The following is a 72,089-nucleotide window of genomic DNA, read 5'->3' on the forward strand; positions in this document are numbered from 1 at the left end:
GGTTCAGCTGGCAGAGCATGCAGCTGTTGATCTCTCGGTTGTGAGTTTGAGCCCCATGTTGGGTGTAGAGATTACTTAAGGAAATTTTTTTTAAAGTTATTAAAGTGAGTTTCTTGCAAACAGTGTAGAGTCATATCTTGTATTTTTAATCTGGTCTGACAATCTTTGGTGTTTAGTGGGAATGTTTAGTTAATTTATAATTAATGTAATTACTGGTATGGTTGGGTCTGAGTCTACCATATTGCTATTTGCTTCTGATAGTTCCATCTCCTCTTTGTTTCTCTGTTCATTTTTTGATGACTTCTATCTGGTGAATTGAATGTGATTTTTTAATTATCTGTATCTCCTCCATCGACTTTTTAGCCATACTTTTTTTTTTTTATGTGTTTGCTCTAGATAGTACAACAAGCATCTTTAACTTAACATAGTCTATCTTCAAACAATACTTTTTTATTAAAATTTATTTATTTTTGAGAGAGAGAAAGAGAGACAGAGTGTGAACAGGGGAGGGACAGAGAGAGAGAGACACACACACAGAATGCGAAGGAGGCTCCAGGCTCTGAGCTGTCAGCACAGAGCCTGACGTGGGGCTGGAACTCACAAACTGCGAGTTCATGACCTGAACCAAAGTCTGACACTTAATGACTGAGCCACCCAGTGGAAGGAACACCCCGAGGCAGAGTCCCAAGTCCTTGAAGGGGAACAATAAAGACCGGTGCTGGAGGCAAGGGTAAATAAGTTACACTAAAAGCTTGGGGTCACAGGCTTCCAAAACCTCGGGGCTGAGATCAAGAGGCACAGGTGTGGAGGAAGCACTCTCCTCTTCCACCTGTGCCCAAGGACAACTTCTAGACTCATGATAGTACATTTGCATTGCGGGTATTACCACCACCACCATGGAGAAAGGCTGCCAGGGCCCTTCAGGTACAACTTCGCAGGGTCAAAAACTACCTCCCCAACCTGTGGGAGGAGTTCTCCAAAGGATTAGAAGCAGAAATCTGCCGGTCTCCCACCTTGGAAGTGTACTTTTGCTTTAGCAAACCGCTTTGGCCCTGTTAACTTTCCTTCTGGCTGTCTTTATTCTGAGCACGGACCCTCACATGAATCTTCTCATGGGAATCCAAGGACAGAGACCTCCATTCACACAGCTCAGACTGCCCCACCGGTAACAAGGTCTCCAATCTATAGCCTGTGGGTTAGAAGCACAGGTGGTCACCTGGGCCTGCGACTGCTACCTGCAGTGGCAGGGAAGGCAGTCCTGTAGGACTGAGCCTTTAATGTGTGGAATCTGATTCTATCTCCCGGTGGAGAGTATCGGAACTGAGCTGAATTGTAGGACACCCAGACGGTGTGTAGAAAATCACTGGCGATACGGGGAAGAACACCGCACACACTGGAAATTGGTCTCAGAACACCCATTGCAGGCCATTAAAAGTTCATTTAGATTTTGCCTGTTTTTTCCTTACCCCTTTCAGTATCCGATTTTCTACTCTGCCAGGGATGAATGTAGCCACGGGTCTCTTTTCCCCTAAGAAGGGCCGGTCACTTTCTGGAATGTAGTTCATTTAGATTTCTTTGTGTCCTTATCTCTCTGACAGATGAAGAAAAAAACGCCCACAGCTATGATTTAGTAACTTCTCTGGAGTGTTCTTGTTGCTAGGATAGAAGCAACAGTTTCTCATGACTTTTTACATCCTCACAGGAAATGGCAGTCACCCGATGTCACTTTAGATTTATTTGTGGAAGCCAGTCCCTCAGTGAAAATTGGTATAAGCCTTATGACTTCTGTGATCACTTTCAGTTAATAAAAAGGTCTCATAGTCAGCAAGTCAAATGTTTAGTCCACTATAATAATCAATACTTAAAATTTCATTTAAGTCCCATTTTTCTCGGGTTCAGCTTACTGCAGGCTGGACACCAGCCGTGGGAGAAGGAGCATCCTTGCCTTTTTCTTCCCCACCCCATGCTTTTGTGCTTCCTCTTGTCTTTCTAATCTCCCTTCAGACCCCCCAAGAGGTGGAAACAGCGGGGAGAGCTAAGAGTGAGGAAGCAGAAATGCCTCATTTGACCAACACCAATTTCTGGCTGTGCTGGATTTTTTTTTTTTTTTAAACCCAGCTCTTCCTTGAGACCTTTCATGGATTTTTGGAGTGCTGGGTCTGTCTCCCTTATTTCCAGGGAATCTCTCATCTTGCTTACCTTTCAGGAAGGGAGATCCACCTTTATTGCAAAGGGTTTTTCTTTGTTTGTTTGTTTACATTTATTTATTTTTGAGAGACAGAGAGAGACGGAGCATGAGTGGGGAGGGGCAGAGAGAGAATGAGACAGAATCCGAAACAGGCTCCAAGCTCCGAGCTGTCAGTACAGAGCCCAATGCGGCACTCGAACTCAACAAACCATGAGGTCATGACCTAAGCCGAAGTCGGCCGCCCAACCGACTGAGCCACCCAGGTGCCCCTGCAACACGTCTTTTATGTTTTCCTTAGCTCTTAACACTCTGGCTTCAGTTCAACTGTGAATTTTTCTTCCAGGTATTCCTGTTTAACAGAACCTAAGACATCCCACACTGTCCTTGCTTGGGGTCCTCATCCGGTCCTGAGGAAACACACATTCCTTGCCCAACTTTAGGAGTGCAGGTTCCCTGTGCCATCTCTTTGTTCATCTTCTAAGCAGCTAGCCTCACAACCCTTAACCTTTAGGTTTTCTAGATGTATGGCCATGTATCACACTCTCTGGGCAAGCATCTGGAAGCATCTTTCTTTGTCATGAAATGGAGAGTGAGGATCCCCAGTGCTCCCCCCCATGGGGAACTAGGATTCACAACCCAAGACTATGGTCTCCAAAATACTGGCTCATCTCCAAATCTCCGCCTCTTTATATCCTTTCTGTGGGTCAGAAGCTTAAGAGTCACAAAACTGGTTTTTCACCTCTTTTAGAAATCATATGATCTTTACCTCGCTTTGGGATTGTTAAACACTAGACAACGGGTCCGAAATTGAGTGGCTTCCACTAAGCCCCATGTCACCAAAGCAAAACTTTACTTAATTACGGTTTTGGCTCTGCCACAAATGGAATCTTAAACCAGGCAGTTGGGAATTGCGAGGTCAGCAGTAGTCAGGTAATCTGCCCAGTAGACCCTTTCTATCCCCTAAAGGAAAGCAACCTTGTGATAACCAACCTATTTTTGTCTAGTATAACTTCCTTGTTCCTGTTCCCTTCTGCCTCTAAAAGTCATTCATTTTGTGCAGCTTTTTGGAGCTTCTCTCTATCTGCTAGATTAGAGGCTGCATGATTCATGAATCATTAACTAAAGCCAATAAGATCTTTAAAATTTATTCCATTGGATTTTGTTTTTTAACAAAATGTAACATCTTGGTGCCTCAGTGGAAACTTGCATTTTTAAAAAATTCTGCTCTACAGGAAGGCATGAAAAATTGAAAACGACCCACAATATGGGACTAATTAAGTAAAATTGGGGTACAGCTATTCAAGATCATATTCTGTAGCACCCCACCCCCCAAAAATGATGAGGACACTCTTTATTTGTTGATTTGAAATGATCCCTAAAATACAATGTTAAGCAAAGGGAAAAAAAAAGGAACAGTGTGTAGATACAGGATGCAATTGCTATTTTTAAAAAAGTGGAAATAGATCTGTTTTTGCTTGTGTTTAATAAAATATCTCTGATAGGATACACAGGAAACTGGTTGCCTCTAGGGAGGGATGTTTGGTAGCCAGGGGTAGCTTTTTGTACTTTTTGAGATTTAAACCAAGTGAATATAGGATTATGTTTAAAAAGAAGGTAGTATTAAATTGAAAGAACGCATGCACAGTGAGAAAGTAGAGATTACAACTGATTCTTTCCAGAGCTTGGCTGTGAAGGAAAGAAAAGAAAAGAGTAGGGGCCAGGACTGGGTGCAGGGTTGAGGAGTGAGGTTTTCTTTTTTGTAGCAGAGTCATGGCTATTCCATGGTTTGTATACAATGATGATGGGGTTTGGGAAATGCTACTCTAAATCATGGCTCCTTGGCATATTATTTTAAACTAAAGGGGTTTGAGAAAATGGCAGAAGCAGGAAGGTCACTCTGACTTCCCCCCCCCCCCACCAGTCTGCCCTGCAAGAGATCACAAGACCTTCATGAGAGAGGTGCCCTCTCTATACCTGGAGGGAAGAAACATCCTTATCTGCAAAGACAAAGCGATACTGAGAAGAATCCTAACAAACAAGTCTTGCTAATTTTCCCCAGCTCATTACACTTCCTTCAAACCCTCTGACCTATCACATTCCTACCTGACTGCCTACCCTTCAACTTGAGCATAAAAATACTCAGGACCAAGTGAAGGCCCTCAGGTCACGTAAAACCTGTATTTAAAAAAAAATGTTTCTGCTGTTCTTTTGTTAACTAGTCTTCGTGTCCATTTAATATTCAGATCCAGCCAGGGACTCTAAGGGGGTCAAGGAAATGTTGTTCATTCCCTACAGCTACTATATTGAGTTCTAACCTCCTTCTCCCACCCAAGTATTTTCTGACACCCGCTGAGTGGCAGGAAGCTTGAGATCCTCCTGGGAGATCTTGAGTCACAGCCACAATGGGGATTCGGAAGATATCAACACGTCTCCCGAATGGAGGTGGGGGGAGCAGAGACTGGAATATTCTACAGGACTGCCGCCGAGAGGACTCTAAGGAGTTATGTTCTGAGTTTGCCACTCACATAGCAAATAGTGTGCAAGGAGCCCTCTTGGAGCTGTATAGGGCCTTAGGTCTGTCAGGGACACGCTTGCCATCAGGCTTCTTTAAAGAAATTAGGGCAGACACGTGGGATCCTTTCTCTTCTCTTCTGTCTGCACCCTGCAGTTGTCCAGGCCCCATGCAAGGTACCGAGGTCAGTGTCCACACTGAGAACACTGGGGGGGGCAGAACCATCAGCAGGAGTCTGTACCCCGGCATGGAGTCCTAGCTCAGCAGAGTGAGGCCAGCATTTCGGCGCATTGCAGATTCGGCTGGAATCGTCGGAGGCTGCAGACCTTTTGACAACAGTGCAGTAGCTCTCCAGCAGGGGATGGCAGAACCCCGACATGGGCTGGGAGCAGGCTGGGAGAGGTAGGTCTCTAGCAAGGCAGCAGCAACAAACACAGTTATTTTCATGACTACATGTAAGATCCTCCTTCCTTCTGGGGCTCTCACATAGGCTGGAGGCAGAGGTAGGTGGAGGTTGGGTTAGAATACTTGGCAAGGTGCAGGAAAGCATTTGTAAACTTTTTTTTTTTTTTTTTTTTAACCCGGTGCAATTCGGGTTTAATCTGGAAACTGGTGAAACCCGGGAGCATTTGGGTGGCATTATATTTTTCTTTATTTATGATTTACTTTTTGTGTAGTAGAGACCTGTATTTATTGGCCGCGTTTGAGTAATTAAGAGGAAGAGCTCGAACATGGAAGGGTATATGGAGTCTCTCTGAAGGAGTCCAATCAACCAAATTGCCAAGGCCCTGGTCCCAGAATTGGGGATAATGGTGGAGAGATAGGATTTTTAAAAAAAAAAAAGGGCACCTTTTCTCCGAAGTCAGGAGGGGAAGAGTTGCAGTGGCAATGGTTTCATAAACATGGACTGGACTTCTTCAGTGTAGTCAGGGGCTATCTCGCCTGCTGAGAGATGAGGACTACAAGAGTGGATTGGGGCCCTTTAGGACAGCCGTGAAGGCTTAGCTACTCCTTTTCGGAATTTGTGGTTGACCAGACAATTATAAAATAATTGCTGAGTGGTGCCAAGGGCCCCCCTGGAGTTGAAGGCCATGAATTTGAAGTGACATAGCCTTCCTCAGCCCCTTAAGTCTCTAGGTTAGGTGCCTTCCTGTGCGTTTCCATGGTACTGTTTTCCCATATGATAACACTATGGTGTGGTTGTAGAGCTTCCCTGCTCTGAGAAGAAGAAGAACCTCTCTCTCTGAGGTTGAATACTGTTGTATTCTTTTCTGAGTCTAGGATAGTTTCTTCTACTGTTTCTAGTGCCTAGCAGCCACTCAACAAAACTGGTTATATAAGCCTCAGGGATATGGCAGCTGTGAGATTTCTCCATTCCCTCAAAAATGCTGGGGTAGAGATGCAAAAGAGGCAGATGGAGTGAATGGTCCAGAGTGATTAGAAGATTTTCAGGTGGGTGTAGCTGGGGGTGAAGACGTTAAGGGTGCCGGCAAGAGCCTTATGGACACATGATGCTCCGTGAGGATTGGGTTGGACAGGATTTGAGAGGTGGTGCATGCCAAGGTGAAGAAAAGGTCTGGGGAGAGGCCTTGGGAGTGGAGTGTTTATGGGAACCACTAGAGACGGAGCAGGGCTGGGCTATGACCTTGGCAGGTCCAACTGTGCTCCTGGCCTTGACATTCTACTTCTCAGTGCATTCCTCACAACCTAGTGGGAACCTCCCACCGTCAAGGATAAGGAGGAGGAAAAAGCTTAAACAGCAAATAGATTCTCCTTGAAAAACAGATTTGTGAGTGGGAGGAGAAAGCAGACATTAGAACCAGGTTTTTCAATGACAGTCTTGACATTCAGTTCTTACAGAGAATCTTTCTTTCAAGTAGTTGAAATGAGATTTGCAAAAGGACGTCATGAAACTTTGCGGCTCTCGTAGTGGTCAGTATTTTTATGCCGGTTTTGAAAGCACGGACCATACCGAGTCACCCTTGTAGGCCCTGGGCCCAGCATGTGGGGGTATTGCCCGATAGGCTGACATTGACCTAAAACCTGTCCCCAGGTCTTGCATTCACTTACTGTACTAATAATTAGAATCTATTTCCACGGACACCCCGATCGGTTAAATTTACAGGCCTGTTTTTTGAGCTACCCAAGAAGTTTCCCTTTCTAGCTTGCAGATATCCTGTTTACACAATACCAGGCAGGACAACAAGACACGCTTTGTACAGGTTTCAGAACTTCATGAGTGAGGAGCGCTCACAGGCTCAGGAAGACTGCATTAAGAACGAATGTCTGCCGGGATATGAAATTTCACATCACTCTAGCAAACAAGTACTGGGCATCTTCTCTGTGGAAAACACTGAACAAAGGGAAGAGACGCACTCTTCCTGCTCTCAAGAATTTTACAGTCAGGTGGAGAATGCCGGGAATGGCAGAAATAACTACAAGAGAAGCAGAATTGTGGAGGAGCCAGAGGGAAGATAAAAGGCCATGGAAATTAGCAGAGAGAAAGGAACTGCTTTCTGCGGTGCATAAAGGGCCTTCATTAATTACACTATTAGAAACAAACAACTTTTGTGAGTTGCATATCACTAATATGTTTTGTATTGATGAATAGTAAATTTGTAATAAAATTATGGTATTAAATTATAAAAAGAAAAGTTACTTGGTAGAACGCCACAGCAATCCCAGAGAATATAACTACTACATTATATGAAATTAATGCTTGAGCATCAAGAAGCAATATAGCAGTTGAGAAAGGAGTTATTAAATGGTAAGGGATGTCACAATTGAATATTAATGTGGAGGAAAAAAATTTAAATCCATGCCTCATCCTGAAAATTTCATTAAGTTCCAAATGAATTAGTGGGTTAAACTGTATTACAATCAGAAGAAAATAAAAAAGCCTATTTCTCCCACCGATGAAGAAGAGATATGTGCCTATTATGTTATACATTTTATATCATTTAATAGAATAAATCTAGGAAATATGAGCCATTTCTCCTGGAATGGGAAAATTATAAGATCAACGTATAACACAAACTTACTGTTAAAAACAAAATTTTCTATATACACAGTCAGAACCCATAATGTAGTGGCTTAAAATGATAACCATTTATTTAGCGCCCGAGTCCATGAGTTGGTAGTTTGGACTGACTGCTCCTTTGCTGGTCTACACTGGCTTACTCAGGCATCTGGGGTCAGTTAGGTGGTCCGGCCCCTAAGGCCAGCTGTTGGCTGATGCAGTGGGGCACCTGATCCCATCTTGTCTTGTCGAGGTTTGCTCATGTGCGGCAGATGGGTTCCAAGTGCAGCCAGGGGCAAACCCCAGTGCACAAGTGCTCTACATGTCGCCGCTTGCATCACGTTGGCTACTGTTCAATGAGCCAAAAGAATCACATGATCAGTCCCAGAGTCCATGTGGGAGCGCATTGCCAAAGTATGTAGAGTCAGGGAAGAGGCAGATCGGTGACCATTTTTGCAACCTACCCCACGTCAGTAATTGGCAAAGGAGACAGGCGGCTCTCACACAGAATAGCAGATCATTGCACGGAAACTTGATTTTAGTACTAGTGAATAAAGAAATGCATATTAACATTGGCTTCCAGCCTTTATTTTGTAGAGGAAGAAACTGAGGCCCAAAGCTTTGCTATGATGGTACAGAAGATAACCTCCCAGCCCGCTGACCAAGCAAGGTCTTTGATGCCAAGTCTAGCAGTAAAGGGCAAATCTGGGTTCAAACTCAGCTCTACCATTTCCTCGTGGCGTAACTTGCATAATATCTCTGCCTCAGTGTCATCTTTGCAAAACTGGAAAAATAATACATGCCATATAGATTATGAGGATCAAATGAAATCATGTGAAAATATGCTGTGAGGGGCCTGGTACCTGCTTAGTTCATGTCTCCTCCTCCCCCCCCCTTTTTAAAAATAATTTTCTTTAATGTTTATTTTTGAGAGAGAGAGAGAGAGACAGGGTGTGAGTCAGGGAGGGGCAGAGAGAGAGGGAGACACAGAATTTGAAAAGGCTTCAGGCTCTGAGCTATCAGCACAGAGCCCGATGCAGGGCTCGAACTTATGAACCATGAGATCATGAGCTAGGCCAAAGTCAGATGCTTAACCGACTGAGCCACCCAGTCACCCCTCCTCCTTCCCTTTAGTATGATGCAATCTTATAAAACCAGCAACAAAGGAAAGCAAAACAAGAAAAGCTCAGGCAAAACACACCAGCAAATAAATTGATAAAGCTCTGGGGACCAAAAAGAAACTGCTACATTTGTATGTAACTGGTGACTGTTTATACAGTTATTAAGTTCATAATTATTGGATACATTTCTGGGCCTGGCCCCATGCTAGGCAATGGAAATACATCCATGCCCTCATGGATAGTCTAATGGCAAAGACAGACAATAACCAAATCATCACATCAGTAAGTATGAAATTGTGGCCTTAATTAGTGCTATAAAGGACTTTTGAATAGTGCTAATAAAAGAGCGTATAAGAGGAAGAGGTACCCCAATTAGGAGTGGGAGGGGGCCAAGGAAGACCTCCTTGAGAAATGAATAGGTTGACGGGGGCAGTGATGGTTGTTACCTAAACTAGGGTAGCGTTATCAGAAAGGGTCAAACCACAGGGTCCTAGGAAATGACAAGTAGATGGTCTTAACCCTCAAAGCAATGTGAAGTCAGGGAAAGATATAAACAAATTTGGGATTTGAAAAGTTTTTTTTTTTTTTTTTGGAATCAGAGTAGAGAACAGATCAGAGGAGAGAAAGAATGGCTTCAGGCAGATGAATTAGGAGACTATTGCAGGAGTCCTGTAATTTATAATTTAGTTCAATTTTCCACAGAGTAATTGTAGACCTATTCATTCTACTTTGGTAAGTCCTAAGGAAATACACCCCAGATACTTGTATGTTCACCAGAAGTTATCAGTGACTAACATTAGACTAATAATATACATTTCAGAATGAATAAAGTTGAATAAATGGGCTTTGGCCAGCCAAGTCAGTGTTAAAATGTATGTGTATTTTTAACAGTCATGATTGTTTTGTCATTATCAATTTTATTTATTTACTTTTAATTTTTTTAAAACATTTATTTATTATTGAGAGACAGAGAGACACAGAGCATGAGCAGGGGAGGGGCTGAGAGATGGAGAGACACAGAATCTGAAGCAGGCTCCAGGCTCTGAGCTGTCAGCACAGAGCCCGACATGGGGCTCCGGCCCACAAACCGCGAGATCATGACCTGAGCCAAAGTCGGGTGCTTAACCGACTGAGCCACCCAGGCGCCCCTGTCATTATCAATTTTAAAAGTTGCCTTTCTTTCCCAGCTGGACCAGCTTGATAATAACAACGTTCCAAGCAACCTTGGAAGTTTGACGTCCTTATTAGTAAAATTTGCACAGACATCTCAAAAGTCTGGGTTACTCCAGATAGAGTTTGGATTTGGGCTTTACCTTGGTTGCAGTTATTTGAAGATACCAATAGCTGAATTAATCTCACACAAATTCCTACATAAGTGAAGCTTTTCACCTGATTTTCAACTACCCTTTCTAATTGCCCCTGAAATGACTAGACCATAATAATGCAGAGTGTTGTCAGGAAAAATTGTGAAAAGCTACGTAATGGACCACGAGGATTATGGGGCATCTACAATGGTAAAGGTAGAACACTATCTACAGCACTGTTTGTGGCTACCTGGTTTTCATTGTTTTTGATATATTTTACAATTCCGTACAGTGTGAAAAATTAATAATAATTCAAGTGATTCTTGTCCATAGAAATACCATTGAGGGGCGCCTGGGTGGCTCAGTCAGTTAAGCGTCTGACTTCCGCTCAGGTGATGATCTCACGGTATGTGGGTTCGAGCCCCACGTTGGGCTCTGTGCTCACAGCTCAGAGCCTGGAGCCTGCATCAGATTCTGTGTCTCCCTGTCTCGCTGCCCCTCCCGCACTCACGCTCTGTCTCCAGCTTTCAAAAATGAATAAGCATTAAAAAAATTAAAAAAAAAAAAAAACCAAATACCATTGAAAAGTGTTCAGTGGAAGGAAATGACTAATTTTGCATATTTTTGTAAATTCGATATAGCATTCTTTGTTGCCTATATATCTGTGTTTCTTTGACTTCTCCCTTGAACCGGTTCTAACTTCCTATTTGCTCTCTTGTTAATTAATGCAGTAAATAGAATCAATTGTTTTAAGGTTTATTTATTTATTTGGGGGGCGGGGGAGGGGCAGAGTGAAGGAGATGGAGAATCCTAAGCAGGCGCGGTGCTGCCGGCACAGGTTCCCTATGTGGGCCGGGAACTCACGAAGCCTGGGAAACAGGCAATTTGACACATGGGAAACAGTTACAAACTACACCTAAGAGAGGTGGGCAAATGAGTAGATTTTACAGTAGAGAGTTCAGGTTGCCATTGGATTTGAGGAAAGAAGGAGATTAGGGAGGAGTAACCAGAAAAGACTTCAGAGAAAAGGTATGATTTCAGAGTCAGGACTTCAAAAAGCCCAGGAGAGATGGGAAGGTAGAGGCTGCTGTACTAAGATGCAGAGGAAATCAGCATGGCCTGTTCAGAGAGCTTTGCTCTTTGACAAGGACTGGATAGAAGAAATAATAATCAAGGCTAACTTTTATTCAGTATCTACAATGTACATGGCAATGGGTGCCAGCGATTCTCACACCTGCCTCCCCATTCAAATCACCTTTGGGAATGTAAAAATGCTGCGGCCAGGGAGCCCTGACCAGAAATTCTGATGTAATTGCCCCGAAAAGGGAGGTGCCCCCCCGCAACTCTCCAGATGGTTCTGAAAGGAAACAACGTTAGCAAACTACAGTGCTAGGCAATTTACAAGTGGTCTTTGATCTTCCATCTCATTTTAACCCTCCTGGTAACCCCCTAAGGGGGGTATTTTCATCCTTGTTTATATTATAAAGGAGGGAACAAAGGCTCGGAGAGACTTGGTGACTTGCCTCAGCGGGGGAGAGGGGGGAGGAGGATGGAGGTGAGGGAAGGGTGGGGTGCTGCTAAGAGAATGAGGGAAATCTTGGTTAGCGTTGGGTGGAGAGAAAAGCAAGCGCAGTGGTGCGTGACATAACATTCCTCTAGAGTATTAAGGAAATGCTGATAGAAGAAAATAGGACCCACAATAAACAAACGAATACAAAAGTAACAAAATAGGACTCATTTGGGGGCATCTTATTAGTGTTTTTTCTTAAATGTTTATTTATTTTTGAGAGAGAGAGAGAGAGAGACAGAGTGGGAGCGGGGGAAGGGCAGAGAGAGAGGGAGACACAGAATCCAAAGCAGGCTCCAGGGTCTGAGCTGTCAGCACAGAGCCTGTTATGGGGCTCGAACTCATGAACCGTGACATTATGACCTGAACCCAAGTGGGAAGCCTAACAGACTGAGTCACCCAGGCGCCCCCGGGGGAGTCTTATTAAAATGGAGAGTCTGGGATGGAGATTCGGCCTTTCTGACCTTGCTTCAGTTATGCTGATGATGCTGGTTCCCAGTCCATATTCTGACTTGTAATTTTTGGTTTTAGATAGCATGATCAATGCAGACCTCTGGGTCTCAGTTTCCTTTTCTGTAATTGGGGTCAGTAACTGATCCTACTACATGAAGGTTGTTTATGCATTAAGCCATAGCGTCTGGGAATATAGTAATCACTTAAAAATTTTCCTTATAATTTTATAATTTGCTTTAGCTTTTAAAAGACTTCCCATCAGAGTAAAATGGCATCCTCCTGGGGGGTTAAGGAAATGCTAATAGAAGTGATGAGGACATAGGACAATTAGGGTAAGGGATGTGAATGCTTTGCTGACGTTATTTCCATACAAGAGAATAACAGGTATGAATCTTGTGAAATGTGGTAGTCTCAGAGTACAAGTGTGGAACTGGAACTGAAATTTTTTAGTATACTTGGGTTTATTAAACCCCATAATAATTTTAGTAACTACTTTTCTGTATAAAATGAATCTCCATATGTGAAATAGAGTAGGAGTCTTACTCCTGTGTTTTTATTTCCGATATATAGGAAACTCATGAGAATAGGAATATACATTAAATTAGGGATATTCTCATATTAATACATTCTTAGGTCATAAACAGAAAGCTAGGATTATATAGATTATATCCAGCTGATTTTAGTAGCTAATATACAGCTCGTTTTCAGCAGATGCTCATTTCCAAAAATCTGTTTTGCTAATGGATATAAAGCTGAGAAACCCCTCCACCCTCTGCCTCACCTCTAGAAAATTGCTCTAGAGGGGTGCCTGGGTGGCTCAGTTGGTTGAACGTCTGACTTTGGCTCAGGGTTGGTGAGTTCCAGCCCCGTGTCAAGCTCTGTGCTGACAGCTCAGAGCCTGGAGCCTGCTTTGGATTCTGTCTCCTTCTCTCTCTGCCCCTCTCCCGCTTATGCTCTGTCTCTCTCTGTCTCTCAAAAATAAATAAATGTAAAAGAAAAAAATAATTTTTTTTAAAAAATCAAGATTTCTCTAGAGAACTTTATATTATTAGGAAATTTGATGGTAAAAGAGAAAACAGTTCTACATTTTGCTATTTAGAAGTTTGATTTTTCTTTTCTATAGAATGTGGTTATCATACGGGAATAATCTTGTGCAGAACTATAAACTGGTTACAGATCCTTGTTATTAGTGTCAATGATAATTACACCATACATTTTTGATAGGTTTTACAATCTTCACAGGGCTTTTACATAGATTATTTCATTTAACATGCTCCACAAGTCTGAGTGGGAGGGCAGACTGTTACAATTGTTTATGAAGGAAGACAGGTGAGGTTTGCCCCAAATCATATGGCTGATAAATGGGGGAACAAAAATTAGAGCCGAAGGCTTCTGACTTTTAACCCAGTGCTCTGTACATGGTCTATCTAGTAATGCACTGAGATTCTGACAATGAATGTAATAATCTCTAGTAATCTGTAATGATTTTGCTAGATATAGTCAACAGGAATGAAAGGTTAGGGCAATGAAGCTGGGGGAAAATCCAGAGAAGAGAAGAAAGCCTGTTCTAATTGTGTTGCCTTTCTTTTATACATACATGTACATACATACATATATATGCATACATATGTGTATATATATATCTTTGCATATATATATATTTATAGCTTTACTGAGATATAATTGACATATAACATTGTGTAAATTTAAGATGTATGACATATTGACTTGATACACTTATATATTGTAAACTGATTACCACCATAGAATTAGCTAACACCTTTATCATGCCACATAATTACCTTTTCTTTTTTTATGGCGAGAGCATTTAAGATTTACTCTCTTAACAACTTTCAAGTATATAATATAGTATTCTTAACTGTAATGACCATGCTGTGTATGAGAATCCCAGAATTTAGTCATCTTCTGACCGGAAGTTTGTACCCTTTGCCCTATATCTATCTCCCCATTCCTCCCACCTCCCGTCCTTTGGTAACTGCCCTTCTACTATCTGTTCTGTGAGTTTGGCTTTTTCAAGATTTCATATGAAAGTGATATCATACAGTATTTATCTTTCTCTGACTTATTTCCCTTAACTCTCATGGTCCATCCATGCTATCACGAGTAGCAGGATTTCCTTCTTTCTCATAGATGAATGATATTGTATCATACTAGTGTGTGTGTATATATATATATATATATATATATATATATATATAGTGTGTATATGTACGTATTGTATGACCCAGGGTGATGAATCAAAAGTGTCGTGTTGTTGTTTTGAAAATTAGTTGGTGGTTAATGCTGAGTGAAATACCATCCAACTGGGAAAAAGACAGAAAAGTATCCAAAGGGCTAATTCCCAAGGTAATTGCCTTTACCACACCTTGGTTCTGTGCCCACCCCTCATCCAGACAGGTGGCAAAGATTTCTGGGGGAAATCCAAACTCCTCCCATCTCCTTGCCCTCCCGCCTCTCCTGTTGACGCTTGAGACCATGTATTTCTTCCCTCTGCTCCTCTTCCTTTCCATGATGATCTAAATGAAAGATACTTCAGCACGAGGGAAGGAGCAAAGTTTATCATCTCCCTCCTTGAGGACCCTGTCACGCAGTACTGTGAACACATTTGGCAAGGCAAGCGAACAATGAGACAGACGACGCTTGTTTTCTAAGCCAACTAGTATGGCGTGCAATCTAGCCAGCATGTGATTTTCTGTAGTTCACTGGCTGTTCTGGAAGCCTGGTAAGGACTGGCTGTGTGGGATGGTCCCTGCTCTTCTGAACTTCAGTTTTGTCTGTTTCTGCATCTAACTATCCGCAAAGTCCAGAAAGATCCCTGTGACTCAAGAACAGTTGTATTCATTTATTTTCATTTGTCCTGGGGTCTGGTTGATGTGTTGGCTGGGCCATCTGAGAAGCAGGTGTCACGATGAACTTAGAAGTGGAAGAGATTTACAGGGGGTAATCCTTGGGAAAGACAGAAGGGAGAGGAGACAGGAAAAGGCAAGGAGAGCCTTCAGGGCATGACCCAGATCTGACAACTGTGAAAAGTGAAGGGCAGGGAAGAGGGACTGAGTAAGAAAGGCCTCAGACTAGTGCAACTCCAAAAAGATTGCTAACAGAGGAATCCTGCACAGGTACAGTGGTAAGCCCTTGTGCCACTTCTGTGTTCAGTCGTTGGTTAGGGAATGCCTCTTAGGTAGCACTGAGTCTCAGCTTGAATGCTGAGTCAGACTCTGAAAGTACTCACAGCCAGAGACTGGCAGCAGTTTTTCTCTTGAAAGTAGATCTCAATCTGCTGGCATAATCACGGCTACCGCATCCGGCAGAAGGGAAGGGGATGGTCACAGAAAATTAAGTGCCGAGCCATAAAGGTGAGAGGCTGGATCTAGCCAATGGATTTATGCCGTCTGTCCATAACAGGCATATAGATTCATGCATCCCTCCATCTACTCCTGCATGCATGCATCCACACGTCCACCTACCCACCCATCCACTCATCTATTGTCTTAGATGACAGCAGCATTCTCCGAAGCTTCTGTCAGGACACGAATGTATGCTAGGTGCTGCCACACACACACCAAATCTAGAGTTTGCCTCTTCTGCCACTAAGGCCATCATCGCTGAGTGACAACTAGCCTGTGTCTCCCTGCAGTCTGCCTGCGTCCCTACTTGTGACCATAAGTCAACCTATTATCCATCTGAGACCAAACCCTTAAACACAGCCCACTTTTTGCCTGTCTGACACACCTCCTTCTTGCTTCCTGCTGGTATTTTATTCCACTGGGTGGATGATGATTCACGTTCCAGCCCTTTGACCCGGTTGTGAAAGTCACATCACCAGGCATAAAACGTGCATGGCGAGCGATGAGTTTTACTGCAATGTCCATGGGTTCAAGGTCAGTGGAAAAAACTAAGGAGCAGCAGAGGTGGTGAACTGGCTTGGCTGTATAACTTTCAACTTTTAGGCCACTCAAGTTGTTTACCTTCAAAATGACCCTGGTCTTTGTTATTAATATTTCATAGAGCTTCTTTGCAACAAATATGGCAATCAGCCATGGGAAATCATGGACCTCCTTCTGAGGCCACATTATTTTGGAGGACGAAGACGGTGGAAATGTCTAGGGTTTGGCATGTAATAAAAAGAGGTTGATCTTTTAAACAAATATTTCTGCCAATTACAACGCAATCATCCTCCAAATCAGTAGTCGCTAAGATTCTTTCATTTCTTTAATCCTATTACTTATTCTCTCAAAGAACATGGGTCTCACCATAATAGCAACAAATTCCCATTTTTTTTTTCCCCATAAAACAGTGTTTATGGTTTGGCAGGTCTTCTCTCATGTGGGTTTAAAGAACCACATGTGTTTGTGAGCATGCTATCGCGTAGTTTAAAGAACATAAAACTTGCGGTAACAGTTTTGGGAGTAAATTTTATTGTTATGGCTTTAAAACACAATCAAATAGAAACAAAAATTCCATTAGTAGTTGAATATCGTAATAATAGAGTTGAGGATAAATTTTACTGTTATAGGAACTATAAAACAGCAATAATAAAAAACACTACTATTGTGAATAAATTGTTTGAGATGACTAACTAGAAAGCCATAAAACACAACAGTGAGGAATAATCTAATCACCGGGAAAGATGTGATAATAATTCACCCTTGTTAGTGAGGAGTCCAGTGGTCCCAGTTCATTGGCTCTGGGTGCTCTAGGTTACTGGTTTCATTCCATAAGGTTGCAGAAAGATAATCTTTGGCCAGTGAATTGGCAGGAAACCACATACTGCAGTGCATTTGGACACGAGGATTGAGGAAGATCCAATTACCAGTGACTGTTAGGAAAACCCTGTGTAGCAATGCCAAATGTGCTTACAACATATTTCTAAAATTTAGTTTATTTATTTTGAGAGAGAGAGAGAGAGAGCAAGTGCATAAGAGAGAGAGTTAGGGAGGGGCAGAGAGAGGGAGAGAGAATCCCCAGCAGGCTCCACGCTGTCAGCTCAGAGCCCGACATGGGGGTCTATCTCATGAGCCATAAGATCATGACCTGAGCTAAAATACGAGAATTGGACACTTCACTGACTGAGCCACCCGAGCACCCAAGTCTCATAACATAGTTTTAAAAATTATTTGTAGGCTTCTAATAGCAATTTGTATATATTGTTTGTGCATTTTCATGTATTTCTTATTTTTATTTGCGTTCTTTAGCTTCAGAATAACTGCATAGAGTCACATATCTGATGGAGGGGGAAGCCTATTCTAATCTCACCTTTTATTTGGACTACCCCCATACGCCTCTCTGCCTCTCTGCCTCACGGCAGAGAGGAGACTGGAAAGAAAACACCCTCAACTCCTCTCTTCCACTCTTCCTCTGTGGAACTCACGGCTCCATTAAAACCTTTGCTTCAGAATGAAGACTCTGAGGTGGCTGCTCTGTCCCCGCACTTGGGTGAGGGGAAAAGTGTCGGGTGTTGCATCTTACCTCTCATGCTGGACATCATCAAAATTTGAATTCAGTGGTTTGCCTCCCTCTCTGTTTTTATCTGATTTTACCAGAAGACACTCTGACACACAGAGAACAAACTGAGGGTTGATGGAGGGGAGGTGGGTGGGGGGGATGGGCTAAATGGGTGTCGGGCATCAAAGAGGGCACTTTTCCGGATGAGCGCTGGATGTCATGTGCAAGATGGTTCTACTCCTGAAGCCAGGATTACACTGTATGTTAACAAACTCGAATTTAATTAAAAAAAAAAAAAATGAACTCAAGATTTCTGACTTGACAATATCCCAAAGGGATGGCGGAAGATCATAACAATGAAGTTTCCATTAGGCAAGCTATGCTGATGCAGTTTTCTATACTCGCTGCCTCCACTTTCTCACTTTGCTTTCCTTCTTTAACCAACTCCAGTCAGGCTTTTGTCCCTACCACATGTTGACTGAAATTGCTCTTTTCTAGGTCTCCAGGAGCCTCTATCCTGCTGGATGAGACTGCTAGTTCTCAGTCCTCATCTGACTCCACTTCTGAACAACATTTGGCCCAGCTGGTAACTCCCACTTTCTTAAAATGCTTTTCTCACTTGGCTTCTGGGATACAACAGTCTCTCAGTTTTCCACCTACTTCACTTTCTCAATTTCCATTGCTGAATTCCTCTCTTCTACCCAGACCTCTAAATGTTAGACCAGCCCAAGGCTCAGTCTTCGTGCTTGCCTTCCTGATCTATGTTCACACCCTAGATGAGCTCCTCATGTGGCCTCAGGCATCATCTTTTGCAAGCTGAAGAGTCACAAATTTATGCACCTCACTCCAACTTTCCTCAGCTCCAGCCTGCCATTGTTGCTGCCCACATGACAATCCCCTGGATGTATAATAATAAGCACCTTCAACTTATCAGAGCCAAACATAATTCTTGAGTTTCCCCTTCTTCAAATCTCATCTCCCTCAATTTCCGCCATCTCATAAGAAGTCACCACTAGTCATTCCATTTTGTAGTCCCAAAGTCTACGAGTTGTTCTTGAGTTTCCTAATTCCCTCACACTTCATTAGTATTCCATAAGCAAGTTTGTTGAGTCTGCTTTTAAAATAAATTCCCAGTGTGGCCATGTCACATGATATCAGTGTGACTGACTAACCCGAGGCCCCATCCTCTCTCCCTTGGACTGCTATGGTGTCCTCCCAGCTGGCCTCTGTGTTTCCATTCTTGCCTACTCTCTACACTGCAGCCAGGCAAATTATTTAAAATATAAAAGCAAAACCTTTTCAGTGATTTCTTGGAATAATATTCAAAGTCCGTACTATGGCTCATGGTGTCTACAAGACCTGTGCCCTTGCCTATCTCCTTGACCCCATCTTCCATCACTCTCTAAGTCCCACTTCACTCAAATACTGGCTTTCTTCCGGTTCCTCAACGGCACCAAACTTATTTCTTCCCGGGGACCCCTACACATGCTGCCCCATCACCTACCATACTTTTCCTACAACCCTTTGCATGAACCATATCGTTTAGAACTTAACTCAAAAATCATCTTAAATAAGGGGCTCAGTAGGTTAAGTATCCAACTCTAGATTTCAGCTCAGGTCATGACTTTGTGGTTCATGGGTTCAAACCCCACATTGGGCTCTGCTGACAGATCAGAGATTGCTTGGAATTCTCTCTCTCTCCTTCTCTCTCTGCTCCTCCCCTGTTCACGCTTACTCTCTCTCTCTCTGTCTCTCAAAATACACAAATAAACATTTAAAAAATATTATCTTAAATCAGGACAGACCTCTCCATCTCAGTATGGTCTTGGCCCATGATCACTCTCTAGCTCCTTAATTTGATTCCCTTTACTTGAAATTGTACTTGAAATTGTTTGCACACGTGTTTATTGTTCTCTCCACTCTATTGTGAATTCCATAAAGCAGAGTCATGGTCTGCCTCATTCATCTTTGTATGTTTTCATCTTTGTACTAATGCCCGGTGTGTAGTTGGTATTTGTTACACTGTTGTAGAATGAATGAACGAATAAATGAATGAATATGGAGCACAGGATTTAGACTAAGTCCCCAAATGCCAAAGACTCTGTTTAAATCCTCCACTTCTCTGCACAAAAGCTTGCCTTGCTCAATTAGACTTTTAACAACAATCTTAACTTGAACTTTTACTTGTTAGTGATCACTGAGATTCAGGCATATCCTGGGTTTGTCTGGAAACATGGTGGGGTGTGTGACAGAGTCCTTTATGTGAGAGGGGTGTGTGGGAAAATCCACTTGGAAGGGATTTAAAATGTTTTCACTGCTCAGATTTAGAGAGACCTGGATTTGTTTAAGAAGCTGGTGGGGTGATTTCTCAGAACAAGAGAAGGAATTTGACCCAACGTAAAGCTTTAAGAGGGGAGTGGAAATCCTGATAATAACCACACCCACCGTACCCAGAGCAGAAGACATACAACCCATTATGCTCAGAGACCTGTGTGGAGAGAACAGCAGGAATAATCAGCTTCTAAGTAAATACAGGTGATGGGGATGCCTGGCAATGAGGACTTCACGTAGGGAAGAACTTCTTTCCGGATCTAGTGGAGCCAAGAGCTTGTATGAATTTGGTTTTCTTTTTTTTTTTTTTTTTTTTTAATTTTTTTTTCAACGTTTATTTATTTTTGGGACAGAGAGAGACAGAGCATGAACGGGGGAGGGGCAGAGAGAGAGGGAGACACAGAATCGGAAACAGGCTCCAGGCTCTGAGCCACCAGCCCAGAGCCCGACGCGGGGCTCGAACTCACGGACCGCGAGATCGTGACCTGACTGAAGTCGGACGCTTAACCGACTGCGCCACCCAGCCGCCCCTGAATTTGGTTTTCAAGGAGAAATGAAAAATAAAATGGTAGTGTTTTCCACTACTTAAGAAAAAAAAAAAGCTATTTGAGGACACGATAGAGTTAATAAAGCAACTGCTCACATAAAATTCTGCTGAGACATCCATTAACTGACTTATCTTATCTTGACTGTGAGAGCCTCTGCCTTTATGCATTCTCAGAGGTGCTTGGTCCATTAACCTGCAAGAGAAGCCCAGGATTATCTAGTTCTTTCTGCAGGAGAATGAAGCTGCTGCTTGGGACCCTTTACCTCTTGGGGATCCTGGTTCCTGAAGAGCTGGGATATGATGGGTGAGAGTGACGTGGGAAGAGGGGCTGATTTATCTTGATTTAGACCATCTAAATGGAAAGCTTTTTTCAAGATCAGTATAGCTGGATTCTCCCCTCTTCCAACCCATATGCACCTACCATGAAATAAGAATAATAAAGATTGTGGAAGTTTTGTTATTCAACGTTACTCTAATAATCTTTGAATAAATAGATAAATATCTGACAAATATTTTCCAACATGACACATGATAAATACCAAAGATATGTCATGTGTGATTGAAAAAAGGAAATATTAATGAAAATTCTGTACCCTTTATTTACAGGTTCATAATTGGTAAATAAGATTATGCTAATTATTTGAGAAAATGTTTAAAAATGTTTAAAATTTCACTAAGATGTAGTTACTATTAATGTTTTTGGATAGATGGATAGATTCAGTACTATTGTCAGAATTTTTCTGTTAAATTGTATTATTGAAAATTTCCTTTGACATTCATAATTCATTTAAAACATATTGCAATCATTAATAATATCCCATCATTTGTACCCTACGGGGCATATGCTTGATTTCTACTTTGTCATTTTTACAAATAATGCCATGGTGAGCACCCAGCCACATAAAAATTTTTTGCAAGTCTTTGATTATTTTCTTAATATAAGTTAGAAGGAGAATTCCTCATTCAGAAGCTGAGGAAAATGTAAGAATCATATTGCTTATTGCCAAATTGCCCTCTAGAAAACTTGTATCGGTTTGTGTGTGAAAATATCCACTTGCCTTACTTTGCATTTTGTTGATTTCTAATAAAATTTTGTGGGTTTTGTCTTGATTATTACTCATTTTATTAGTTTATAAATTGCCTGTTCGTATCATTTGCTTATGTTTGTGTTCTTTCTCTCTTCATAATGAATCATAACTTTTTAAAACATATAATGTATATCAAATCTATGTGTGTCGCGGGGTATAGTTTTCACATAAAGTGTGTATTTTCCTTTGTTCATGCATGGTTTATCCTGCTCATTTGGCATATCTCATCAAGCAAGCATGGTTGTAGATAGTATTTTTTCCTTTTGCTTCATGGTTAAAAGAATCTTGCAATAAACTCACTCTCACAGAACAGGGAAGTTCACTCTGACTTTTGCCCCAGATGAACAGTGCAATTTCAGCTTATCTCTTAGCTTGATAGGAAGTCTTATTTCAGAGATATAGAGAGAGTCTAGGATCTTTCCAATGCCAAAACCTCTTTGAACAGTCCATCTCATGTTTTCCATCAGTTTACTTGGTTTCATATATATCATTTATCTTTCCACCTGAGGTTCTTCCTTCACAAATTAGAGACAAAGACTTGCATATGTCATGGGGCTTTGATTGGGAAAAAAAATCAACTTGCTTAAAAATATCAAAAGCCTTAAAACTTACACGTTGTTTCAAGTAGTAGCTCTGTCTCTGAAAACTTATATTGAGAAAATAAGCTAAGCACAGAAAGAGTTTTATGCACGGAGATGTAGCTTTATTAATAATATAAATATTGCATAAAATATTATAATATTTGGAAACAACCTAAATGTCCCATATTAGGTTATATACATGTTGATATATGATCTATGATAATGGAGTATTATTTATCCATTAGAATAATGATTATGAAAAAATTTTAATAGAATTAGAAAAAGCACGTTTTATGACAAAAGCAAGGTGCAGAATGGAAAAATGTAATAAAATAGCTAGAAAAAGAAAAGAAAATGTATGTGCCAAAATGGTCATTGTTATCTTCGGATGGTGATTTTTTCCCCCTTTACCTTCAACTATTCATTTTGTGAATATCAACTATTCATTTTGTGAATTTTCTTCAATAAAGATGCATAAAACTTTTATTGAAAAAAATATTTTTCAAGCCCAGGTTAAATTAGGGGAATGATTTGGCTCAGGCAATGGGACTCTGACGAGATGACTTCCATCAGATAACTCAAGTGCAGCTATGACTACTCTTAAGGAGAACATTTTAAATCTGCTAGTCTTGGTCCTTAGTGACTGTTTGCATCCTCATTATTATTTACTAATATAAAATAATGTCCACTTTTTTTATGGCTCTTACCAACTCAAAACATCGGTTACCTGCCATTTTTGATACTCTATTCATTACATGTGATGCAATACAGGTCCAGAAAACCTATGATTAACAAAGATTACAAGCTTTGCAATCTTTCTTTTGAGCATGTAGGGAAGTGAGCTCCTATATACTGCATACTCCCAAGACAGTGTCAGTCTGTAAAATCACTTGGGATTTAGCAATGTGACCTAAATGCTTGAAAATATTCATCCTCTTTGACCTATTAATTTTTCTCCCTGGGATGTAGCTCAAGGAAATAGTCAGAAATGAGCACAAAGATTTATGCAAAAAGTCATTAACTCCAGAATTATTTAGAATAACAAAAAAACAAAAGGAGAAATAGATTTAATATGTAGCATAGATGACAATGTTTAAATAAGTGATGCTTAGTAATATATACCTACTGTGAAATATTATGCAGTCATTAAAACTAATGTTTATAAAAAGTTTTCATTGGTTTGAGGAAATGCTTCTGGTAGATAGGCAATACAAAGGAGTAAAAACAAATTTTATGTAGATATAATCTGCATTGTGTTTAAGAAAAAAAATGTGCACGGATAAAATACAGATAAGAAATATGCCAAAATATCAACAGTGGACTCAGGGAGATGGGATTATTAAGGATTATTCCTCCTTTCTATTTTCTATTTTTCTCCTCTCCATACTTTCTAAATTTTCCATGGTTAAGTGTATGCTAATTTTATAAGAAGGGAAAAAAAGTTTGAAAATACATTACTGTCATGAAATATTCATGTAACTGTATCCTTACTAAGTATTGAAAATACAAAATTTGCCTCAGTGTTCATTAGATTTTTGCCTCTTTATGCATTCCAGTCAAAATTCCACTAGACAATCTTTGATCCACAGTATTTATTAATAATGTACCCCAAAGGATCATTTTCTCTGTTAAACATTTCATGAATTCCTATTCAAAAAGAATACACAAAGTACAATAATCTTTTCATTTGATCGGTGAGATGAGACTGGTGATAATTTGGGGGATTAGCCAGCTTTTCTTCCCTCTCTGCATGCATTATGCATCATCCAAGAAATCGCCTAGAAACAAGGAATTGCCTTTCCTAAGTATATGGTTTAAACATTGCTTGAACTAAGTATTTGGGTTTCTGAGATTTAGGTATTGTGTTTAATCTCATGTAAAAATGATAAGCACTCTTAATATCAGATGTTTTCACTCAGATCCCATACGGTTCTTTTTTTTCTTCCTCTTTTCTTTTCTTTCTTTCTTTTTTTTTTTTTTTTTTGCATATTAAATGAACTCAGTCATTCGATGTTGGGCCTAATAGGCAAGGTACTCATACATTTAGCAGACATTAGCTAGGGGAAAGCCAAATGTTGGTTCTTGATGGTGTCCAGTTACCTTTAATTTCTTCCCTTCTCTATTGTGGAATTGCCAGGGAATATCAACCCAACTGAAACAGGAACTCACCAGGGACCAGCCCTGTTTTTTGTGTAATCACTTTCCTACCCTGCTGAGTAGATAACTATGATAAATACTCAACCGTAAATGCTGAACTATATGAAGGATGGAACAGGGTTGCTCTTGAATAGTGACCATCTCTGTCCCAACAGTGTTGTGAAAGCCTCTCTGATGATCTCATTTCTGGGCCAGACTGGACAGGCAGGACAGCCAATGTGAGGAAAGGTGAAGGGAAGGCTGAAAAGATATCCTTTTACTTTGCTTCATTGCCTCTCTCCCTCTTTCCAGGAAAAGCACTGAAAGTGTTTCCTAGTGACTTTATAATGCTCGCACTTATTTTGCTCTCTTCAAAGTCCAAATTAGAGCTAGACAAAGTTTTAAATGGGCTAATAAATATTTTCTGCCGATTCCCTAGGGTACAATAAATGCATAATTTACCTATGTAACAACATCTTCAGAATAAAACAACAACCTGGGATAATAGTATTTACCTTAAGGATTTTTGTCAGGATTAAATAAGTGTGTATATATATGTATCAAGTTCTTTGAACTGTGCTGGCACGTATAATTGCTCGCACAAAGTTGGTTGTTATTACTGGCTATTCTCAGGTTAAGAATTCTCCCTCCTTTGTCTCCAATACATTTAGTGTACCATTTAACTGGTAGTCAATTGGGCACTTTCCTTTTCACACTTTATGGCTTATTATTTAATGGCTGAGTATTTATGTCTATTCCCTTAAGTAGATTTTAAGGACTGTAAAAACAAAATCGACTTTTCTTTTATTATTATCTATTACTAATTTTGCATACAGTACCAAGAGTACCCACCTCTTGGGTTGTTGAATGAATTAAGTAAATGCTTTTATCAGTGCCTAGCATATAGTGCTCAATAAAGATTAGCTGGTATCATAATATATATATATATATATATATATATATATATATATATATATCTTCTGATTGTTTGATAAAGACATGAAACGTGCTCTTGAACATTTATGTGTAGATTGAATTTTTATTAATTTAAACACACCAGGGGTTGTACATATTTTCTTTACAAGATGATAATATGTTTTGTTGATCAGCCTCAACATATTGCTTGCATCAGTATATATATTTTATATTAGAACTGCTCACCCTGAATGAAGCACTCTTGCTTACTAAAAAAAAAAAAATCAAATGAATGATAAATATTAGAAACCAATCCCTGAATAACATGTTGTTTCTTAACTATTACAATTTTAATAACAGTTATTTCTTTTAATCCCCTAAAATTCATTTTCATTATTTTAACTGATTATTTAGACAATCCTATCTCATGAGATTTTCATTTGCACAGAGTGAATAAGGTAAAACTCATACTGTTATTAAATTTAGAATAATAATTCTTATTAATATTAGCTATTCTTATAAATATTAGTAACAATTAAAAATAATAAATGTGGTTCCAAGTTGAAAGCCATGGAATTATGTTAGAGAGATTGATTTCTATTACAATGGGTAATTGTGGTACATGGTGCTAAATGAACCGGATTGAAAAATAAAATTTAGTCAATTCAGTTACTGGAGTTCTGTAGCTATGAATGGAACTTGAGTTTTAATTAATTCTTTCAAAATATTTTGTTGCTCAGTATTGTGTGAAGACAATACCAGTTAGGTGGCTAAAGTATTCTCCACACAATTTTTATTTTTAAAACGATTGCAGCTAAATAGCGTTCTGCTTTGCTTTGGTTTGAACTACTAGTGTGCCTTAACGCTGATTAAGCATTAACTAGTTGTCAGAATTATGCTCACTGTAACATGGATAAGTGTATTAATTCATTTAGTTTTCGTAAGAATCCTTTGGGAAGGTATGGTTATTCCCATTCTGCAGATAAGGAAATGAAGGTTTAGGGAAAGGGCAGATATAATACCACGAATGTTCAGAGGGGAAAAAAAAAGAGAAAAATAAATAAAAGTCATTGAAACATTAACTAATTCAATCTCTGACACATCCTTGCAGTGCAAGGTCACAATCCAAAAGTTCACACCCCAGCTTCTCCAAAGGCTCACATCCTAGTGCTCTTAATATGATAATCACTCCATACATATTTGTTGGGTGAATGAAGTATCAGTTAGTATGTGCTCATAATGAAAATATTATATACTTCTTGCTTAAGTAAAGCCTTTTAGCTAGGGAACTAAAATATTTATCAAACAGTTGCATGACTTAGAGATAGGGTACTAGCTGTTCGACTTACTAGTTCCGCAACCATTTGCAAGTTACTGAATTTCTCTTGGCCTCAGTTGTTTTATTCATAAAACATGGGTGATAACATTTCACAGGGTTGTAATGAGAATAAATTATATAACGTGCATGAATATATTCTCTTAAGTGCTGGCACAATATCTGACATAGAGGAGCGGAACTGAATAGTTTTATTAAACTGTTTATCAAAAGATGAAGAATATATAGACAATCTGAGTAGGCCTATATTTATTAAAGAAATATAATTAATAATTAATACCTGTCCAAAACAGAAAGCTCAGGCCCCAATGGGGCCTTTGATGAGTTCTACCAAACACTGAAAGAAAATTTTACCAATTCTGTACAGTCTGTATCAGAAGACGGAAACAGAAGAAATACTTCCTGACTTATTTAATGAGATCAGCATTACCCGAATACTAAAATCAGAAAAACAGCATTATGAAAAAAACACAAAACAAAACTACAGATCAATATCTCACATAAACATAGATATAAAAATCTACAACAAAATACTGGCAAGTTGAATCCAACAATATATAAAAATAATTATACATCACAGCCACCAACTGAAATCTGTCTCAAGCATGTAGAGCTGGTTTAATGTTTGATAATCAACTAATGCAAATCCATCACACCAATAGGCAAAGAAATAAAAACTCATATGATGCAGAATCAATAGATACAGAAAAGGCATTTGACAAACACCGGCACCCATTCCTGATAAAAACTCAGTAAACTAGGAATAGAGGGGAACTTCCTTTACATCGTAAAGAGTAGCAACAAAAAAATCTACAGCTAACATCATACTTCACGGTGAAAAACTAGAAACATTCCGCTTAGATTAGAAACAAGGCAAGGATGTCCACTCTCACAACTACTTTAGAACGTTGCACTGGAAGTTTTAGCTAATACCATCAGACAGGTAATGGAGATAAAAGGTATACAGACTGGGAAGGAAGAAAGAAAACTATGTGCACGGATGACATGATCACCCATGTAGACAATCTGAAAGAACTGACAAAAAACCCATCCTGGAATTAAGAAGCAATTAAGCAAGGTTGTAAGGCACAAGGTTGATGTACAAAAGTCAATTGCTTTTGTATATAACAGCAATGAATAAGAGAGATTTGAAAATAAAAGCATATTATCATTTATATTATCACCTCCCAAAATAAGATACTTAGGTATAAGCCTAAAAAAATATGCACAAGATCTATATCAGAAAAGCTATACAGCTCTAGTGGAAGGTATCAAAGAAGAACCAAATAAATGGGGAGATGTTCCCTATTAATAGATAGGAAGGCTCACTATTGTCAATTCTTCCCAAGTTGATCTATAGATTCAATGAAATCTCAATAAGAATCCCGGAAGGTCATTTTGTGGATATTGGCCAACTGATTCTAGAGTTTATATGGAGGGACAAATGACTCAGAATAGCCAACGCAATATTGAAGAAAAACAAAGTTGCAGGACTGAAACTACCTGACTTCAAGACTTATGATAAAGTTACAGTAATGAAAACAGTGTGGTATCGATGAAAAGAAGAGACAAATAGATCACTGGAACAGAATAGAAAGCCCGGAAATAGACCCACGTAAATATAATTAATTGATCTTTGACAAAAGAACAAAGATAACACAATAGAGCAAAATACTCTTTTCAACAGATGGTACTGGAACAAGTGGGTATCTACATGCCAAACAACAAAAAGTGAATCTAGACATAGACCTTACACCCTTCATAAAAATGAACTCAAATTGGATTAACAGACCTAAATGTAGAATGCAAAACCATAAAACTTCTAGAAGATAATGCAAGACTTTAAATACAACACCAAAAGCACAATTAATGAAAGAAATAATTGATAGCTTGGATTTCATTAAAATTAAAAAACTCTACTCTGCAAAAGACAATTTCAGGAGAATGAGAAGACAAGCCATAAACTGGGGGAAAATATTTGCAAAACATGCGTCTGATAAAGGACTATTATTTAAAAATATACTAAGAACTCTTAAAACAGCAATAAGAAAATTAAAAACCTAAGTTAAAAATGTGCCAAAGACCAGAACATATACCTCACCAAAGAAGATCTACTGATGGCAAGTGAGGGTACAAAAAGATGCTCAACATCATGTTATTGGGGAACCGCAAGTGAAAACAATGAGATACCACTACATACTTAGAATGGGCGAAATCCTGAACAGTGACAACACCGAATGTTGGTGAAGAAGGTAGAGCAACAGGAACTCTCAGAGATTGCTGGTGGAAACACAGGATGGTATAGCCACTTTGGAAGACAATTTGGTAATTTCTTACAGAACTAAATATACTCTTAACCATATGACCCAGTAATCATGTGTCTTGGGATTTACCCACATGAATTGGCAATTATGTCCACACAAAGCCCTGCACACAGATGTTTGTGATATTTTTGTTCATGATTGCCAGTTAAGCAATTAAGATGTCCTTTGGTAGGTGAATGGATAAATGAACCGTGGTAATTCCAGACAATGAAATGTGAGACAACTCTAAAAAGAAATGAGCTATCAAGCCATGAACAGACATGGTGGTAAGTTAAATGCATGCTACTAAGCGAAAGAAGTCGGTCTGAAAGGCTACACCCTGTGTAATTCCAGTTCTGTGACATTCTGGAAAGGGCAAAACAATGAAGACAGTAAAAATATCAATGTTTGTCAGTGGTTGGGGGATGGGGGACAGGGATTAACAGAGCACAGAGGATTTTTAGGACAGTAAGACTCTATGATACTACAATGGTGGATACAGTTCATCATACATTTGTTTAAATCCATAGAATGTATAACACCAAGAGTAAACCCTAATGTAAACTATGGACTTTGAAAAATAAAGATGTGTCTGTTGATGTTGGTTCATTGAATACAACAAATGTTCCACTGTGATGTGGGTTACTGATATGTGTGGGGGGGGCTGGTGGTGGATATATATATGTGTGTGTGTGTGTGTATGTGTATGTGTGTGTGTATATATATATGCACACATTATATATGTATCTATATAATGGAGTATTATAAATATACAATACTGTTGGAGGATTTTTTTTTTTACCACAATACCCGGGATTTGTTGTCTTGCCACTTTAAAGAATGAAGAGGTGGACACAAAATGAGCAGCAGGCAAAAGTTTATCAGAGTATAAGATTAGAAAGGAAGAATAGCAGGAAAGCTCTCTTTACAGAGAAGGGACATTCAGAAGTGAATGCCCCAGGACTATAGGCAAGGGTCCTTGTTTTATAAGGTTCTGGTCAGCCCTCCCCCTCCCCTTCACTTCTCCCTTGTTCCTTCTCACGTTCTACCCTTGTTGGCTAGGTGCTGAGTTCTCCGTCCCCGATTGGCTAGTTTCCATTGTATGAGGGGTGTTTCTGGCGGAACCTAGGTCTTTTGTCAAATTCCTGAGGGAAATCAGAGGTGGGGGGGGGGGGGGGGGTTTAAATAATTAAAAGGGGCCTAAACCCTGGGGGGGGTTTGTTGTGTGGTGACCCACCCCCCGTTTTTTTAAAAAAAATTATCCCCCCCCCCCCCCCCACCGTGAACTCAGATCCTAATCCTTTCCTCTCTGCCTATTTTAGCCTATCTTCTCCTATTATAATACATGTGTTGAATAGTCCTCAGCCGTAAAAAAGAATGAGATCTTACTGTGTGCAACAACCTGGATGAACCTAGAGGGCATAATGCTAGATGAAATAAGTCAGACAGAGAAAGACGAATACCACGTGATTTCACTCATATGTAGAATTTAAGAAACAAATCAAACGAACAAAGAAAAAAAGAGACGAACAGAAAAACCAAACTATTAAATTCAAAGAACAAACTGATGGCTGCCAGAGGGGAGCTGAATGGGGATACGGGTGAAATAGGTAAAGGGATTACGAGTGCACTTATCATGATAGGTACTGAGAAATGTATAGAATTGTTGAATCACCATATTGTATAACAGAAACTAATGTAACACTGTATGTTAATCATACTTCAAAAACATTTTAAAAATAGTTTAAAGAATACTGCAGGCTCTTCAATCAGGCTGTTATCGTCAATCCCAACACTTTCCCTGTGACTCAATTTCTTCATCTCTGAAATGGGGATACTATGAGTACCTATCCCAGAGTGGTCAAGAGAAGTGAAGGAGATTTAAATTGCTTGAGTGTCTCCCTGGGTGACTCAGTCTGTTAAGCGCCCGACTTTCGCTCAGGTCATGATCTCACGGTTCGTGAGTTCGAACCCCGTGTCGGGCTCTGTGCTGACAGCTCAGAACCTGGAGCCTGCTTCGGATTCTGTGTCTCCCCTCTCTCTCTGCCCCTCCCCTGCTGCCGTCTCTCTCTCTCTCTCAGAAATAAAATAAACATTAAAAAAAAATAAAAAAAATTGCTTGAGTGTCTCATGATAAGTTTCAGTTCAATAAATCATAGCTGTTACTTCTTTTACAAATTTAAAAGTATGTTAGTCCACAACATCTCACTGAATTATCTCAGCTTCCTTGCAAGATTGGAGTGGCTGTCCTCCCCTCACTCAACTGATGAAGAAACTACAGTTTGGAGAGACTCAATTGTTGCCCAAGGTCTCACAGTCAGTAAGTCACAGCGAGAAGACGCTAACATTGAATTTCTCTCCTCCAAATCCTGTTCACATCGCTTCTGACCACCTTTTTATCAGCTTTTCACTGTTCAGGACATCCGAGTTTCTTCCCTGCTTTCAGTCTGGCTTTCTTCTGCAGATTCCTAGCACAACACAGACGAGAGGTTGTGGAAGAGACAGTGAGCCAGAGGAGAGGCCTGGACGCCTATTCCTATACCAGATATCACCCCATGGAGGAGGTGAGCAAGGACACAGGGAAAATTTTTTAAAGAAATATTTGTATTGCTACTAAGATGTTATTGTTTTTGAAACTGGATACAGGAAAGAATTAGCTACTCTATAGACATATTTGTGACTTTATGCCAAGCTTTTTTCGAAGTATAAGTTTTCTAGAAATAGAATCTCTGGGTTAAAGGATAAGCACATCTAAATTTTTATATAAATGCCCAAGCGGCTTTCCAAATAGGCTTTATCATTAATTCTCTCCGCATTTGGGGGGGGTCTATTAATAATTTCCAGAATTTTTTTTCAAAGAATGCAGGAACAAATTTACACATTCTTCTGTAACAATCACCCTCAAGCAGTAAAGATTCTAAAAATTTGAAGAAGGCACAGTAAGGCCCCTGGAAAGATTATGCTCTGGTATCAGGAAAGGTCACACCTGCCTTGGCCACTTGCTCTGTGACCTTGACCGAAACATTTAACCTCCTTGATCCTCAGTTTCTTCGTCTGTGAAACAGGAAATCAGTACCTGTCTTGCAGCTTTTCTGTGAGAGTGAATGGAATACACTGCACTACATCTGATTAAACGATGAAGGGGGGCGCCTGGGTGGCTCAGTCGGTTAAGCGTCTGACTTCAGCTCAAGTCATGGTCTCAGGGTTCATGGGTTCGAGCCCCACATCGGGCTGTGTGCGGACAGCTCAGAGCCTAGAGTCTGCTTCGGATCCTGTGTCTCTCTCTCTGTCCCTCCCCCACTCACACTCTGTCTCTCTCTTTCTCAAAAATAAATAAACATTAAAAAAATTAAACAAAGACATAATTGCTGCTGCTGTGCTGTTATTTGTAGCCCTCCCACGGCTTAAGACACCTTCATCTGACTCAATGCCATCAAGAAGCATGCACAATACCCACGTGATAAGCTGTTGCTCTCTTCAGTTAACAGAACTGAGTTGAAAAAACCCCACTGACCTATTACTAGTGTTATAATAACGAATTTTATCTACAGATATTCCATGTATCTCAATCGAGATACAAATTCTTTGAATAGAATATTTGTTATCCCAAAGTAATTATTGCTGTTTACCATAACTCTTATGGAAGAGATGTTTCAACTATACAGATACTGAGTGTGGGACTGTCCCACACTCAATAGGATAATGGCTATCCTAATATATTTTATGTTTACGAATTCCCTTATTCCATTCACCATTATAGAATCCCATAGTACTGACATACAGGTGAAGGTATAAGACCCTGCTTTTCCAAGCATGATATAAGACTTTTAATTAAATCAACATCCATTCAGGTCTCCTCACATGAATCAAAATGATTGATTTGGGATTGATTGAGGAACTTCTATTGGCATGTTCTGTAAAGGGCATATCCAGCTCCTCTCTAATCTTGGATCCATGGGCATTAGCAAAGGATATTGCTGGGATCCAAAAAGATCCCCCAAAAGCCTGACTGAAACTTCTGGCATGATTGGGTACCACTTGGAAGCCTAGAGGCGTGTGACCATTTGAAGGACGTGTTATTGTACGATGTTTCTTTAAAAATTTTTTTAATGTTTATTCGTCTTTGAGAGGGAGAGAAAGACAGAGTATGAGTGGGTGAGGGGCAGAGAGAGGGAGACACAGAATCTGAAGCAGGCTTCAGGTTCTGAGCTGACAGCACAGAGCCCAACACAGAGCTCAAACCCATGAACTGTGAGATCACGACCTGAGCCGAAGTCAGTTGCTTAACTGGCTGAGCCACCCCACCCAGTTGCCCCAGTATGATGTTCGGATATCCCCTGTTATCAGTGGATTATTGAAACTATGAATTCTCAATAATTGATTTGTAAAGTTCAATAAGGTGTTCTAAGATTGGGTGGCAGAGTAGATCTTTAAAGAAAATAGGAGGCAGTCAGTGGTAGTTTATTGGTTGAGTCTTGTAGTTTGTTTAGCACACAGTCGTTGTAATGTAGAACAAATAGTCCAGAGTTCAGTTTCTTAATGAGAGAAGCAGTTATCTTAATTAGAGGCAAGCAAACGATTTTCTTATTGATATCCGCAGTCCTTCCTGTTTCAGATCTATCAGTGGATGATCCAGATAAGTGAGAAGTACGCAGAAGTCGTGACCCAGCATTTCTTGGGAATGACCTATGAGACCCGGCCCATGTATTATTTGAAGGTGAGTGAGAAGGCTGAGAATTACCTTAATTCCTTGGTTCACTGCCCTATTACCACTTATTGTAGACATATTAATTTACAAAGCACATTCCCAAATATGAGAGTTATCTATGACTACAAAAAAATAAGTTGTATTGGCTCTGAATTAGAATTTACTCAGGAATCGAGTGAATGATTGGTTCTTTCACTACCTACCTGATTTTCAATAGGCCATCAAACTCTGAGCTAAGTCAGCCAAAAAAGATGTGTAAATATCCTCCGCCTGGGGCATATTTTAAAGAATAAGGAAGCAATAAAAAGAAACTAATCACCAAATACACGCACTCATAAAAGGGGTAATTATAAAAGAGAGTTAAGATAAAAGGTGGATTAGGAAATATGCTGGCAGTTTTGAAAATGGGTGAGGTTAGAGGGAAAAGGTTCCTTGAATATGATGAATCCAGTCTTGTATTTATCTCAATTCGTAAATTTCTCATCGATAAAGAGGGAGAGTCTTGATCAACCTCTTCCAAAGGCTTTCAATGACTAGAGTCTAGGCCATTTACATTCAAAACAGATATGACTGTTACAAACTTGGGAGTGTTCACAACCTCTTTTCCATCAAAGGGAATCCACACTTGCCAGGTTAATCCCCACTCACCCCACCCCTCTGAAAGAGGAGGGGGTCTTTCTTACTGGAGTAAGGCTGAACTGATGTTCAAGAATGGCACAGGGAGAAAGGAAAGAAGATTTGGTTGACTGGGATTGGAAGAGTCTCTAAGGAATAGGGGAAGTTAATGAATTTAGTAGATATTGCAGGAGGTTATGTATTTGGATCCATTCACAGTTTCAGGAAGTTAAAAAAATTTTCTAAAGTATTTATTTTTGAGACAGAGAGAGACAGAGCATGAATAGGGGAGGGTCAGAGAGAGAGGGAGACACAGAATCTGAAGCAGGCTCCAAGCTGTCAGCACAGAGTCCGACACGGGGCTCGAACTCACTGACCATGAGATCATGACCTGAGCCGAAGTCGGGTGCTTAACCGACTGAGCCACCCAGGCACCCCAACAGTTCCAAGAAGTTTAAATGAAGACCCGGATTCATTTTTAACTACTTGAACCTTACCTCTTGTAGGTACTTTACCACTCTGAGTGAATCCTATGTGGTAAGCCTTTATAAGGTTTATAAAGACTTGGTCTCCTGGTTTATAACTTGGGGGTTTCTGCCTTTATTTATAATTAGGAAATAGGGGTGAAGGGAAGGCCAGGCTTTGGGTGGGGGACATGGGGAGTCAGAATATGGTCCTAAGAATAGCAGCCAAGGTACCTAGCAGGAGAGCAAGGGCAGCCATGGAAAGGGTCATATTGGTATATTGGTAAATGTCTCTGCCATCATCCCTGCCTCGTGCTTGGAACCACAGAGTTGAGGACGAAAGGGACCTGTGGGGGAATAAACAAACCCTGATAACTTTGCACAGTGGCTTATGATTATAAGCAATTGTTTGGTAACAGAGCATGAATGTCTCTCCAGATCAGCCAACCATCCAATAATCCCAAGAAGATCATTTGGATGGACTGTGGAATTCATGCCAGGGAATGGATTGCCCCAGCTTTTTGCCAATGGTTTGTGAAAGAAGTAAGTGTCTTTAGCTTCCTTTTCGGTCCTTTTCTATTTTTATGCTTATTTATTTTTGAGAGGGGGGAGGGGCAGAGAGAGAGGGAGACACAGAATCCAAAGCAGGCTCCGGGCTCTGAGTTGTCATCACAGAGCCAGACACAGGTCTTAAACTCGCAAACTATGAGATCATGACCTGAGCTGAAGCTGGCCGCTCAAATGACTGAACTACCCAGGCGTCCCTCTTTAGTTTTCTTATAATGGTTAACCACCCAACAAAATACCTGTCACAACAGCTATTTAGAAAGCATGCTTCTTTCACATGTAGGCATGAATTACTCCTTCACCCCGAGGAACATGGAATGTATAAGTAGCTTTACTGAAAACTGGGTTAGGTATTCTGATCTCTTTTTAGTGGATCCCAAATAATTTTTACTGGAAGGTTAACATACCTAAATGTATATGACAATACACCTTGGAAGTCAGAGATGAGTAAAGCCTGGTGCTGTCTTTTTCAAATAATTTTGGGCAATTTTTCTAACACTAGGATCCCTACTTTCTCACCAGCAGAAGGAGCATGGAGTGGCTTCTTCAGGGGGTCTGTTGTATGGATGGAGAGATTTAGCATGTGGAAAATACCTTGCTCAGTGAATTGTTACCTATTAGCTGGACCCTATAAGTCTTGAGAGACCAACAGAGAGATACCTACAAAGAGTAGTTCTCAAAGTGCGGTTCCTAGATCAACAGCATCAACATAACTGGGAACTTGTTAGAAATGCAAATTCTTACCACATTAGACCTAGGGAATTAGGGGTAGGGGATGGAAATGAGGGAAGAGAGCCTGGATGTGTATATTTTAACAAGCCCTCCAGGTGATTCTGATGCACAATGAAGCTTGAGAACCACTGCCATAACAAACAGGACAACTGAGGCAGGCTGGAGGGTAGAAGGGTAGAAGTTCCATATGCAATCACCTCTTGTAATTAAGTTGAAATTGTTAGAAAATTGAAAGAAAATATCTCTTCCCAGGAGCATTCCAAATGTTTCTCTCTTAAATTTTCAGATTCTACAGAACTATAAAGATGACTCAAGGATAAAAAAGTTGCTTAGAAACCTGGACTTTTATGTGCTTCCCGTTCTGAACATAGATGGTTATATCTACACTTGGACAACTGTGAGTATGTCGAGTCTGGTTCTGGAATGAGTTCACGAACTAGATCTTGACTCAGGTTTGTTTTTCTGACCTTAGTCGTTGGAGCGACCAACATGTTTTGTGGCCATGGAAAGAAAGAAACCCCATTTGGAATAAAAATCAACTCAATAATGTTAAGCCAACAATCTACATCAGGTTTAGGATTGAGAGAGCTGAGGTCTTTTTGCAGTTGAAATCCAACACATATTTTTATGTTTGTTTGTTTTTAACGTATCCCCAGTTTTCCAGCCAGAGTTAACGTTTCTCCAACTCCAACTCCACCTCCTTAAAGTTTGGGGATTGCTTGCCAGATTGGTGTAAGATTCATATGCTGCCTAGTATCCACCTAGTTTTGAAGCATGAGGGGCACAAATGATATATAAACTCTAACCCAACTTTCATTTTTCATTGTGATCATTCACACAGGGAACCAATATCTTGTAAGGTTTTTAGTTAGTAGAAAGCTTCCTCTTTAAAATCTCACTAAAGCATATCACTCCACAAACAAGAAGCCCTGTTTCTAAAGAGTATCCATCCCTCCCTCTCTCCCTTTGCTCCTCCAAAAGCTGTTCCTGGGACCCCTTTCTCTGCAATAGGCTTTCAGCGTGGGTGTGAATCAAATTCTTTCCTCTGAGCTTGTCTGGAGAAACTTGTCTTTATCTTCATCTCTGCTCATCAGTCTTTTGCTTCCAGAAATGTGCAGAGACCATCACTGATACACCTGGAACAGCCCTTTTCCATCTGCCAAGCTATTTACCTTTCATCCTGTATCACTCGGACATAAAAAATGACTCTCTAAAGCTATCCCTGATTAAGCAGATCACGTGCACCAGGCACTGCTCATCTGCTCATGAGGAAAAGGCCATACTCCCTCCAATTTGATGGTTTACATGTAGGTACGCTTGGATTGTACAGATGTTTCTGTTATTGGGGGTTGCTGGCCCCTCTGTGAGACTAAAAATTACATGCACAAGCTTCATTATGTTAAAGGCAAGTTTTTCCAGACAATCCTAGAGAATATTTTTATGTTTGAGAGCCACCTAATCATTACCAACACTGTGATTTATGAGACCTTAGAACAGCAGCATTTCTGTGTTCCTCTGTTACAGGATCGGCTTTGGAGGAAATCCCGTTCATCACACAATAATGGCACATGTTTTGGGACAGATCTCAATCGAAATTTCAATGTATCATGGTGCAGTAAGTACATGTTTAGTAGATGACCTGCTGAACAAAAAACAGAGAGGAGAAGCTAGGACCGAGGTGAACTACTAGAGATATAATTTACAAAAGTAGACAGCTAATTTTGCACAACTCTCTGGACTTCTTGTTTTTGTTCTAAGGAATGACATCTATATAGTAAGAACCAGCAACACTCAAATGCAGGACTCTCATCAAGTGGGATGGGGTAAACAAAGGCAAAGAAAACCTAGATCAAAGTGAATATGTTTGAAATCTATCACCTTATTTTTACTTATTTTTTAAAACTTCAATTCTTTTTTTTAAGTTTATTTATTTTGAGAGAGGGAAAGAGAGAGAGAGAGAGAAAGGGAGAGAGAGAGAGAGAGAGAGAGAGAGAGAGAGAGAATCCCAAATAGGCTACACACTATTAATATGGAGCCCAATGCTGGGTTTTTCTCATGAACCATGGGATCATGAGCTGAGCTGAAATCAAGAGTCGGACACTTAGCCAACTGAGCCACCCAGGTGCCCCACACCTTATTTTTAAATATACGAATTATCATAAAGAAAAGAAAAGTCAGAGAATTATCCATGCAGATTATTTTTATAGCAGGGAGGCAGAAGTAAATAAGGCAAACATTTCTTTCTTAAAGCATTTTCATGTTTCTGAATCTCAACATGCCCAAGGAATCAGAAGCAAATAAAGAGGTAAAAAAATAGTTCAGAGCAGTCTGGTTAAAAACCAGATGATAAGGGTTAAAATTCAGACTTGACAGCTGTATGGTGTTGGAAAAATTGCTTCATCTTTCTCTGCTTTAGTTTTCTCTTATTTAACATGTGGCCTGGGGGGGGGGTGGGGTGCCCGGGTGGCTCCGTTGGTTAAGCATCCAACTCTTGATTTCGGCTCAGGTCATGGTCTCATGGCTCCTGAGATGCAAAACCCCCAAGTCGAGCTCTGCACTGACAGCGTGGAGCCTGCTTAAGATTCTCTCCTTCTCTCTCTCTGCCCCTCCCCTCCTCTCTCTCTCTCAAAATAAATTCATTAATTAAACTAAACTAAGCTAAACTAAGCTAAATTAAGCTAAACTAAACTAAGCTAAAATAAAATAAAATAAAATAAAATAAAATAATAAAATGTGGCCCGTAGTCATACCATCCAATCGGTAGATTGTTGTGGAGATTTGATCAGTTTCCACAGAGGAGGAGCCAACCACAGTGCCCAGTGCGGACAAGGTGTGCGGCTGATGGTCCTTATACTATCAGTGAGAACAGGCTACTGCGTCCTTGCAAAATAACTCTCATGATATGGAAGCCAGAAAGTCAGTGAAAGAGACTTAGGCCAATAAGGCTATGGCAGAGCCTGACCTAGGAACCCACGAACTGGTTCCCAAACGTCTGTTTCAGGACCCCGCACAGATTTAAGTAAAAGGAATGCCATTTCATTTTGCATCGCCCTCCGCAGCCCATGGAAACGTGGAGTTTGTCTCTAAGTCTGAACGCCAGCCGTCCCGCCTTTCTGAGTTCCTCCTTGAGTGACCATCCTCGTTCGCGAATTTAACCGGAACTAACTTCGACAAGCCAGGAAAAACCCTGATTCCACCCACGGGTTGCCCTGAGCAAGGGTGACTCCTTGTTCTCAGTTCTCAGCTGGCATCATGTTGACCTTCCCGTGGTGTCCCGTATATTCCAGGCATCGGCGCATCTAGAAACTGCCAAGATATAACGTTCTGCGGGACAGGACCGGTATCGGAACCGGAGACAAAAGCTGTCTCCAGCTTTATAGAGAGCAAGAAGGACAACATCGTGTGCTTCCTGACCATGCACTCTTTTGGGCAGCTCATTCTCACTCCTTATGGCTACACTAAAAATAAGTCCAGTAACCACGAGGAGCTGGTAAGCCCACAGCAGCGGAGTCTTAACAAAAGCCTCCATGGGACCCCTGCCTTCCTTTCCTCGGTTTCCATTTTCGAGATTTTGGCTCCAGCCCCGCTTTTGTTCTCCCCGCTCTTCCTTATTTTCTTTCGTCTGCTTTTTACACCTTGCCAGACGCCTGCTGGGAAGGCTTCAGGTTAAATGCTGCTTTACCTACATTAATTAACTACCTGTTTCACAAAGTGTCAAGTTGGGAGACATCTTAGGTATTCGTCTCTAATATAAATGAGACGATTATGTTAATAATCTGCAGGAATGTGCTTTCATTTCTGTAAATTCTCTTGAAGCTCCGTTCAGCAATTATAGCTTTTGAACCGTGCTTTAAAGAACTTGCCAGCTGTTAGTGGAATATGGCATATCTAAAATAACATGGCTAAATAATATCTGCTCTCTTCTCTGCTAAACACAATGCTTTATTTTCTTCTAAGCTCTGCTTCTAGTATTTGCCTAGGAATGTCTGTAAGGGGGAGCGCCCACGAGGCCCAAGCCGGGCAGGGAAACTGCACTTTGTCTCACCTGGCTCTTCTGAAGCTGTGTTTACCCGAGCACCGGGCAAAAGTGCTGAAAAGGACAGGTGTCTTTGCCCTTTCAGGAACCCGAGGACAAAAGACACAAAGTAAAGGGAGAGGACATTTAGAATTGTTGGAACGCTTGGTATCTTTTGTAAAGCATTATTTTTTTTTTTCGATTTTTAATTATGACAAAATTGGAATGACCTAAAATTCGCCATTTTTAAGCGGGCAGTTCGGGAGTGTTTAGTGTATTCGCATTATTGTGCAACTAATCTCGAGAAAACTCTTTTGTCGTGCATAATTGGCACTCGCTACCCATTAAAAACAGCTCCCAGTCGACCACCACTCTGCTTTCACTTTCTAGGAGCTTGACCGCTCTAGATAACCTCCTACAAGTAGGATCGTGTGATATCTGTCTCTTTGTGACGGGCTCATTTCCTGTAGCATAATGCCCTCAAGGGTCATCCATGTTGTGTCATATGTCAGAATCCCCTTCCTTTTTAAGGCTTAGTATTCCATCATGTGTACGTATCACATTTTCTTTATACATCAGTGCATATTTGAATTGCTTCCACCTTTGGGCTATTGCAGACGATGCCTCTATGAACATAGGTATACAAAGATATTCTTTTGAGATCCCACTTTGAATTTTGGGGGTATACCACCAGACATGGAATCGATGAATCATCAGATGAATCGATGAATCATTTTTAATTTTATGAGGAACATACTGTTTTCCATAGGGACTGCACCATTTTCTATTCCGGCCAACAGTGTGCAAGGGTTCCGATTGCCCCACATGCTCATCAACACTTGTTATTGCGATCACAGAGGCCTCGGGACCCAGACAGTGGTTGGTAGAGTCCGGACTGGAACTCATGTCTTCAGACTCCAGAGGCTACATTCATTTAGTCATTTCATACTGCCTCTCTGCTCTCAACGGCTTGCAACTTCTAGGAACTCCTATCAACTTAGATGCCCAGACCACTGTGTCCTAGTTCTTCCTATCCCTGAGCTCTAGAAATCTCATTTCTTCAGCAAAGGAAACTGTAGAAACAGGGCTTTCAGCTGAGATGCCCAGAACCCTTTTTATATCCCAGTTTCTGTGGCATTTGTTGTAGATGTCTACTTTCTGCCCAAAGGGATCTGTGGCAAACACAAATGAACCACCAAAGACAGGCCGTTATAGATCTTTGATGGGACACGCCTTCCACCAGCAAAATAAAAAAGCAGCCTGTAACCCCGGTATAATTTTAGGGAACTTTGTTCCTTTTGTGGCTCAGGAAAACAGATACTAGGTGACCATTTTGCAAGGTCTGTATGCAAAGGTGAGAGGTTCTTGTGCTGTTGGCTCTCTGGTTAGAGCCCTCTGGCCACAGGCTAGAAGAGGCAAGAGGGCAGGAGAGACCTGTCACACAGATATCACCACTGCTGAACGGTAACTCCAAGGTGGGAATTACCGAGAACACTTTAGGACGACAGGCAGAAACTGGGACATTGAATTGAGAAAGGTTGCTTCAATTCTGTATCTCTTATAGTCTCAGGAGCTGAAGAGTTAGCATAAACAATCATCTCTAAAAAAGACAGTGTGAAATTTTTGCCACCTTGTGTCAACCTTGTTGAAGCTAGCTAGCAGTGGTTTTGGGTTAAGAACCTAAGGGTAAGCTTTGATAGAGTGCACAGAGGCATGGAATCAAGCCAAGTGTTTAAGGAGATTTCCAGTTTGGGTACTATTTACAACTACCAGAGACTAGCAATTAATCTCCATATATTTACAAAACCAGAAATTTGTAGAAATCATGATAAATATTACACTGCATGATAGACAACTTGGCAATCACTAAGTAGGGGAAACATAACTATATATAGGCCTGTTCTAAATGGCTCTGGAAATTAGAATAGCTGTAAAAATTCTAATGTTTTAAATGCGGACATTCTTTCATTTGAACCCTTTCCTTCTCAACTTCTAGATTCCATCCCAAGCTCCATCCCCCCACACACATGCCAGGGCCTTATCAACCTTTTTTGTGTGTGTCTGCCTGGGCGTATACGACTATAGGAAATTCTCTGGGCCCAGTGAAGGAGTTATGAAGGAGGCTTGAGGTCTTTAGAAATGTAAACTATGTGCTACTGGCAAAGGGATTTTTATTATTTTGACTGAAGTTCCTGTAGGCTGAGAAGAAGGCAGCAGAGAAATTGGCTCTGTATGGCCTTGGGGTATAGTGTCAAAAGAAGAGGGAAGAATAATCAGGAGGTCCACCCCTAAAGATAGAAGTCAGAATCTTCGCATTTTATTTTATCTTCTTGGAAAGGACCAAGTCTATAAGCTAGGGCCACCATTGTATACTTCTCCTATATGTTATTCTATGTTATTCTTCCTACTCCTATCGACTTCCCCATTAGAATTGCTAATGGAATCATTGAAAAAAAAAAAAATCAGAAGTTCACAGCCAGGATTTGAGGGAAAGGAATTACGTAGGATAAAATAAGTAATGGCTGGCAATCAGAAGAGGGAAATCATCATCTGGGGTGAACTGCAGAAGAAAAAAAAAAATCCAAGTGCCATTTGGAAGGAAAATGTAGCCTGGAACTGGTCCATATAATCCAAATACAAGTTAAGGCCCACACGGACCAGTTAGCATGTAGTTTCACTCAAAGAAATGCAGAGACACGTAGGAATGACAAATAATTAAAAGCAATTTGTGTCTCTACCGGACTTTGAAAGAACTTCGAAAGGAACTGTAGTTGGTAAATCACAGAAATTGTTTCCCCTGGCTGTTCATTTCACTTACGGATAGCAACTACCCTGATCCTTTCTCTTCACCTTTCATTTTTATTTCCTTAGCAGAATTTCTCTCCCCAGAAATCCCCTCTCTGACTTTCTTCTCCTTCTTATCATTTTCTCTTCTTCTACAGACAACTCGTATACCCCTTTGCAGTGTTAATGATGAAAACCAGCTTTATTTCTTGTGCGTCTTTAGCCCTTACTACCCATCATGTCAATGCTGGACAACGTGAGACCAGGAACGAAGCCAGATGTAGAATCTCTTTTCAGGAAGAGAGAGAGAAGGTGAATGGCCCAAGACGGAATTCTCAGTATTGAGTAAAGAGGCGAAAATCTTAAATACATATGTTCAGTTGAATGTTTTTTCTTCTATTTTCACCACACACAGAAAGTCCCAAATACCCTGAGGATGCTGCTCTCAACTGCTGTATGTGACCCACCACGACTTACTACCTTTTTTACTCTTCCTTTTGAATTTCATTGTGCCTATCCCTACTCTGCCCAAGCGCCACTCTGTCATACCTTAGGGTTCAGCTGGACAACACAGGACCAGGAAGGAAAAGACAAGATTTAAAGTTAGACTCATCCCTAGTCAGAAGTCAGGGGAACTGATGCATCTGCAAGAGCAGTCAGGCTGCCCTAAGAGGTAAAGAAAGCCAAGGTAGATCCCAGTCTAGGCAGGGAGTGGTAGGAGGATTTGGGTGGTGTTTGTGTAGAATCTAAGGGGAAACAGGGAGTCGGGGGTGGAGAATACTTAGAGAAGACTGTTGAAAGGGTACGTGAGGAGATTTATCAGAAGGCTACTAAACATAGCCAATGCACTTGATCTCTCAGTATTGGTGGCTCTGATCTCAGAAAAGGGTCTGCAGAGAGCAAGGTTGAAACATTAGAAATCATCCGGTTCTGACGGATTTCCCGTGTAGTCAGGTAACATGGTGGTAGGTGTGAGGAAGGGTGTTGCTTCCAGCTCTGAAATTCTATAAGCCTACAACCTCAAATATGAAACTGAGAAGCTTGGGCTTAATTCAATGGGCAGCTAAGTGTAGGGCTTTTGAGCAAGATCATGATCATAGTTCTACTCTATAGAAGTTCACCTGGAAGCCAGAGGAGATCGGTTAGGATAAGGATTGGTGAAAGGAAGGGAAACTTACTAGAAGATGACGATAGTCCATTTCAGAGGTAATGAGACTGAAATAGGGTGATGGCACTGGAGATGCAACTTGGTAACCATTTGAAAGAAGGAGAGTCAAAGGTGAGGGCAAGATTTTACATGTGTTTGCAGGAGCATGGGGCATCAGAAATATGGAAACCAGAATAGCTTTATTAGTGGGGGAATGATGAAATTGGGTGTGAATGTTTTGAGTCGGAGGTACCAGCAGGCTACCTAGGTATAGAGGTCCAATAGGAAGTTAGGAAGACGGTCTGGAACTCTGGAAAAGGATTTGGACAAAATATGAAACCCTCTGGATTGTTGGATTTATTTTTAACACCAGATATCTGTCTCTGCATTTCCCACCTACAGATCCAAGTTGGACAGAAGGCAGCAAATGCATTGAAAGAAAAGCATGGAACCAATTATAGAGTTGGATCGAGTGCAGATATTTTATGTAAGTAGCTTTTTTTTTTCTCCTCTTCAATAGTATCTAAGGAACAAAAGAAACCAGTGGACTTTGGGGAGTGGGATGGGCAGGAGAAGGACGGAAGAGCTCCAGAGGTCAACAGGAAGTTGTACAAATCAAAATGACTGAGGATAAAAGGGAATCTGTACCAATCTAGAATTATGCTCTCTAGGGATAAGGTGTGAGCTAAAAGAAAAAAAAAAAAATTAATACACTGGCGCATACCAGAACTCCCTCTGGCTTCAGTTAAAAAGAGCTGGCAAGTGAGAAGGTACAGGAGTTAACAGGAAGGACATTTTCCAGTGACCCTTGGTCAGTTGATTCAGTTCTCAGAGGACCTATCAGGCTGAGAAAGCAAAGCAGGTGGGGCTCGGAGAAAAGATCTAAGACAATACAAAATTTCGTTAAAAGGACAATGCACTGCTTTTCCCCATCCTCAGCCACCACATCTCCCACCCACCTGAGGACCACCTGGATGATATTTGCATAATATTTTCCCTGTTGCTCATTTTGCTTCAGTTCTTTTATGTGTCAGTTCACTTGCCATGTAATGCTGGGTTTTCCTAGTTTCTGATTCCGCTGAGAAGCTGAACTAGTCCTCTGCTATGTGCCGGGCATGATGCGAGGTACTCTGGGAGACGGGCGAGAGGGAACAGAGAAGTTAGACACGACGTAATTCCTGCCCGACGGGGGCTTCGTTTCAACGAGAGGGAGAAGACAACTACCCATGAATCCTTACTATGCAAAAGTCTACTCATTTTCCTGCACCGAGCCTTTCCTCCCTGAAATGGCCATGGAGACGTGTCCTTTCCCAGTATAACTTCTACCTCTGCCTTCATGCTTTTGTTTGTAGATGCCACATCCGGGTCTTCAAGAGACTGGGCTCGGGACATCGGGATCCCCTTCTCATACACGTTTGAGCTGCGGGACAATGGTACATACGGATTTGTTCTGCCAGAAGCTCAGATTCAGGCCACCTGCGAGGAGAGCATGGCAGCTATACTCTCGGTCCTGGATGACGTCTCTGAGAAATACTGGGGCGCGGACAGTGCTGGAAAGGCAGCATCTTCCGCCGTGGTGCTGGGCCTGCTATTCTCCTTCATGTCTCTTCTCTGAGCGCATGCTCCCCCACGCCCGGCTCAGCCCCAGTGACGAGAACGTGGTTGCAGCGAAGGTGCTTGGCTATCGTTAAGGAGGAATCAAATAATTTAACCAAAGATACTTCCCATTTCAATAAAGACGAATCACGTTTGCATTTTCATGTGTGTTTTGCTGGTGATCAATTTTTATTACTTTAAAAGAGTGTTAGCTGTTGCTGTAATACTGCTACGATCAGACCAAAGTTCAGTGGCTCATGAATCTATCCGTTAGCTAGGAAGGTCTGCTGATCCTGGCCACGCTCACTTACGCATCTGCGGTCAGTTTCAGGGCCTGGAGATTTTTTTTTTTTTTTCTCATCGAAATATTTTGAGAAATTTGCTTGTGTTTTTGAACCAGGTTCACACTTAATTTTGCATCATCGAATGACTAGCGGCACTCAGAAGATGTTACGTAATCCCTCTATGTAGCTGTTGCTGCCTTAATTTATTCAATATTTTATTTGTTTGTTTACTTGAAAAATTTTTTTGAGAATCTGCTAGGTACATTTTGCTAAGCTCTGGGCTTACAGTGGTTAATAAGATAGACATGGTCCCCGTCCTCTGGGAATTTCTATTTCAGTGGGTGAGATTGGGGATGGTAGCCGTAAATAATTGGAATGGACACCCTGTTGCATACAAGGCAAATCTCAGCTCAGGGGAGCCGTAATGATTAAGAACACAAATAAATAAACTGAATATTGTAGCTTGTGACAGATACTATGAGAGAAATAAAGAGTAAGTAGAGAGGTAAGCAAGGGCCGGATCGTACATGCATGGGAATACAGGCATTTAATTGTACTATCTTGTCTATTAAACTGTAAGTGCTCTTAAGGTAGTGTCTATGACTGTCATTTCCTATGTATCTCTATGTGACACCTTGAAATGGTGCTAAGCACTTGTCAGGCTTTGAACAAATGTTGTGGCTGTAACTAGCCGACAGAGCATCCTTGGGTGTTCAGTCACCCATTTCCAAGTTTCCTTGTTGGTCACAGTCACAATATACTTCTTGGTCGTAACCCTTTTACTGCCTTTCTTTGCCCTCTTTCTTTCTTCCTGTGTTGCCAGTGTGCGGCTAATGAGGGTCAGAAAGAAAAAAAAAATGTCAAGGGCAATAGGGCTTAATGAATCAGAAAGCAGCTATTTACATGAAAATGCCAACTCCACAATTGTGGCATTGTCAGGAGAAAACGGTAGGGTGTCCTCAGTAGTCAACACAGGAGGGAAGAAACCTACTGTGACCACCAGTGCCATATTCAAGAAGAAAGCCAAGGAGCTGTGCCTCGGGACACAGGTTATCAGCCTTAATCTAGCCCGTGTTTTACTTTCTATGGTTGTCTTTTAACAATTTGAGCCTCCAAGTCTATAGAAACTCTGACCTACAAAACTTAATTCATGTCTAAAGACTGAGCCTATGGACAAATATAATTAGAAGGGAGCAGATGGAAATGCAAGCTATTAGCTTGCCTGAAACCTCCTACATGGATTCTCCCAAGAGTCTAGGACACAATCATAGCTTTCTTGGGGGGCTTCCCGTGGCTTTGAGAGCATGAGGAGATCTGAGGGCTAGGACATGTATGTTACTTTTTCTGGAAGTTTTTTTACTTCTTGTGAAAGGATCCTAAGAGCAAAGATCTAAAGGTGATAAACAACCACACAGATCTTTCTTTTAAAAAAAAAGAAAACGTTTATTTGAGAGAGAGAGAGAGCAGGAACGCATGCAAGCAGGGGAGGGGCAGAGAGAGGGGGACAGAGCATCCCAAGAGGGCTCTGAGTTGACAGCTTCAGCACTGAAAGCATCGAGCACGAGCACGCACGATGCGGGGGCTTGAACTCACTAACCTCGAGATCATGACCTGAGCCGAAGTCGGATGCTCAACCTACTGAGCCACCCAGGCACTCCCCACACAGATCTTTCTTAAGGAAGCTTTCAACTTCCTGGTCTTAAATGGCAGTAGGTCGGGGAAACTTCACCATTGATGTAATTAATGCAAACTTGAGAGTGTCTCAAGTTTGTACTGTGATGTTGCTGGGTCTGGGATTTGATATTACCCCAATTTAAAGCTAAGAACTTAGCTTGTCACTGTTTCACCGATGTTGAAAGACATGCGCCTCCTGAGTCAGAGACACAGGACAACATTACTCACGGCGCAATAAGCAGCTTGAGCATCAACATATTTGCACTGGTTCCTCTTGCTCTCAAGTTCCAAAAGAGCCCAGATGACACCTGCTCTTGCAGTGAGTGGTGTCATAGGAAAGAAACATTGAGCTTGAGCACTTCACTGCTTTTACAGCAAGCAGTCAGCAAGACTGCTCTTTATCCCAGAAGGAGACACTTCCTTATCACTCACAGTTGCTTGCTTGCTGCAAACACAACTCAGAGAAACGGGCCAGCTGAAGAGTGGTCAGAACCTTGCATCCTTGGCATAGGCAGCAAGATGCGTAGGAGCAAGAGAAGTCCATAGATGACTGTCTCCCAACAGGTATTAGGTTGAGTCATATGAAATTGCTGTCTTCATAGGTCAAAAAGTCCAAGTGTTGGTGATTTTATGTGGTTCAACATAATTTCTCGGTGCTAATAAAGGTGACTCCATGGTGCCTTTTCTTTAATTTTTAAGAAAGTTTGAATATCTTGCATTTTCCGTTACTATTTCTTTCCTTCCACCAAACTCTCTTAGTGTTTTTTTTTTCCATAACTGTTCCTACAAAGGATCTAAATCTTCTTGACTTATAGGTAAATTTAGAGTTTAAAATGATGCAAAATGATAAATTCAGATGGTAGGCAAACCTCTAACTCCTATTTTTTTTCTACATCAGTGGCAAGATGAGTTATATTTTTGTTTTTGCTATGTATGACCGAGCTCCTGTTTCCCTTCCTTTTCTTGCGCAGTTTAGCCATCTTTTGATATGTTCCTAAAAATGTATCCTTCATATCACCCCAGTATGATTCGCATCTCATGCATACATTGTAATCTGGCATGAATGTATCATGACACTAAGAGAAGCCCACTGCCTACATATATACAATCACAATGCTAACTGTAAAGAAGTTAAAAAATTAAAATGAATAAGCACTCACTTCCGCTTCACTATGAAGCGATTGAAATACTTGACTGCATATTACTTCGTGCAATACTCATACGATTCCTGTCGGGTACGTTTATTTATTTGAAGACGAAATCGAGACAAAGAAAAGTAGCATGACCGCGGTCACACTGCTCTTAATAATTGTTGGTTGATCAAATAATTACTGAGAATTTCATATTTGTAGGAATTTTCTGGCTCCAGGATATCAGAAGCACTGTCCGGTGGCCACCGCCAATGCTTCATCCGTATCCCTTCAGGCCCCTTCTCCTATATCTATCTCTGCCCCGGAGGTATTTTTTGCCTCCAACCGTTCACACATGTGTGACTCATCTTCTGATGACTACTTTTGGCTACTGCACGTACTTCTCCTATAGTCACAGAGAGTGAGACGTGTATGGGATTTGTACCTACCACCAGAAACCCCTAGCCACTGCCTGGATGGGAACCATTAAATTCACGAGTGTAAAGTTCTGTCCCCTTGCAGTGGGTTGGGGGAAAACTCTCAAGTGTAACTCATGTTGGAGAGGTTTTGTTGGGATGAGGTTGAAGTTACCCTCCGAAGAACTTTCTCTGAAGTTACAACTGTGCATGGCTTCCCTTTTCCTGTCCTTCTCCCCCATCCCTTACCAGCTTCTCTTGGGAGCACTTCCTGAGTAAACCATTTGTGCGTGAACCCACGCTTGGAGGTCTACCTCTAGGGAACCCAACATAAGACTCCCTCCTTGGGAAGTACTATCCAAACAAAATACAGTCTTACTTTCCTAAAAAGACCTTTAATAAAAGTAGCGCTAGGATTTAATAATCAGAATATGCCTGGGGATTACCAATGTTGCATGAACGGAAATATTTGTATTTTGAAGATGTTATCACTCTAGAATGTGAGGAATCTGGTTTCAGATAAGGCTTTTATTTCAGGAAAACATATGCATTTCCAGTTTTGTCTTTGTTGAAAGCAAAGTAAAAAAAGATTAGCCTTTATGGACTTGTAAATTTTGAAGTATTTGGCGTTACGATAAAACTTTATGAGAAAATAATGGCCACTTACAACAGTTTTCCACTCTGCTGTAATCAAGACTGCATAGTCTTTTCTTAGCTACCCTGAAAAAGGAATTTTATTTCTTTCTCAGGAGTCATTCATTTAAAATAATAATAATAAAAAGTAAAGCTCCAAAGAGCTTAAATGGTGAGTGTATTAACTCCTTCCCAAGCTGCGTGTGCCTTTCCCATAGAGCTCTTATCAGGTTTTTTTTCCCCCCTAAGAACTTGTTCTTTAAAAAAAAAAAAAAAAATGAGCAAGTCAGCTCCAAAATAATGGTGCAAATAAAGGCGACTGTCTTTTCTGATGCAAAAGCAACCACAGAAACACAGAGGAGGCAAAGAGTAGTATGTATTCATAGGTTTGAACTCCCTGAAAACCCAGTTAACTGGATAGAGGATCTTAGAGAAAGTGAGGTAGAGAGTCAAGGTGGAATCAGGTGGTTATAGATCCTGAATGTCAAACGGTTCGAATAGTATCCCGATAGGCTGCTGGGAATACCGATGCTTTTGCACAGGGAGGATAAATAAACACATGTTATGTAAAGTTAAGTCTGGGAGGATGAATTAGAAGGAGACAGTTGGAGTGGAGAAGTCTGAGGCAAACAGTTCAGAAAATACACTGTGCACATATAAACTAAATAAGACTCAAGTGAGTTGGTGGCTGTAAAAATGGAACCAAGGGACAGAAATCAGAGGTGCTATTCAGAAAGATTCAATGTGGGGTCTATGTGAGCACGGAAATGTGAAAAAAGCGCATTGAAATCATTGGGAGTGGATGACTAGAATAATTGTGGAACTACAAGATCATGAGAACTTGTCTGAAGTCAAATTTGTTTCCTCCCTCCCTAACTAGAAAGGTGCAATAGACCAATGCTGAAAATGAACTTGTGGGTTTATGGAAGCCAAAAGGGAAGCAGTATGGAAAAATGAGGAAACCACTGAGTTTCAGACAGGAAGTAGGAAATATGAAATTGTCACGGTGAAGCGTCAGCTGAAACTTAGGTTTATTTTCCAACTTTAAATCAGGTCTCTAGACACGGGCAACCTTCATTTCAATCTTATGTTTCAAAATTTCCTTCAATATGGAAACTTGGTAGAAGCTTTCAAAAAAAGTTTAAAAAAACCCCATAATATCCACCAGCTTCTTCCTGCACATACGCTAATGTACCCTATGACATTTATTTTATAATTAGGTTCGCAAGTCTATCACTTTAAAGGTTGACTATTTTCTCTAACGCAGTTGCTTCAAAGATTTGTTTTACAGCAGAATTCCTATTTCGACTAAAAATGTACTTTATGGAATGATGTCTCCGTCAGACAAAAACAGGGAGGAGGGTAGTAGTGGGTCTAGAGACACCCCTCAGCCCCCTCCCACAATTTCCCCAAAGCCCTGAAACACTTCCTGTTTTCACTCTAGGCCCTTACTACTCATAGTGTGGTCCCCGATCCAGGAGCTTCGGTCTCACCTGGAAGCTTATTAGAAATTCAGAATCTCGGGTATCAGAATTTGGGTTTAACAAGATCCCTAGGTAATTGAATAACCTTGAAAATTTCGAAAGTGCTGCTCGAGAGTGCACAAGTCCCCTGGAAATCACGTCAAAACACCGATTCTTGGGCCACGCCAAAAGATCCGTGGCAGAGCGTAAAATTTTCATGTGTAACAGGCTCTCTAGCGATGCTGATGCTATGGGTACCCCCCGACACATTGAGTGGCAAGAGGCTAGAGCAGCAGTTCTCCAACATTTGCCCGTATCAGAATCACCCGGAAGCCTTGTTAAATGTGGACTGATGGGCCACATCTCAGTTTCTGATTCAGCAAGTGGGGCCTGAGAATTTGTAGTTTTGAAAGATTCCCTGGGGATGTTAATACTGCTGCTCCAGGGAACACACTTGGGGGATAATCATGGATAAAATAAATCAGGGTAAAACCGCCACTAGATGAGCAGAGAGTGCCTTGATTTATTTTTTGAGTGAAAGGAGGTCAAATGTGAAAGATAGGTCTCTTCCCTCAAAGAGACTTTGAGTCTAGTTCAAAACACAGAAAAGTAAACCTCACTTAAGGATAAGGACTAAAACAGAGGCCATATACATGGAACTAAGAATGAAAGAGCCATTAACTTAGCCTCTGTGTGAGGTGGGTGAGGGCCAGGGAAAATGTCACCTGGTTGTCTTTGTTTTTTTTAAGTTTATTTATTTTGAGAGAGAGAGAGGGAGACAGAGAATCCCAAGCAGGCTCCACCTTATCAGTGTGGAACCAGACACAGGGCTCGATCCCACAAACCCGTGAGATCTGACCGGAGCTGAAATGAAGAGTCAGATACTTAACTGACTGAGTCACCAAGGTGCCCCTCACCTAGTTGTCTTAAATCTCGAGTAGAACTTAGAAATGGGCAGATTGTGAAAATGACCTGTAGCCCATGCAAGACACATTCTTGAATTTGAGATCCTGATAATGGCTATGGATTTCCCATTCAATTATGTTTTTGTAAGAATGCTCTCAAAGTCTTTTATGAGGCAGAATGGGGTTGGGTGGGATGGACTGGAGGAGTAGAATCGGGAGCCAGGCTTGCAGGGGAGCAGTGGCTGTGGGGATAAGCCTGAACAAACCCTCTCTCAAGCAGGGAAGAAAAGGCTGGAATTAACTCTCAGTCCAGAAACATCTGGTTGTTTCTGGACCTTTGCCTTAAGCATCTGATGTCAGCTGCTGCCCCTGATAACAGGAGGAAATTCCCAGGACCCTGCTTCTGAAGGAATAGAGTTCTTAAGTCCTAGGACTAAGGGGTGTGCCTTCCTCCAAGGGTCCACAGGTGTCCCAGCCAGATTTCTCTCTCTTTTTTTCTTTTTGATACAAGGGACTGGAACCTCAAACAATCTGGCTTAAACTTTAAAAAGGGAATCTATCGGTTTGTGTAACAGAAATGTCTAGACTAGGGAGTTCAGGAACAGAAGGATCTGGGAATTCCAAATATGTTCTCAGGGTTGGCGATTTTTCATATTTTAATTTTGCATCAGCTTTTTTTCTGTTGGTTTCACTGAAGCAGACCCTTCCCATTTGGGGACAGGCAACTCCTAACAGCTCCAGGACTGTATCCTAGCCTCTCTGCTACCAGGAAAAGTGCTTCTCTTTTCCAGTAGTTCCAGTAAGACCCAAGAATGGGCCTCCTTGGGTCAAGAAGTGGGAATATGCTGATATCCAGGCCTGGGCCACATGTCTATTCATAGATCAGCTCTCCCAAACCATATAGACGGAGACAAGGAGTGAAGTCAGGCACTTGTAGAGGAAGAAGGATGGGTGGGCACCGGTCAGTCAGAAAGCAAAGCTGACCATTCTACCAAGGAAAGGGAAGGGCTTCTCTCAGAATTTGTTCCAACAGATTCCGAGGATCATATTCCCAAGAAGCAAGTCAAACATTTCTTGAAACTGTGCGCTGGGCATACATTCAAAACTAGATTCAAGGTCCCCCAAACCAAAGCCAAAGCCCATTCTAATCATGAGGTCAACCTGATCATAGCAACAATGTCTCTGGGCCTCCACACGAGTTCTACAGGTAACTGTTTTCATGGACTATTCCCAGGTTTCGTCTATGGGAGAAAATACAGGGCAGTGTCAGTGTCAGTGGCAAAAATTCTGAAGCCTTGTTGAAAAGGCTTCAAAAGGTCAAAAGCTCAGCCCCGTTACTTCATGACTGTATACCTGGGGGAAGTTACTGAACCTATGTTTTAATGGCCTTATTGATAAAATGGGAATACTAAGACAATCTACCTTATACAGTTGTTGGGAACATTCAGTAAGATAATGTTTGTAAAACACTTGGAAGGGGGCTGGTTTTCCACGACAAAGTCACTTGTCCACCCTAGACCACCTCACTAGTCACAGAGTAAGTGCTCACTATACGTAAGGAGTTGAGACTAACTATTATTTCTACTACCCCTTTCCCCAGCCCTCATGGGAAATTCCAAGGTACAGGAAGGGCACTCTCACCATAGAGTAACAATAAAAAGGAAAGCATGCCTGGGTATATTGAACTGTTAACTGTCCTCCCCCATGGTGACCTGCCTTGCCTAGGATATGTCTGATGTGATTATCAATGACTAAATCTTCCCAATATTCTCTCTTCTGTCTCCTGGTTTGTCAGCATTCTGTTATTCTGGAATCAGTAAGATGTCTCACAGTGACACCACTGAAGAGGGTTTTGCCCTTCAAGGACACCTGGCATGGAAGGATAGGGTGGAGGGATGGAGTGGAGGAGGGAGGGAGGCAAAGTATAAGTGAATGACTCCAGAATGCACCACAGGGTTCCCCCACATCCTGGCGACCTGCTGGGCCTCAGCACCGAGGCTGAGACTCACTCTGAGACTCACGCCTCACTGATGTCACCAGGAAGGAGGATCTTGTCTCCTTTCTCTCTTTTAAAAAAATTTTTTTTTTCTAATGTTTATTTATTTTTGAGAGAGACAGGGACAGAATGCAAGTGGGTTAGGGGCAGAGAGAGAGGGAGACACAGAATCTGAAGCAGGCTCCAGGCTCTGAGCTGTCAGCACAGTGCCCGATGCAGGGCTTGAACTCACAAACTGCGAGATCATGACCTGAGCTGAAGTCGGACGCTCAACTGACTGAGCCACCCAGGCGCCCCATTGTCTCCCTTCTCTTGTAAGTACCTCTCCCTCTCATTGCCTTTTTCCTTGGCTGACCCCAGAGTTGTTTTTGGTCCTCTCTGGGCTCTCTGGGCTCTCTTCCCTGTTCCTTCTAGAAGATAAGTTTCTGCATCACAGCAATGAGGCATACACATATACAGCAAAGAGCAGGTTATCAGTAGTCCTTTAAATATGATTTCAGGTTAGGGGAAGAGGAGATAGAAAGTAGAATCATTGTGTAAGGTAGTCCCAACAGACCACTTCCAAAAAAAAAAAAAAAAAAAAAAAAGAAGGAAACCCAGTGAGAAGGTCCTAGATGGCTGAGGGGGTCAGTCAATTCTTTTTTAATGACCTCTTCTCCAGCCTTCATTGGCTTCTTGCTGGAGGGTGACATTTGGATAACTGGCCCTGACAAAGGTTGACCTTCCATGAGATTATCTGTGGTTGACACTAGCCGTCTACCTCCAAATTGAGGTTACAAAGTTACAGAAACTAGGTCATCCTACTTTCCTGGGAGGCAAAGGTTTCTTATGTGTCATTCATCTACTCTTTATCCGTGTCTGTATTTTATCCCAATCTCATTAGTCTTCGTGGGTCATTTTAAGCCACTGGCCCATTCCTTTCTATTTGTCTTCGTCTGGTTCATCGATGTTGGCTTGCTTTCCTGCTGTTCCTCTTGAGGTCAGAGCCTGATGTTTCTGGCCCCTGCACCCTTTCCAGGAGAGTACAGCGTACCTGACTTATCTAAAGTTAAGCGTGCCACTAAAATGGGGCGCATGTCCCAAATCACGACTTAAAAGTGACTTTGAATCTCAAAACATTTGACCCATGCCAGTATAGACAGAAGACAAAAATGAGACATTCTCCTCATTTGCTATGAAATGGTGATATAAAATAGGAGCAAAGTATTCTGTAAATAGTGAGCGCTGGGTAATTGATTTATCGTTATCAATTCCTTCTCTGTCCCATTTCTTATTCTTCCACCATGGCTTCTTATTAAGAGCTTTTGTCTCCTACTCTCATTTGTTTGTTTACAGTAATCCATTTAATCCATAAAGGGACAAATTGCATTTTTAAGATAACAACGGTGGCCTTTTGTTAAGTCCCTGTGATGTAAGATAGTAGTTAAGAACTGTTTAAAGTCTTGTTCAAATTCTAACCCTGCCTCTTAGCTAGCTTGGGTTCCAGTTCTTCATGTTTCCCTACGTCTACTCTTGCCATGGTTTCATCTTGGGCAGGGTGTACTTCCCCATTCTCTGAGTTTGGGCTCACCCATGTGACTCGCTTTGGTTAGTTTTATGTTAAGAAGAATCAGCCCCACATGAGTCCTGAGTCTATGACTTCAGTGGCCTCGTGCGTTTCCACTTTGTTGCTTTCATCTCTACCAGCACCGCGGGGAGAATATGGCCCACCTAGTCCACTGATCCAGGAGGATGAGAGACAGAGGGAGAAGAACCACCCCTGCTGAACCCAGCTGAGGGCAGCCAACATCCAGAAAACCCAGAAATGCATGACATCAGTAGCTAGTTACTGTTGCATGCGACTGGTAACATGTAGTTGTTTGTTACACAGCATTATTGCGGCAAGAGCTAACTGAATCTCCTCCCAGTTTCCTAACTTGAAAAGAAGGGATCATAATCGTACCTTTTTATAGGGCTGTTGGGGACAGTAAACGAGACAAGACATGTGATGTGCGAAACAAACTGCCTAATACACAAGAACCGATTCGTGCTTCCTTGTCATCATCATTACTGTGTGCCAGAAGCTTGCGCTCCTACTCTTCACTTATGTGCGCTTCAGTTTTCCCATTTGCTAAGTGGAAAGAAATGAGGCTGAAGTAGGAGAAATCTCCAAAAAGTTACAAGTATTATATAGATATGAAACACTGCCATTTGCATCACCTTCAGATGGGGAAACAAGGGTGCGTTCCCAGTAACCTGCTGGAGTGATCCACGCAAAGCCAAAATGGAGAATAGAAACTTCTTTGAAGGCTTGAATCAGAACGTGCTCCTGTGACCATACAGCTTCTGGCAACAGATGAGAAAGGGAAGACAAAAGGCTTCCTGCTATTAACTGATGACAAAGATGAAAACACAGAGCCAAAGATACAAGTCTTTGGTGAGAAGCCCAAACCTTGGGATAAACTCTGGATGTCAGTGTTTTATCGCTATTTTAGTGTCGGTTTTGCAATCCATCTCACCGTTCATGTCATGAGATGTGCTCCTTTCTTCATATACAAGAATCCCCTGAAAGGGTTGTGGGGCTACCTCCATGACCGTGTCAGAAGAGGCGGTGTCTGATCCTCCTGTCACGTGGAAGGCTGTGTTCTCAAATTACTTGCATTAGGGTTGCTCTCTGGGGGTGAGACCAAAGGAGGAGTCCAACCGGGTGCCAGAGCAGAACACGTGCTTCCACTCTGTTTTCCTGGAGCTAGGCTGAAGCAAGGTGTTCTCAGGTATGTGTGTCTGCAAATCCAGGATTCTCAAGCATTTAAACCTGTTTTCAGTATAAGGTCAGGGAATGGAAGGGAAGGGGAATGTTCCTGGCCGTTCCTTGCAGGTGCCAACCCAAAGGTCAGCTCATTTGCAAATATTCCTGTGGCCCTTCTCTTCCCCCAGGAGACCCAAAACTTAAAGGCGGGCTTGCAAAAGGATTCTAGCTGCATTTTAATTGGCTTCGATGATGACAGCGATGAGCTTTATTAAATCATATGCGGAACATGTATGCATTTTCCCGGGGAAAGGATACGTACGTTTTCAGATTGCTCAAAGGGTCTTCCAAGAGATAAGAACTACTCATTGAGAGGGTGGCTAGTGAAAATTAAGCAATTCAGTTAGTTAACTGAAATCAATTAATTCAGCTAATGAGAATATTTTGTATTTGTCTTTATGCGGATAATCATTTATTTCAAAAGAAAGCTGTTAGTAGAGAAATCCGTTACCCTATTCTTATTCATGATGAAAAGTCTGATATCTTCCCAAATGCATTTTGTTCCAGCCAAAACCTGACGACCGACCAGCTCTAATCACTAAAGCTGAGTCTTAGGAAATCCACCGGCCCCCTACGACACTGCTGGGTGGCCTTCATAGGCTGTGAGTGTAAACGGAAACTCAGAGGTGCTTTTCTGTGTCTTTGGTGCTTTCCGAAAACATCTCATTAGTTATCCCAGTCTGTCTGTAAAGTGGGATCTCGATAAACAATTGCCACAGAGCAAATGGCTGAAGGACTCAGGGCTCTCTTCTCTCTGACGCTCTCCCTGGGCCGGTGACTTCTTCCCAGAGTCCTCAGTGCTGTCCTTAATAGTGTGAATAAGGTTGCTGCTTTTCCTCAAGATCCCGAGGGCAGGATTGTACCGGTGCCAGGCACTCATTTACAGGAAGCAGCGTCTGTTACCAGCATCGGGAGCAGAAGGCAGGAGTAGTAATCACAGTCTCGGCACCAGTGGCCTCCCCAACCTAGTTACTTGCTTTTAATTAAGATGCCAATACAACACCTTTGCATTTCCTTCAGGAACTGGTGTGTTCCCATTTGAAGGGACACCCAGATCGGTGCACCCAGATCTTTGGTGCTAACGACAGCGGGCCATGACCAAGGCCTGTTTTCCGATCCCTGGCACGAGAGGAGCAATGACAGCGGGCCTCGTGTATAGAGGGTTTTCCAGGAGATGGCAGTGTGCTCTAAGGCTGGACCCTGGCTCATGCCTTCTGCATCAACCAAAGAACATTGTAATTGAGACATAGCATTATAATGCATTCCAGACCATACAGCGGCTGGAGTGTCACCTCAAAATGCTTCTTACCAGTCTCAAAGTCACTGTAAACAGGGTAGGGAGACGGAAGTGAGACGGCGGGGGGTGGGGGGAGGAGATGGGAGGGGGCTCTTGGAGTCATCAGAGAGCAACAATTGGCCTGGCTGTCAGCAGTGTTTCAGTACCTCCAGGCCAGCAGCGACCCTGATACGTATTTACAGCTCTTCCTGGGCTCACCTCTGAAGACCAATAAAAGGGAACTGAAGGACATGTATTGTCTGCATGTTAATTTCCAGGTTCACAAGGAATATTTCATTATTCTCATCCGGGAGGAAATACAACATCTTTCTTTTCAAGCGAAAGGGCTCCTCGCTCGGGGTGAAGAGCATAGCCGATCAGCCTCTCCCCTGAGAGGCAGAGCGGTTCTCAAGGCTGGCCCCGGATCCCACACGGCTAGGGAAATGCCGATGTGGGGGTGACGGGGAGGAGTGGGGACAAAGGAGAATAGTGGCCACGGCCAGAGCCACCGTGTGTGATGCACACGTTAAGAAAGGTAGTCACGCTGACGGCATTACTGGTGTGGCAGACTGATGCTGTAATTCCCAAGACGTGACAGCGACATCTCAGGACACACCTAAAGATGGAGGATGGAAGAGAGGACAGGCAAATATCTTTCCCTTGAAGGAAGCTGTTGGCTGAGGCTGGTTTCCACAGGCGCATTTATAAGAATGAATGAGCCCTATAAGGTCAGGGTCAGGAGGACTGCGACGACTCTTTAGTAACTTCACATAATTTACTAGCGGTGTTCATAGCTTGGGACCTGAGTCTCTATTTCCAGGGTTCTTCTTTGTATTTTTTGTTGTTGTTCATAGCTCCTTGGACTTTGCCAGAGACCTCCATATGGATGATAGAGCAGTAAGGCCAGCCAGGTGGGTTGCTTGGGAAATTTGTACGAAGGAAAATGATACTTAAAGGAGCGGCAGCCAGTCTTTATGTGTCTTTGAACTCTTCCAGGGTCTGTATGTGATTTCCCTTTAATTCTTATAGAAAGCTAGCTGTTTTCTGTCTTCCTTGACCCTCTTCTGCTGGAACTCTGTTCTATAGTCTCCACAAATCCTTTCTCCCGTTAAAACGCTTTCTTCATTCAACCCTCTTCCCTAATTCTAAGAGTAATCCTCACTCAAAGCCTTTAAAGTGTAGACAATAAATGCACGGGAGGAGCGTCTCCATGCTTTGCCGACAGCACTTGATATACGCCTGCCTTTGCCACAGCCGAGTGATACTTTAAAAGTTAGAAAACGAAGCAAACAAACAAATGGAAATTTACAGATAAAAACCCAGTGTTGAGTGCTGGGATGGTGTTCTTTCCAGAGGCCAGCCTTTCCGCAGCAGCCCAGCTGCTTTCTGGGCAAGTAGGAAGATGTATCCATTTGGCACAGAGTGAGAAAAAATTCAGAGCGCAGAACTGGGCTGTTCGGCACGGGTGCTGGGAGTTCAAAGGACACCGTCAATAAGCAAGTGAGAGAGGCAGAGACAGGGAGGCCGGGGGGCACTACAGAATGGGCAGACATTCAGGGTAGAGACGCGGCAGAGAACGAGAGTATGAAGCACCTTCTAGACAGAGCACGACAGGATGGATATTCAGACTATCATACGAGACACTTTACAAGAGAAACGCAGTGGAGACCACGAAGGTGATGAAAACGATCAGGAAAATCTATGCACAGTTACAACGAGGCAGCCAGGTCCTCCAAACAAAATAAGTAAATATTGGGAAGATCACAGAGGAGACGCGTTAACTGTCTGCAGCCCCTTTGATAACTGGTAGTCCAGACAGAACCCACGAGCAGAAAGTCCTAAGACATGGGCCGGCCCTGAAGACACAACGGCTGACAAGAACGTATGGTCCACGCTAAGACCATTCTTTCTTGTTTCATTTACCTGAGCTGGTTACTTCTGTTTACTGCTTACAGTGCTTACGACGCCTCACGATTAAATTATTTTCCAGAAGTGGCTTTATGTTTGAGTCTCAGTCAAAAGAATCAAGCTTTTTGCCTGATGCTCAGATATCTAAATCCATGTAGTTCCTATTGACCATCTGGCAGAATTGTTATATCATTAGCCATATTTAAACTCGTAAATATCAGCCAGGAAGATTGAGGAGGTAGTGCCAGGATCATACAAATTATTCACCAAAAATGGTGTCTCCGTTGTACAGAAATGGCGCAAACCTAAAGAGCACTTCGTTCAAAGTCAGCAAGTGCACGGGACAATGATCTTTCTCCTCCATTACAGAGAGAAGTATAGGGTGAGGTTCACAAAGGAAACCCAAATCACACAGCCCCAGAATGTGCAAGCCTGCAGCTTTTGAATGTTTGGACATTAGAAAGAGCTGCATTTCACAAGCCAGTGCAGGAAGATCGGTGGGAAAGATATTGAGACATTTTTTATGCAAGCATATTACTGACCTAGGTTTCTTTGTGGTTCCCCGTTGGTGGTAATGTTTGTATTGAGTCAGCTGCCTGATCTGCAATAAGCATTTTCTTCTGTTATTGTTCTTTAAACTTAAACACATAGGACTAGGAACGACATCTGAAACCATCTGGTACAAATTCTAATATTTTAGCAGTGGAACTCTATGTAAAAAACAAACAAGCAAAAAAGAAAAACCGATCTTAATGAAACTTTATCCACTTAGGGTTATTTGGTTGTAAGCATAAGGGAATTTACTGGAAACATATTAGTATTTTCATATGACTGAAGGAAGGAGGGGGGCATAAGACTGAGAATACACAAGGTAGCAGGAACCAAAGTGGTCTTGAATGAATTCTGACCATTTCTTTTGCCGTTGTAGTCACAGGTCTATGGGTCAAAATCTAAGGAGAATCTGATTCAGCTTTGATCACATGCTTGGCTGTACCTGGATGATGAGAGCTGCAAGTAAAAGGAGCCGGTGGTCTCTGACTGGTGGATAGGACATCTTAAGGTTGCATACAATACAGAAAAAGTAATTCTTCAAGTGACTATTGGGGTGTTGGTTGAAAGAAGGAATGGATGCTGAGAAGCAAAACGCATCCAGTCCATCAAACACGTCAACACGTCAACACACACACACACACACACACACACACACACACCCCAAGTGAAACAGGTGAAAATAGTTGAGGAGAGAAAAGGAGGGGAATCCAGAACCCCACCCTTAACTTTGTACCGAGGTATCTGAGGCATTCCATGGCACAGAATGAAAATGACCGGCTTGGTTCATCTTTTGGCAGCCTGGTACGGTGAGCCAATTTATGGTCCCCCCAATCTTCAGAGAATGAATTTCACACTATATTTTCACAACTTCCTCTCGGAATTCTTAATTATCATGATGTTTACATAATGTGAACTCTTACTATTTGTTGTTGTCAAACTCCTATTGTGGAACTCATTAATACAATCCCAAATCTATGTCTTTCCATCACTGGTCCTGTGATATGATTACACTTCCTCACCTCTTTTGAAGTTAGCTGTGACCAGGAGTTGGCCAAAGATATGTCACTGGAAGGGATGTGTGTCGCTTCTGGGCAGAAGCTTCCAGAGCCCGTGCACAATTCGTTGTGCTTTTTGCCTGCTGCAGCTGTGCTAATGCAAGCATGGGCCATCAGCCCGGGTCCCTGACTGTCATGGGAAGAGCTCCCTGGCTCACCTCTGCTGGAGGCATTGGGATAAGCCATTGAGGTTTTGGAATTGTTCATCATTGCGGCCTATACTTACTGACAGATCAATTTTCTTTTATTCTGACCTCACTGAGGTAGAACACCTGGTCTCTTCTCCCAAAAGAAGGTCCTACTTAGAATCATGGTATGCTTTCTTTGGTAAAGACTTCAGAGGTCATGAACCTTACTGGGCAGAAACTGAGGTCCAGTACATTGGCAAAATTACTCTGATAATCCTTAATAGTTGTCTAATCTAACCGCCTTCTGAGGCAGGAATCTACTCGGCAACATCTCTACTTTGGAATTAAACAGACATGGGTTCAAATCCAGGCTCTGCCCCTTATAAGTAATACAATCTTCAACAAGTCACTTAATCCTCTAGACCTCAGGCTCTTCATTTCTAAAATAGAATAATAGGGTTTCTGTCTTGCAGGATTATTGTGAGAATTTGAGATAGTGTATACAAAACACTTACCACGGAACCTGGCAGGTAGCGGGTATTCAACAATGGCAGCTAGTATTACCCCTGTTAACCTTCAGTCTTTTCCTGGACACTTGCGGGGACTGTGTAGACTTGGAAATAAAGCCCATTCCCTCACATAGGACATCCTTAATTGTTAGCAAGTTCCTTTTTATTCTGCACAAATCTGCCTCTGCCTCTCTCTATTTGACACTGCATGTACTTTTTTTTATGTTCTTAAGCAGCAGAGACCAGCCTTATTTCTTTTTCTACATGACAACTTATTGAGTATCTGAATGCAGTTGTCTTGGTATTTCTTCAGGCCTTCTCCCCTCTGGTCAAATCATTCTTGGTTCCATTTTTCTTAAGCTTATATTTCCAGATAACCCATCTAACCTGGGAACTGGGTTTTAAAGTCTCTCTGGGTTGCCCAGATGGCTCAGTTGGGTAAGTGTCTCACTCTTGGTTTGGCTCAGGTCATGATCTCAGTTTGTGAGTTCAAGCCCCGAGGCAGGCTCTGTGCTGACAGTGCTGAGCTTGCTTGGGATTTTTCTCTTTTCTCTTTTCTCTTCTCTTCTCTTCTCTCTCCTCTCCTCTCCTCTCCTCTCCTCTCCTCTCCTCCCTCCCTCCCCTCCCCTCCCCTCCCCTCTTCTCTCTCTCTCTCTAAAAATAAATAAATAACCTTAAAAGTCTCTCTGTTTGTGGTGTCAATGGCTAGTAAGCAGTCGTCGTTGCTAAATAACTTTGCTCCCTGGCTCCGATTGATTGGTCCGGGGTGTCCTTGATATAAGTCAGCCAAATTTCCCTCTCTTGGAACCAAACTGGACAATGGAGTCCAGTCCATTCCCCTGGGTATAAGAGAGAAATATTCATAGCTCTGGGGTGACTCTGTCCCCTCCTCCACCTCCATGTCCTGGGGAGTAGAGAAGAAAACAATGAAGCCAGCACAGAGTGAGAGAGAGCAGGAAAGAAGCAGCAGCTGATGCTACCCATTCTGTGAACAGCCTTCTACCGAGGGTTGCCTGCAGCCCTTAGGTCCTCTGTGGCACCCAGTCCTTTCTAATACCTCATCCCTTTTACATTTAAGTTGCTTTAGGAGTGGGGGCTCCTGTTCCTGGGAAAACAGTAAAGTCCTAACTCATTCTAATACCTTCTGATTCTTATAATGCATTAGCTCTGGGAACTCATCTTGAACAAAGGCTCCTGGTTCCCATTTGTTAGTTTGTATTTTGATTTTCCCTCTTCTATACCATGTGGCCTCTGTTTTAAGTCACGTTCTCTAGAACCAGAGTCTGAGGTAGACATTCAGGTGGTGTATTTATGCAGGGGCTGCTCTTCAAGGAGAAGTTGTAAGGGAATCAAAAGGAAGGGGAAAGAGCTGAGCAAGGATGCTAGAGTCTAGCCTCATCCTGAAGCACAGGCATTCAGGAGATAAAACACACCAGAGGTGGGTCCCAGCTTGCGGAAAGGGAGTGGGGCTTTTGTATTTCATCAGTTGGTGATTGGCTGGGGGTAAGGGAGGAAGGCAGGGCTTAACGACCATCAGCCAATCACAGTTCATCCCCAAAGAATGGGGAACCTCAAGCTGTTAGCTCTTAGCAGCAGGGGAAAGGTGCCTGTAACCTGATAAAAAGGCTATAGGTGAGGAACCAGTTGTGTCTAGGACAGCCTTCTTTCATTCTAATGGTTAAACCCACCTTCCTGTTTGGGCTTGCTGTTTCAAGGACAGTTCCTGTTAGACCTCTCAGGACACAAAGTCTCTCCCCTGATGAATAACAGCTGTCCTTTTCTGCCTTTTGTTGGTATACAGATTCTTTAATTATTCTGCAAAATATACTGAACTTAGCATTAAGAGTAGTGACTGTAAGTGAAAGGGGCCCAGCTAGGGAAAGGTTTGGACAGTGGTACTTTAATGGCTCTGAACATTGTAGTAGGTATCTGGGATTTTGCTGCCTGTATCCATTTCCCCCCTTTCATGATGATAGCATCACAGATTCCCCTTGGTAAAAGGCCCCACTTTCAACGGGAATGACCTTGTTCTGTTCCAGAGATGAGCTCTGATAAACTTAAGCCAATCTGCAGAGCCAACGCACCCCTTCCCAAGCACAAGGATTGCCTTAGCAGTGAGCACATGACCTGGTTTGGGCCAATAAAATACAAGGAAACTTTTTCTTGGAGTCCTGAGTGAAAATGCTTCTTTTGTCTTATTAAAGACTAGTAAAGATGTAGTCTTGTCTTCTGACTGACATGGGAAAAGGATGTGATTCCATTTCTGGAATTTGAGCCTGGGACCAACCTGAAGAAAAGATCTGACACGAAAGGTGGACAAAAGGCTTTCAAATCAACAGAGCCCTGAGAATATGGTGAATCTCTGCTTCCAGCCGTCCGGGAAGCCATATACCCCTAAATCCGTCAGTATGTGAACCAACATATTCCATTAGTTGCTGATGCCAGTTTCAAATGGATTTTTGTTTCTTGAAACATAAACTATCCTAAGCGATAGACTGCAGGAGGAGAGATGGATCATCGTTGGGAATGTCACCACCTACTCGTTTTTGGCAAACTTTCACGTGTAAACCCTCCCCTCAAGTCCCCTCATTTGTTCAGATTTAAAAGCAGGAACAGTTGATTCAGCATCTCTGACAACCTCTCATAAACCATCCTAACCTGGAAACCGAGTGCCTAGCTGTCCACTGCAGGCATCCAATTTTAGGATTTGGTTTTTGACATGCTAAACCATTGACAGAACATCAGCTTCATTTGGAAGACCTCCAGGTGCTAGCAGAAACGTCCCCCGAAATGAGAAGAAAATGACCTCTCTCATGGAGGTCTCTTCTAAAGTTTATTCGTAAAACATGTGACTGGAACTGTGCATTAATGAACTGCTGAAAATACTTTGGAAATAGTAGAAATGCTCAAGATAGCTCAGGGGTTATATGTATCATTTCTCACTGGGGCCCACACTGTCCTAGAACTAGTTCCAGGTGTGGGGTGAGTACAAGAGTCCACTCTGGGCCATTCAAGGGACACTAGGAGTCCTGGTCTGGTCCATTTCCCTTCATTGTTCTTCCTCTCCAGAATCCTTCTAGAGCTCTTTAACGTGAGGGCTATTGTTTCGTGTCTCATGCCTGCGGGTTATAGTACCCTTGGATGATTTTTTTAAAAATAATAATCCCAGTTATTATCATGGTTAGATATCTCTTTGTTTCTTTTCTCCATCTATGGTGCCTAATGCTATCTTTGACCAGATGGAGAATGCAATTAAAATAAATATAATGTAATATAAAAATAAAACAGAACATATTGCTTTTGCAGGGCAATCTGGGCCCAAGATTTTCTGCAGTGGAAATTACTGGCTAAATAAACCTATCTCCTCATTGACACAAAGCTGAGGAGCGAGATTGGCTACAACAACAAAAAAAGGAAAGAAATGTGATTATTTCCTAAATCGAGGCAAAAGAAGTTTTGCCCAAATGCAAAATTATTGAAGTAGAAAGTTTCTTTATTATTTTTTTCTTTTTCTGTTTACACGAACACTGTCAGCAAATTTAATAGCATTACGGTCCAGGTGCTACAGAGGATGAAAAGTTGAGTAAGGAGAGTCATCTCCCTAAAGAAGCTTTCAGTTTAGTTGGGGGAGAACACAGGTACATAAAAGGGGGAAATAGAACTACATGGCAGATAACCTTGAACAGAGAGATTGTTGTAACTTTCTGGCAGAAGCCCTCCTCCCTTGGATCGCCGCAGGAGAAACTGATCCTTTCCAACAAGACACCTTCCAGTACAAGGAGGCTGAATAATAACCTTGACCACTTAATCATCAGAGACACCTGCCTCAATAAAGAGATTTTTAGTACAAGTAACAAACAGACTCAATGTGAAAATGATAATTTGTTAGAAGAATCCATATTTGTCTCATAGAACTCAACAACCGGTGTGATCCAGGAAGGAAGGAAAGAGGGACCGGACAATCCTTAGGACCAAGGGGGCTATTGCCAACCTTCTTATGACCGTGGTGTCATTTGCCTCCGCCTCTCTCCCTGGGCCTACTTAATCTTTTTCTCTCTTCCCACCAGCACCTTTTGCACATGGTGAACATCATACTGTTCATCTCTAATCCAATCAGCTATGGCCAGTAAAAGACATGTCAGTCAATACAAATGTAGCTACAAAAGCCCACCCATTCGGGTGGGTAGACAGTTCTTAGAAAAGTGAGATGGCAGCTGGGAAGACACAGATCTGGTCATAGTTCATTATGTCAATTTCTAGCTGTTTACTAAGTACTTTCACTTGTGATCAGTTCTGTGTTTATAAGTCCATAAAAGATATCCTTATCTTAACTAGAGTTTGGTTTATCATTGGTTTATCATTGGTTTATCATTGACATATGTAGCTCAACCTCCTAGACTTCTGTTTCCCATTTCCAAAACCTGAGAACAGGACTGTCATATGCATGTATCAGAGTGTATAGCCTTTGAAGAGGGACCCATCCAAGGTCTTTATTCAACTAGTCTCTCTTTTAAACCCATGCACAAATTGCCAACAGACACATGAAAAGATGCTTATCATCACTTACCATCAGGGAAATGCAAATCGAAGCTATAATGTGATATCACCTCACATCTGTCAGAAAGGCTAAAATAAAAAACACAAGAAACCCAGTGTTGGTGAGGATGTGGACAAAAAAGAACATTTGTGAACTGTCGGTGGGGATGCAAACTGGTGCAGCCACTGTGGAAAACAGTATGGAGAGTCCTCAAAAAGTTAAAAATAGAACTGCCCTATGATCTAGCAATTGCACTACTGGGTCTTTACCTAAGGAATACAAAAACACTAATTCAAAGGGACACGTACAGTCTTATGTGTATGGTAGAATTATTTACAATAGCCAAGATCTGGAAGCAGCCCAAGTATCCATCAATTGCTTGATGAACGGATAAAGAAGAAGTGGTATATATATATACATAAAACAGAGTATTATTGAGCCATAAAAAAGAATGAAATCTTGTCATTTGCAATGACATGGATGGAGCTAGAGAATATAATGCTAAGAGAAACAAGTCAGAAAAAGACAAATACAATATGATTTCACTCGTCTGTGAAATTCAAGAAAGAAAACAAACAAGCAAAGGGAATAAATGAGAGTGAGAGAGAGAAAGAAAGAGAGAGAGAGAAACCAAGAAACAGACTCTTAACTATAGAGAACAGATAGCTACCAGAGGGAGGTGTGTGAGGGGATGAGTGAAATCGGTGATGGGGATTAAGGAACGCACTTGTCATGATGAGCTACGGGCGATGTGCGGAATTGTTGAATCACTGTGTTGCACACCTGAAACTAATAAAACACTATGTGTTAACTAAAAAGAACTGCAATAAAAACTTTTAAAAACTCCATACATGTGTATTCCATACATGGGGAACAAATGGCTCTGCCGTGGAGAAGTCTGATCAGAAGCTTTCCTGAAGTCATGGGTATGTATTGCTGTTAATATCTTGATTATACCTAACCAGTTATAGATTTTTTTGTTCTTGCCCCTCTTGAATATCTTGACCACTGACAGAGGATATTGGAAAGAACAAGCTCTAACATTTCTTGAATGTCTACTACATGAAAGCCATTTTATGTAATGTAAAGATAGCCATGAAATCTTTATATGAATCATACAAGGCAGCTTTATTGTTGTTATTTTGTAGATGAGAAAAATTAAAGCTTAGGGAAATTGAGTGCCTGGCCGTGGTCATGGGCTAGAGAGCTATACTGGTCTATGGGTAGACTATCCCCACTCTGTACTCAAAATTTGCCTCCCCATACTGATGTCTCCCTTAAGTTTAGATATATTTGATTTAATGGCTACCCATCTCCAGAGGAATGGCCAAAAATGCAGAGGTTCTAGGTGCTCTGAACTGAGAAGATATGTAGCCTTAGGAAAATCAGTTCACCTCTGCAAGCCCGTTTTCTTTATTTACGACACTACCCATGAAAGAACTCAAGCTGCAGGCGCCACGTCCAAGGATGGAAACAAACGAGGAGCTCCATAGACCCGTCAGTGTGTCCTAGGGCCCTCACAATTTTAACTTTTCTGCTTCCTGAGAATTATCAGAGAATTAACCAAGTAAAAAGAATAGCCTCTGTTTCCCTTTACTTCCAATATCCTGGAAGATAGCTGGAGAATTCCTGCGAAAAAGTTTTGGTGGCAATGGATGGGAGACATTTCTATTTTTTAGTAACTCGATATTTTGGCTTCTGATTGAACCATCGCCGTTATGCCACTGCCAGCTATGCCATCACTCCTGCTCTTCCTCTGCTCCTGTCACCTGAACTTGGAGGGCAGCCTTACGGCCCGCCCAGAAGAGGTGCCATAGTGGAGTGTGTACAAAAAAAGCACTGTATCAGAGAGCCAGGAGGCCTTGGTTCTGCACTCTACTCTGCCTTCACTGACCTAGTATCCGGGGAGTCAGACCCCACCTCTGGCCTTCAGTTGCCTTGTCTACCAAGCAAGATGGCTGGAGAAAAATACCTTCCTAGGCTTCTTCCAACTTTAATGTTCCATGACCCTGAGTGAGAAAAAAGAACACTCCTCAAGGTTTACCTGGTGGCCTCAGCTAAGTCTTTCCAGAGCTTTTAGCCCTGGGGACACTAACAGGATTTTCTTCAAGCCTCTGTCTTTCATGCTTTCTGAGGCCAATACACAGGGACAAGCTGCAAACTCCGTGTAGAGCATAGAGAGTGATACTCACTTTCTATGTTATTTTATTGCGACATTTTGTGGTTTGTTTCACATGTTTTGTTGACTTGTACTCTAAAGAGGCAGAAACTTTAATGCGTGGGCTCTTTTTCCTAGTGGATGATTGAGTCTCCAGGGCCACCTCAGAGCATAATTCTAGGTATGAAAGATCCCTCTGGATTGTGCAACCCAGGGACTTGCTAGAGTGGTGGTAAGTGGGGTAACTGCACGTGACTTTGACACTCTTGCTTATGACCGTTACAGGGAGTCAAAGGGCACACACGGGCTAGTACATGGTTCAGATATTTCATCATTTTCAATTCAGAGATTTCAAATTCCAGCTTCACCACTTACTTGCCATTAGGTCTCTGGCAAGGTATGTAGGTTCTCTGTGCCTCATTTGCCATCTATACTAAGAAAACAATTATTCCTACTTCTCAAGATTGTTGTTGAAAATAAAACTTCACCTTTCATATAAAATGCTTAGCAGAGTGCCTAGTACATAGTAAGTAGCCAAAGCATCTTAGTTAATATTATTATCCCTCCAAACACATGCACACATACACACATACAGCAAATTCAAGAAAAAAACTGCATTTTGATTATAAAACACAAAGACCATATCCCTATTGCATAAGCGAAACAATATGATTTTTCATTTCTTTGAGTTTTCAAGCAAAACTATGGGAATAAAATTCAGAGCAGGGCCAAATTGAATTTCCAGGAAAGCAATATCTGAGAAGGTCTTAAAAAGAGAGAGGTTTGTTGGCTGAAAGGCATAAACACATCTTAACCTTGGAATCAGAATGGGAGTAGGCAGTGTGGCCAGCCCCTGACTATTTATTGATGAACTTCCACCTGCATGAAGATCAGGGCTATGCCAGCCAAGTTTAACTCCATTCTATGTCTTTGCTTCCTGCTCCTTTATTTCTTTTCCTTAGTGATAATATCCCCATAAGGAGTGTGGGAAAACTAGGTGCATTCATAGCATAAAACTGTCATGGGGAATGTGGCACTGAAGGGGTGGGTCACCCTGGATATGGTGGGCATGCTATTTATGAGTAAGATAATCTGCCTTCATGCCAGGGGGACATATACAAACACTACAGGGATCAGAGAGACAATGTAACTTTGTAAAATGGACTGGCTTGGGACTGAGGCAAATCGGAAAACACATAACCTCTCCAAAGAAGGCAACCACTACTCTACTATAGGCTGCTATTGCCATGTTCATTGAGTGCCCCCACATCTTTCCATTTCAAAGAAGTAGAAACTCTGGACTTCTTTTTTAAATTTTTTTATTAAAATTTTTTTTAATGTTTATTCACTTTTGAGAGAGAGAGACAGACAGACAGAGTACAAGCAGGGGAGAGGCAGAGAGAGAGACAGAGGGAGACACAGAAGCTGAAGCAGGCTCCAGGCTCTGAGCTGTCAGCACAAAACTCAATGCAGGGCTCGAACTCACGAACCGTGAGATCATGACCTGAGCCAAAGTCGGATGCTTAACCAATTGAACCACCCAGGTGCCCCAGAAACTCTGGACTTCTACATCAAACTCTCCAAATTTTTAATTGATGACAACTCATTTAAAAAAAAAAAAAAAAAGTAAAACACCTTTGGAGTCAAAGTCCTAGCCATACAGTCTTAGCCCATTGTAACACCCAACAGTAATCAGAGTTCAGAATTTGCAGATAATTGGTGTATGTGTGTGTATAGGGTTGGGTGAAGGGATGGCGGTCAGAAACTTCAGTTTCTACTGCATTGTTTTCACCAAACACATTTGTACTCAGTCATAGAACCTTAAGATTACAACTTTCAAAGGTTTGTTCCCAACCATGCAGGAATAACTGGTACCAGATTTGCCCTCCTACCATAAATAAGCATCAAGATGATCAAAGGATATGATGTGTCTATTTTTAAGCATTAAACAACAGACAGTTAAGAATTGCAATCCTTGAGAGAAGAGAAACACACAAGGGGAACCTCCATTGCTTCCTTCTGGTAGGCATTTTCCTGTCACAATGTGGAAAATTTGAGCTGAAATACGATGGCCACCTAGCTGAGTTGAAAAGGCAGGGATCAGAATTCCAGAGTGCAGAAATACCTGGAATTTTCAGGATAGGGTACCAGAAAAGAGGAAACTCCAGAAGAGGGTGTTCTAGAAGTCTATGTGGGAATTCACTCTTTAAATAAAAAATGATAGGGGCGCCTGGGTGGCTCGGTCGGTTAAGCGGCCGACTTCACCTCAGGTCATGATCTCGCGCTCCGTGAGTTCGAGCCCCGCGTCGGGCTGTGTGCTGACAGCTCGGAGCCTGGAGCCTGTTTCAGATTCTGTGTCTCCCTCTCTCTGACCCTCCCCCGTTCATTCTCTGTCTCAAAAATAAATAAATGTTAAAAAATTAAAAAAAATGATAAAATTGTATTTTGTTTAATTACTTAGGTACATATAAAACATATGACCACAATAGCACAAAAGATAGTAAATAGAATTTCATTGTTGAAAATCATACATTTTATGTGAAGTAGTGTAATATTAATGGTAAATAAATTATCATAAATTAAAGATGCATATTTTAACCCTAGAAAAGTGGCCCTCAAAATTTGGTTTGCAGACTAACCACATTAGCAACACCTAGAAATTTGTTATGTATGTATGTATGTATGTATGTATTTATTTATTTACTTATAGGGCACAAGTAAGCAAGGGGCAGAGAAAGAGAGAACCCCAGGAGGAGCAGAGAAAGGCAGAGAGAGACAGAGAGAGAGAGAGAGAGAAGTGGGGCTCACTTGATGTCGGGCTCAAACTCACAAATGGTGAGATCATGACCTGAGCTAAAGCCAGATGCTTAAGGACTGAGCCACCCAGGTGCCCAGGAATTTGTTAAAAATGCAAATTATTGGTGTCTATGCAGACTTACTGAATCAGGAACTCTGGGAAAGGGGGCCATCGATTTTTATTTCGCTTCAACCTGTAGGTGGTTTGAGAATCACTGCCTCAGAACAACAAAAAGCAAACCAAAAAGATTATAAAGACGTGTTTTTAAGTCAATGGAGATCAATGGAGAGGAATAAATGACTCCTCAGCTCATTTTATAATGCCAATATACCCCTGACGTGAAAACCTGAGAAAGACATAACAAGTAAAGACAATTACAGACCAGTCT

At 41.6% G+C, this 72,089-nt stretch overlaps 1 protein-coding gene across 1 annotated transcript; it reads left to right on the top strand.

The window, feature by feature from the left end:
- Nucleotides 1-4,590: 4,590 nt before the first annotated feature.
- On the top strand, nucleotides 4,591-45,551 carry CPO (carboxypeptidase O). The gene is made up of 10 exons (XM_040474680.1): nucleotides 4,591-4,762; nucleotides 4,997-5,102; nucleotides 31,329-31,428; nucleotides 33,480-33,581; nucleotides 35,090-35,194; nucleotides 36,237-36,347; nucleotides 37,475-37,565; nucleotides 39,238-39,440; nucleotides 44,299-44,383; nucleotides 45,249-45,551. Exons 1-10 carry the CDS (start codon nucleotides 4,591-4,593, stop codon nucleotides 45,509-45,511), a joined length of 1,338 nt encoding a protein of 445 aa, XP_040330614.1. The 3' UTR covers nucleotides 45,512-45,551.
- Nucleotides 45,552-72,089: the final 26,538 nt, after the last annotated feature.

This window comes from Herpailurus yagouaroundi, unplaced genomic scaffold, assembly GCF_014898765.1.
Source record: "Herpailurus yagouaroundi ecotype Mexico unplaced genomic scaffold, PumYag 140, whole genome shotgun sequence".
Taxonomy (NCBI): domain Eukaryota; kingdom Metazoa; phylum Chordata; class Mammalia; order Carnivora; family Felidae; genus Herpailurus; species Herpailurus yagouaroundi.

What these genes read in the sequence shown, in the direction of transcription:
- CPO (XM_040474680.1), top strand. Translation starts at nt 4,591, where the DNA reads ATGGGGATTCGGAAGATATCAACACGTCTCCCGAATGGAGGTGGGGGG. An exon ending in GCCAATGGTTTGTGAAAGAA is followed by an intron (nt 35,195 to 36,236) that starts GTAAGTGTCTTT and finishes TTAAATTTTCAG; the next exon opens with ATTCTACAGAACTATAAAGA. An exon ending in ATCGAGTGCAGATATTTTAT is followed by an intron (nt 44,384 to 45,248) that starts GTAAGTAGCTTT and finishes TTTTGTTTGTAG; the next exon opens with ATGCCACATCCGGGTCTTCA.